At 52.7% G+C, this 71150-nt stretch overlaps 2 protein-coding genes across 2 annotated transcripts; one reads left to right on the top strand and one right to left on the bottom strand.

Moving 5' to 3' along the window:
• Nucleotides 1-881: 881 nt before the first annotated feature.
• Nucleotides 882-4065, bottom strand: LOC133357214 (acanthoscurrin-2-like; the record flags this gene model as incomplete). The annotated part of the gene is made up of 3 exons (XM_061575043.1): nucleotides 882-940; nucleotides 3590-3786; nucleotides 3845-4065. Coding segments are annotated over 3 exons (477 nt in total), but the record flags the coding sequence as incomplete, so codon positions are not given.
• Nucleotides 4066-15495: 11430 nt separating this feature from the next.
• On the top strand, nucleotides 15496-63174 carry LOC133357268 (glypican-5-like). Its single transcript, XM_061575132.1, has 9 exons — nucleotides 15496-15922; nucleotides 19117-19321; nucleotides 20177-20292; nucleotides 42439-42557; nucleotides 44766-44825; nucleotides 48822-48947; nucleotides 52571-52691; nucleotides 55002-55222; nucleotides 59173-63174. Exons 1-9 carry the CDS (start codon nucleotides 15563-15565, stop codon nucleotides 59237-59239), a joined length of 1395 nt encoding a protein of 464 aa, XP_061431116.1. The 5' UTR covers nucleotides 15496-15562; the 3' UTR covers nucleotides 59240-63174.
• Nucleotides 63175-71150: the final 7976 nt, after the last annotated feature.

Genomic DNA, 71150 nt, shown 5'->3' with positions numbered 1-71150 from the left:
GGCTGAGTCGACCTAGGGGAGTCCCAGGACCGGTTCAGGCAATCGTCACCAGTGTTGGCCGTGAGTGGGAATCGAACCCGGGTCGCGCAGCCGCTACACTACCGCTCCCCGCACACAGACAGACACACAGACACACACACAGACACACAGACACACACACAGACACACACACACAGACACACACAGACACAGACACACACAGACACAGACACACACACACAGACACACACATACACAGACACACAGACACACACACAGACACACACACAGACACACACACAGGCACACACAGACACACACACACAGACACACACACACAGACACACACAGACACACACAGACACACACAGACACACACACACAGCCACACACAGCCACACACACACAGCCACACACAGACACACACAGACACACACAGACAGACACACACACAGACACACACACACACAGACACACACAGACACAGACACACACACACAGACACACACATACACAGACACACAGACACACACACAGACACACACACAGACACACACAGACACACACACACACACAGACACACACACACAGACACACACAGACACACACAGACACACAGACACACACAGCCACACACAGACACACACAGACACACACAGACAGACACACACACACACAGACACACACACACACACACAGACACACACACACACACAGACACACACACACACTGACACACACAGACACACAGACACACACACAGACACACAGACACACACACAGACAGACACACACACACTGACACACACAGACACACAGACACACAGACACACACAGACACACACACACACAGGCGGTACGAATGCACATGGGGCCGTCCCGCAAGGCTCCGTGACGTCCCTTTAACATTCCTCCTCCTCGTCGTCTTCGCCGTTCACTCGGAATCGCAGCGGCCTCCACGCTGCAGATGTATGTAGACATCTAAATATGCTCATTTATACTGGCAGGAACCTCCTGGTTACACCAGCCCACAGGGGATTGTTGTGTCCGTCCGTCGTGCAGGGTACGGGCTGGGTGGGGAGGGAGGGGAGGGGCTGGGTGGGGAGGGTGGGGAGGGGCTGGGTGGGGATGGTGGGGAGGGGAAGGGTGGAGAGGGTGGGGAGGGGCTGGGTGGGGATGGTGGGGAGGGGAAGGGTGGAGAGGGTGGGGAGGGGCTGGGCGGGGAGGGTGGGGAGGGGCTGGGTGGGAGGGGTGGGGCTGGGTGGGGAGGGGCTGGGTGGGGAGGGGCTGGGTGGGCAGGGTGGGGCTGGGTGGGGGGTGGGAGGGGTGGGGCTGGGTGGGGAGGGGCTGGTCATCCCGTGGTGCCCTTATAAAACTCAACGTTTAACCTACTCACGCCGGCTTGTGCCCGCCCTCACAGTCGGCCATATTTGCGGAATACACCACGCCGCCGTTGACCCTGGCCATTGACCGAGCAACCCAACGTTCCTACCAGCTCCCTCCGCAGGAATGTGTTAGAACTTTATTATTTATTATATTATTTATTATATATATATTTGTATATGTTTTTTCACCGCCGCGCAGCCGCGGAGTGCGTGTTGAAGTCGCCTTTCTGGTTCCATTCTGGAGAGACTCGCTTTGTGCCTTCCACGAAAAATCGACACCGCCACCCACACACAGCTACACACAACCACACACAACCACACACAACAACCGTCATTCGCCACCTAGTGGCGGTGACGTCACCACGACGCTTGTGCCAGGATGTGTGCACCTTGAGGCTGCCACGTGAAGTGTCGAACGTCCGCTGGCAGGAGGTCACGGGGCAGAACCAGCAGGTGCCACGGGTCGACTGACTGAGATGAGCCAGAGCCGGTCCACCGGAACTCCTGAATTCCACAGAGATCCAGTCGGTACCGGTCCAGCTCCCGACAGAGGAGTGGCAGCCTCTTCTCCGCAGTGAGCGTTCGAACATTCCACGTGGCCACACGAAGTGGTTTTTCGTTGTTTCTGGAGGAGCCCCGAGGGTAAAGATTCAATCTCCTGGCTCCGCCAAATGGGGTTTGTCGAGGAGACGTCATAGACGCCTGTCCCCCCGAGGCCTCCGGCACAAGCTTGTTAATTAAATGATTCGGTCGTAGTTTAGTGGTAGTTAATTGAAGGTGGAGGGGTTACCAGCCCCTCGTACCCGTCGAGAGCCCCCATTTAGCCGCTGTGGTGGTCACAGACGCCATGAGGGGAAAGGCCAATTGGAATTGGCCCTCTCCCCCACAGCACTGTCCATGACATCGTTGCCCGTCCGGCACCACGAGGAGGTAGGGGGTTGTTTTACCGGACCCACCACCACCACCACTATGACCACCACCACCATGACCACCACCATGATCACCACCACCACCAAGACCACCACCATGATCACCACCACCACCATAACCACCACCATGACCACCACCACCAAGACCACCACCATGACCATCACCACCACCATGACCACCACCATGACCACCACTGCCACCACCGCCACGACCACCACGATCACGACCACCACGTGGTCACCGCTGTGACAAATTCCGCCTGTGTTTAGTTGCTGCCGCCACTGCTGCTACTGCTGCTACTGCTGCTACTGCTGCCGCCACTGCTGCTACTGCTGCTACTGCTGCTGCTACTGCTGCTACTGCTGCTACTGCTGCTGCTGCTACTGCTGCTGCTACTGCTGCTACTGCTGCTGCTGCTACTGCTGCTACTACTGCTGCTGCTACCTGCTTGCTGCTGCTACTGCTGCTGCTGCTACTGCTGCTACTGCTGCTTACTGCTGCTGCTGCTACTGCTGCTGCTGCTACTGCTGCTGCTGCTACTGCTGCTACTGCTGCTGCTGCTGCTACTTCTGCTGCTGATACTGCTGCTGCTGCTACTGCTGCTGCTACCACTACTGCTGCTGCTGCTGCTACAACTGCTGCTACCACTGCTGCTGCTACTACTGCTGCTGCTGCTACAACTGCTGCTACCACTGCTGCTGCTGCCTCCTGCTGCTGCTGCTGCCACTGCTGCTGCTGCTGCCAATGCTGCTGCTGCTACAACTGCTGCTACCACTGCTGCTGTGCTACTGCTACAACTGCTGCCACTGCTGCTGCTGCTGCCACTGCTGCTGCTGCTACAACTGCTGCTACCACTGCTGCTACTGACACTGCTGCTATTGCTGCTGGCACTGCTGCTGCTGCTACAACTGCTGCTGCTACTACTGCTGCTGCTACTGCTACAACTGCTGCTGCTGCTACTACTGCTGCTGCTACTGCTACAACTGCTGCTACCACTGCTGCTACTGACACTGCTGCTGCCACTGCTGCTGCTACTGCTGCTGCTGCTACCACTGCTGCTGCCACTGCTGCTACTGACACTGCTCCTACTGCTGCTGCTACTGCTGCTGCTGCTACCACTGCTGCTGCCACTGCTGCTACTGACACTGCTGCTACTGCTGCTACTACTGCTGCTGCTGCTACCACTGCTGCTGCTGCCACTGCTGCTGCTGCTACCACTGCTGCTGCTACTGCTACAACTGCTGCTGCCACTACTGCTGCCACTACTGCTGCCGCCGCGGTCTCATCTCGAGCACGCGCATTCAATGGCGGGGCTGTGCCTGGCCCACTACCGCCACTACCACCGCCACTACCACCACCACTACCACCACCGCCACCACCACCACCGCCACTATCACCGCCACCACCACCACCGCCACCGCCACCACCGCCACCGCCACCGCCACCACCGCCACCGCCACCACTACCACCACCGCCACCACCGCCACCACCGCTACCACCGCCACCACCGCCACTACCACCACCGCCACCGCCACCACCGCCACCACCGCCACCGCTTACCACCGCCACCACCACCACCGCCACTACCACCGCCAACACAGCCACCGCCACCACCACCACCACCGCCACCGCCACCGCCACCACCACCGCCACCGCCACCGCCACCACCACCGCCACCACCACCACCGCCACCGCCACCACCACCACCACCGCCACCACCGCCACCACCACCACCACCACCGCCACCACCACCACCGCCACCGCCACCACCACCACCACTGCCACCACCGCCACCACCACCACCATTATCTGATGTGCTGGATTCTTCTGCACGTGTGTCGCTTTATTTTGACAAGCGAAGGTTTGGTGGGTTTTTTTTTTATCTCCAAATACTTTGGTCCCTGGAAATTCTTTGTGTTATTTTTATTTGACACGCACGTATTTATTTTCCGTTGGTTAACGTATAAAGATGGCCCTTTTTTTGGCAGCGGTGACATTCCGAACGGACTTTGAAGGTTCAAGGTGGTGGGGTGGGGGGTGGGAGCCGTGGGTTTTAAGGATGGTTTTATTTATTTGACTTTTTTTAGATTTTCTTTTTATATTTGCTACAAAAAAATAAAAGAATTTGGGCAAACCAAGATTCACCGCCATCTGGCAAATGACGTTCACATTTTTTAGTGTTGTTGTTGTTCTGAGCTCAGGATGGTTCACGTAGCAAAAAAAAATGATTTTACGCAGAGACCCATAGTATCAGATAGAGACTCATAGATCGTATGTACAGAAACCCATAGACTTTACACAGAGACACATAGGATCACATAGAGGCTTATAGACTGACATAGACTCATATATTTGTCTATAGAGACTCATATACTTCACGCAGACACCCATAGCCTCATATAGAGGCCTATAGATGTTATACAGAGACCCATATACTCACTTAGACCCATAGACTTTAGATAGAGAGCCATCACATCACCTCTAGAGGCTTATGGACCCACATAGAGACGCATATACTTCTCGAAATAGTCCCATAGACGTTATGCAGAGACTCATAAGATCACATCGAGGCTTATAGACTCACATAGAGACTCATAGACCTCTCTATAGAGACCCATAGAGTTTACACAGAGACCCATAGGATTACATAGAGGCTTATAAACTCACATAGAGACTCATGGAGATGTCTATAGAGACTCATAGGATCACATAGAGGCTTATAGACTCACATAGAGACTCATAGACCTCTCTATAGAGACCCATAGAGTTTACACAGAGACCCATATGATTACATAGAGGCTTATAAACTCACATAGAGACTCATAGAGATGTCTATAGAGACCCATAGGATGACATAGAGGCTTTGAGATATTCTTGGGTCTTTTGGTAAAAGTCACGTAGATAAGTTTGTAATGTGAGGATATATCCGGGTCGCTGATGGATCACAACTCGTTACGATGATTGGCTCTGCCGGTCCTGGCCCATAGCCAATGGGGTAAGTCTAGGGGCGTGGCCATGACGTAATGGGAAGGTGACATCTGTAAGTAGGGGATTGGTTCTGCTGGCTTTGGCCACAGCCAATGGGGGGACGAGTCAGGGGCGTGGTCCCGGGAGCGTACGATGGAGTCTAGAAGATTCCATAGAGGTTAACCAGGATTGGTGGAAATGTACCACATGACCCGGGTATTAAATAGAGGTGGAGACGAACAACACGTGGTCAGATCTGGAACGAACAGAGGGTGAGGCCACGCGGGAGCGGGGTCCAGGCTGCCACGTGGTCCAGGCTGCCACGTGGTCCAGGCTGCCACGTGGTCCAGGCTGCCACGTGGTCCAGGCTGCCACGTGGTCTAGGCTGCCACGTGGCTGCGCGTGTTTCTCTCTCTTTTCTTCTCACGCTGTCTGTCAGCAGCGTGAAGGAGTAAGATAGGAGTGTTGTAAAAGAAAGACAAATAAAGACTGGATTCCAGAAGTCGCTTCCACGACCTTTGTTACAGGTTCAAAGAAAAAAAACAACAACAATAAACTACGACGCTTATAGATGTTACACAGAGACCCATAAACTCACGTAGAGAAACCTCTAGACTTACATAGATCCAAAAGCTCACACGGAGACTAAGTGACCGATAGATTGACTCACGTCGAGATCCGTATACTCACGGAGAAAAACCTTGAGGGTTGGTGGCCAACACCACGGCCATGCCGCCTTTGTCTGTGGCGATGTTTACACATCGCACCGGGTACTTATTTGAGGCTGAGTCGACCTAGGGGATGCCCAGGACCGGTGCACATCATCGTCACTGGTCTTGGTGCCGAGAGCGGGAATCGAACCCTGCTGACGGCCGGGTTCGTAGCGCAGCGTAGCTCTAACCGCTGCGCCACCGCTCCCCACAGCTGACGTGCACGCACGCAACAAAAAAGACAAAGATCCCCCGTGTAGCCTTAACAGACTGTTGGGGTAAGTGCTGTTAGCGAGCACCTGTGAAGGACGGAATGGTACAAGAGGGGGTGGGTGGCCAGCACCACGCCCGGCCGCATTTGTCTCCTCAGTGGCGATGTTTACACACCGCACCAGATACTAATTGAGGCCGAGTTGATCTAGAAGAGGCCCAGGACCGGTTCAGATAATTGTCACCGGTGTTGGCCTTGAGCGGGAATTTAACCCAGGGTCGCCCCACACACGCACACACGTACGCACATGCACACATGTACACTCACGTACACACACATACACACAACAACAACAACAAGAACCGCCATTCGCCATTAAGTGGCGGTGACGTCACCACGACGCTTGTGCCAGGCTAGGTGCACTTTGAGGCCACGTGAAATGTCGAACGCCCGCTGGCAGGAGGTCACGGGGCAGACCCAGATGCCACAGGTCGACTGACTGAGACGACGGGCTGATGCACCACCTGTGCCCCCTACTGTGCCAACTTGCTGTGCTTTAGCCAACCAGCACTCTGCTCGGTGTTGTGAGCGTCGCTCCTTTGCCCTCCGTTGTTGTTGGAGGGCGACTGCCTCCAACTGCCCAGTAGCGTCCTTCACGAGACTCCTCCACAGAGGCCGATTTTGACACCGCTGGTACCAGCTATCGGCAAGTCCACTCAGCTCCACATCCTCCTGTACCACATCACTCCATCTCTTCTCTAGCCCGTGTCGCGCCCGTTTAGCACCCCTCGATCCGGCCGAATAAAAGCTGTTTAGGCATGCAGTGGCTGGGCATGCGGGCTACATGACCCAGCCAACGCAGCATTGCCTGCTGGAGGAGCTCACCGATGGGACTTTGTCCAGATCTTTCAAGGATTTGTGAGCCCCTCACACAATCCAGCCTGGTTAAACCCAGGATGGATCGTAGGCAGGCCAGCCTAAAGGTTTCAAACCGGTGAAGATGTTTGATTAGGGGGTCCACGTTTTGCAAGCATAGAGAAGGGAGGGAATGACTGTGGCTGAGAAGACCTGAAGCTTCGTGCGAAGCGACAGACCAGGTAGCTTCCACACAGCGTTATGCAACCGATCAAAAGATAATGCCGCTCGACTGATTCGGAGTGAGACCTCTGCTGTTAAACTGGAGCCGGTTATGAGCACGCTGCCCGCGTATGGGAAACTCTCCACTCTCTCCACTACTGCCCCATCACCGATTGGGAGTTGTGGGGGTGGAGTGTCTGATGGTACAAAATACCCATGCAGGTGCTTAGTTTTTTTGGTGGGGCTGATGGTAAGGCCCCACCTCTTAGTGGCACGCTCCAGTCTCAGCAGCAGCGTCTCCAACTCCTCCTCTGAGTGAGAAGCAAATTACCAGATCATCGGCATACATAAGGTGGTTGACCATTAGGGAGCCATCCCTTGATCGCACCTGGGCATCGATCAGCCTCCCATTGTATTTGTACCAGATGGAAATTCCTCCGGTACAGCTATTGAAGGCTTCGCGAACTACTTGGTCGAAATCAATGTTAAATAATGTGTCGCACCCCAAGGTGAACAGGGAATGGCTCCAACTCCCGGCCACGTAGTTTTACCCGGGCCCGCTCACCATCATGAAGGTTCTTAATGGTCATGAGCAGAGGGTCAGGGACTCCGAAATCACGAATAACAACCCAGAGCCCAGGCCTACTGATGGTATCATAGGCCTTGACCAGGTCAATAAAGCAGAGATGTAGGTCTTGTTGAAATTCCATACACCTCTGCTGTAGCAGACGGACAGAAAATATGGCATCTGTGCAGGACCACCATTTCGTGAAACCGCATTGAGGCTCTGCAAGCCTTTCCTCAGCGTACCTAGCAAGGCGATGTTGAATAATCCTTGCCAGGACCTTTCCCAGCACACTGAGGAGTGAGATGCCCATGTAGTTGTTACAGTCTGTGCGGTCCACCTCCTGCGGAACCCGTCCAGTAGTCCAGACTGTTGTTATGATGTCATATAGGGCAGTTTGTGCACAAACGCCACCCTCCCTCAGCATTTTGCTTGGGAGAGAATCTCTGCCCGGTGCCTTTCCTGGTCTCAGACTCTGGATCGCCTTTAGTACTTCCTCAACAGATGGCACCTCAGCCAGCCACTCACAGGGGGTGACTTCTTCCAATATTTGAGGCACCGCAGCCTCAGCAGGGTTATCCCCACTTTGTGCCATGATGTTTTCCTGGCTGAGGGATTTCCCCTCCCCCAAGATCTCACAGAAATGTTCTGCAAATCTGCAAACCTGTTCCTGGGGGTCAGAGATTGGATCACCGTTTTTTCCCCTAATGATGGTAATAGGTGTGGCGCTGCAAGTTACTTTTTTGATGGAGTTAAATAGCGATTTGTGATCGCGGACCATTGAGGCAGACTCCATCTCCTCAGCAACCCACGACCACCACCCATCCTTGCAGCGCCTCACTGCTCTCTGAACCTCTGAGCGAAGGCTGTGGTAAGCCTTCTCATTCTCCGACGTGGGATGATGTAGCCGATGAGAGTGGGCCTGTCGCTTTTTCTCAGCCACCACCACTTTGTCAACCAGGGTCTCTGGGTAGCCATTGCAGCTGCATGAGCCACAATCCTAAACCTCGTCCATTTCCCCTCGACATCAGGAGTGGGGGACGATGCCAACCCCAGCCACAAGCGATGATGAAATTCTCACTTTCAACTTTCATCAGCAAGCTTAGACCATGCCACTAAGGGTTTGAATAGGGTTCTGGGTATACACCCAGCACCGGAGTGAAAGAATGGCAGGCGTATTTTACATGGTCAGTGGGTAGATCAGCTCCACAGTAGGTCCTGGTGTCTAGGACATGGGCTCGCATCCACTGGTCCGTCACTATATAGTCCAGCAGATGTTCTTGCTTGGACCCGGCATGCATCCATGATGTTGTGTGGATGTGCCGCTGCCGGAACAGCGTGTTGGTAATTACAAGCCCATGGGCTGCTCAAAATTCTAGCAGCCTCCTTCCGTTATTATTGAGCTGATTTGGCCCATGCCTCCCAATCACTCCAGACCAGGTGCCAGCATCGTGACCAACTCGGGAATTGAAGTCACCCAACAAGATGACTCTATCCCGAGTGGCCACTTTCGCTAGCACCTGTGACAGGAGTTCATAGAAGGCATCTGATTCATCGGCCTTGCCTGCATCCCTCCATGGATGTTCGTCTTCAGTGGGGGCATAAGTAACCACGACCACCGCTCCTCGCCTCTGGTTGATGGGAAGGCGAGACCAATTTAGCCTGGGGCTTACAGCTTTGCACACCTCACCGCCACACTCTCACGCCCCCCTCATTCTTTTGTTCAGAAGAAGAGCCACTACCTGTTGTTTGGCAGTCTTCTTCTCCAAGAAGAGGACTGTCCACCCCTCATGGTGGCAGGAGCCAGAGCCGGTCCACCTGACCTCCTGAATGCCACAGAGATCCAACCGGTACCGGTCCAGCTCCCGACAGAGGAGTGGCAGCCTCTCCTCCGCATTGAGCGTTTTAACATTCCACGTGGCCACACGTAGTGGTTATTTGTTGTTTCTGGAAGAGCCCCGAGGGTAAAGATTCAATCTCCTGGCTCCGCCAAATGAGGTTTGGCCAGGAGACGTCATAGACGCCTGTCCCCCTGGGGTCCCCGGCACAAGCCTGTTAATTACATTTGAAATTCGTGGTTTTAGTGGTAATTAATTGAAGGTGGAGGGGTTACCAGCCCCTCGCACCCATTCAGAGCCCCCATTTGGCCGCTGTGGTGGTTACAAACGCCATGAGGCGGAAGGCCAATTTAAATTGGCCCTCCCCCCATGGCACTGCCGACCATAGCGGTGCCGTCGGGCACCACGAGGAGGTAGGAGGTTGTTTTTGTGTGTGTCGGTTCTGACACACACACACGTATACACACACACACGCACACACACACGGACATAGCTCCAAAACCGGTGTCCAATTTTTCACAAATCAAAATATCCAACTCTTTCAGTGTGAATACCACCAAAGCCTGCCCATATTGTTTAACTTTGCTGGTTATTTTTAAGCACACGCACGCGCACTATATATATATATATTTTATTCCAATAGAGATAGATTTATTTCTTTTTTGTTTATGAGCCTCATTCAATCCGGCAAAGTATGCAAAGCTGTTGGAAGAGCCGTCGGATTTTCTCAGTTGATTTTTTATTGTTGTTGCTAGATGTAAAAAAAAACACATATATACTAAACTACAAATATTATTCATATTTTAATTGTTGCAATAACCCCCCCCCCCCCTACAAAAAACTCCTCTATTACACAAGTAAAGCTGTCCACGGTGTTGTTTATTTTTGGGGGGCCTGCTCGTTGTTGTTGTTAGTTTGTTGTTCCATGGGAACCTCATTTGCCAGTAAAAATATGATAATTGTTTTTTTACCTTTCTATCTGGCATCTGGTCCAACCCATGTGAGACTAGGCTGTTGGCTATCAACAACAAGGCAACTCCTATGACTAATTGGGAATGGGACGCAAGCGTAGGATTGATCACCCTGTCGCTGGCCGCCTTTGGGGAGGGTGTATAGTGTGAAAGGCCGAAACACCCTAGGAACCAAAGGTTCACTACTGACGATGCGCTCCCCAAATTTCACCAGGCTCACTGTTCATGAACTCTTGGAAGTGCTTGCACAAAGGATAGTAACATCTCATCCTGTGTTCTTTGGAATCTAAGGAAAGCTGTCTCGGGTGTGGACCAATCAACTTCAAGGACAGTGCATACATTATCAGAGTTATGTCTTTTGTTTGTATTATGACTGCAGGTATTGTGGTCTATGCAAACATGACTCCTTGTAAAAAGGTGTCAGTTTTGTTGCCAGATAGAAGGGTAAAAAACCAATTATCATAGTTTGTTGTTGTTAGTGTTGTTGGTGTTGTTGGTGTTTAAGTGGGTTCGGGGCTGGTGTTTGTAATTGGTGACGTTTGTCGGGGACTAACGCTGCGATAGTTGTGCGTCAATGACGCCCAGCGTGAAACACATTCAGAAGAGGATGAAACTAATCACAAATAACAACAACAGCAGCAGGATTAATCCTTTTTAAATCCTTTATATTAAGTTCGCTTGCTTGCTTGCTTGCATGCTTGCTTGCGCGCTTACGACCGTGCAAATCTTTCGGTCGTTTTTTAACCCACTTCCCGTGATCCAATCGAGCTGACATTTTGCACACAGACTCGTTGTGCGTGACAATTAATTTTCGTGAAATTTTTTTTCCAAAATTTTACACTGTTTAGGGAAAAACATTTAAATATTTAATTACCAATTGCTTAATGCTGGCAGACAATCATCTGACCCATAGGTGGCAGCCATCTCAAGCCGGAGGACGAGAGGACTCTAGCCGCCACGCATATAAAGGATATAGAGTGAAAAACTTTGTTTTTACGGGTAAATTTTTTTACCCCTACAAGAATGCAGGTAGGCGTTAAGACGTTACAATACGTTTAACCCTTTCTGGCAATAAAACCAGTTGTGTTCAGATGTTAAAACACCAAACTGAAACCTTTTGCAAGGAATCCTGTCTGTGTTAACCACTAGTAATTGTGGTGCACATGGTAGTCGATGATGATGATGATGCTTTGTCTTTGAAAGTGATTGCTCCACACCAGAGACAGCTTTCTTTAGAGCCCAGTCTCAAACGGTGTGAGACCAGAGGACGACGCCACAAGGCGAAGACAGCACAAGGGCAATGCCACTGTCAGGATACTCGTTGGTTCTTTCGGTAAAGTCACGTAGGTGAAAAAAAAATAACTAAAAAAAAAATATTTTCAAATTTTTATTTTTTATTTTTAATAACTATTTTTTTTTTCACCCACGTGACTTTACCGAAAGAACCAACGAGTATGGATCCTTGCAGTCACGAAAACTTCAAAACTAGAACCACTGTCAGGACATTGAGAGCTCGGGGCGAGCAGCTACATCGTGGGATCCCCCATGCCACTAATCAAAATACAAGAATTGGTGTTTACCCTTCCTGGCCATGATAAAACAGTTGTGTACAGATGTTAAAACACCAAACTGAAACCTTTTGCAAGGAATCCTGTCTGCATTAACCACATACACTTGTGGTGAACATTATTTCCAGAAAGGCTAAAACTTATTCTGATATTTTGCTCGTGGCAAGGGAGGCGTTAAGACGTTCGCACACTCATTAGACGTCAATTTGCAGGGCACATCGAGTCTGCGTTCACCACACACGAGCTACGTTCAAGTTCATGTTCAAGTTCATTTATTAGGTATAGCCCTGTGAGCCATTCGGCTCTTGAATCGGGTGCAACCGCAACAAACAAAAAAACAAAAACATGTACAAGAAAACATCTTAAAGTGACTATGTGACTGAGTGCAAACAGAAGATCCAAGAAAAGACAGCAAAATATTGCAGAAAAAACACCGTACACCAACGCTGTGTGCAAAAATCCCAGTGGGATGCAAGTCAAACAACAACAACCACAAGACAACTTAGATTAAGGCCATCAGTCTAACTCTGTACTACAACAAACAAACATGGCTAAACCAATACACTTTTCGAAATCACCAAACTAAAGCCATGAAAGCAATGAAACAGTGATCATAGGAACTGTGACGGTATTTTCACAATAAATGGCATAAACAACATGTACTACCAAAACCCTGCAGCCATATCTGGCTGCATGAGTCACTCCACAACAGCAGCAGCATCAATCGGAGTATTGTAATTTTTCAATGCACCTTTAAGATCAGCACACTAAATCAAAACACACGTCATACTTTGCAGAGACTCTGGAGTCTTGAACCGGTCCTGGGCCTCCCCAAGATCGAATCGGCCTTGATGAAATTATTCTGAATTTGGGGGGGGGGGGTCACGAGACATCTGGACCAACCTGTACGCTAGCGAATGACGGCAATAGTATCATCGTCATCATCATGCTGTCGATGTTTTTATTTTGCATTGCGAATGAGCGTGTGCGTTGAACTTCTTTCGCACCGTACGTAGCCACGCCGTGCTAATCGGAGGTCCATCTCTTGGACCCGCTGGCCTCCGCTGCCCGTGCGCGTCCAGTTCGACTCTGCGTGACCTCGCGGTGGCGTTTGTATTATTCGCGAGGCTTCAGGCAGAGGTCGCAACCGGGTACCCGATACCCGTACCCTACCCGATACCCGGCTACCCGTACCCGGCCGGGTACGGGTAGCCGTTTGCGACCCTGGTGCGGCCGGGTACGGGTACGGGTAGGCCGTGAGTCACTGGTGAGTCACCGTTTGTCACTCATTTCGGGTAGGGTACAGGTACGGGTAGGGTACGGGTACCCATTTGCGACCCTGGTGCGGCCGGGTACGGGTAAGGAATCAAAACCCGTTTGCGACCTCTGGCTTCAGGTCGTGCAAGGCACACTGGGATCCCTGGATGCAGTGCGCCTCCTAATCGTGAACCTTGCCCCGTCCGTGCTTCTTTGACCGTTCACTGTGAACGTGAAATGTTATTGAGGGGATTGTGTGTGGGTGTTGTTGTTTCTAGATTTGAAGCTTTCGTGACTGCAAGGATTCATATTCTTAGTTTTTTTTCGGTAAAGTCACGTCTTGGTGTGTAGTCTGGGACGGTTATAACTCGTACACCTCATCCATCTTCACCACTTCCTCCACCTCCTCCTCCTGCCACAACCATCTCCTTGACCTCCTCAATCTCCTCTAACACAACCTCTACCTTGTTCACCACCACCTCCTCCTCTACAAACTCCACCACCACCACCACCACCACCACAAAATCCACCTCCTCCACAAACTCCACCACCGCCACCTCCTCTACAAACTCCACCTTCACCACCACCTCCTCCACAAACTCCACCACCACCACCTCCTCCACAAACTCTACCACCACCTCCTCCACAAACTCCACCACCACCACCACCTCCTCCACAAACTCCACCTTCACCACCACCTCCTCCACAAACTCCACCACTACCACCACCACCTCCTCCACAAACTCTACCACGACCTCCTCCACAAACTCCACCACCACCACCACCACCACCTCCGCCATAAACTCCACCACCACCACCTCCTCCACAAACTCCACCTCCTTCACCTTCCCAACAACCTCCTCCTCCACCACCTCCGCTACCGACACCGTCACCACCGCTTGCACCTCATCCACCTCCTCCATCTCCTCCACCTTCTCCAGCCTGACCACCACTACTACCTCCTCCTCGTCACCCTCCTCCTCCTCCTGCACCTCATCCACCTACACCACCTACACCTCCTCGATCTCCTCCACCTCCTCCAGCTTGACCACCACCACTACCTCCTCCTCATCACCCTCCTCCTCCTCCTGCACCTCATCCACCTACACCACCTACACCTCCTCCATCTCCTCCACCAACTACTTTCACCCCTCCACCACCACCTCCTCTACCACCTCCTCGACTACCTCGACCTCCTCCACCGCCTCCTCGTGTCTCCATCCTTCACCCCCTCCACCTCCACCACCTCCATCACCATCACCAAGACAAAGATTCCCCGTGTAGCCTGAACAGACTGTAGGGGCAAGTGCTGTTAGCGAGCAGCACCTATGAAGGCCGGAACGGCACACGAGGGGGTGGGTGGCTTGCACTACGTCCGGCCGCCTTTGTCTCCCCAGTGGCGATGTTTACTACACATCACACCAGGTACTCATTTGAGGCTGAGTCGACGAAGCCCAGGACCGGTTCAGATAATCGTCACTGGTGTTAGCCGTGAGCGGGAATCGAACTCGGGTCACCGGGTTTGTAGCGCAGCATCGCGCTCACCGCTACAATACCGCCACCACCACCAACCAAACACCACCAACCAACCACCACCAACCACCACCAACCACCACCACCAACCACCATTACCACCAACCACCACCACCACCACCAACCACCACCAACCACCACCAACCAACCACCACCACCAACCAACCACCAACCACCAACCACCACCCCCAACCACCACCCCCAACCACCCCCACCACCCACCAACCAACCACCAACCACCACCAACCACCACCACCCCTCTGACCAACCGCAGAGACTCTGGAGTCGCTGCTGCGCCAGTCCCAGAACGCGACGGAGGAGCTGTTGGCGCGTGGCCACCCGGAGTTGGGCCGCACGGCCACGGCGCTGCCAGCGGTGCGCCGCCTCTACGCGGCCCTGGCCCGCCACCTGGCCCCGGGGCCCGGACCCGCGAGCCCGGCCCTACGGGAGGCCGTGGCGCGCTTCTACGACGACCTCTTCCCCTCCGTCGTCGCCTCCAATCTCCTCGGCGCCCAGCGGCAGCGGCAGGAGCAGCGGCAGCGGCAGTGGACGTCGGCGGAGGGGGAGGTGGATGGGGAGGAGGCGGAGGTCGCGCTCCGTGAAGGCCGCGGCACGGCGAACGCCAGCGGGGCTCCGAACGGCACCTCCCGTGCCTCCGTCTCCGGCTGCCACTGCGTGGGGTGGCGAGGGTGGCACCGCTGTGGGTGGCACTGCTGTGGTTGGTACCGCTGTGGGTGGCACCGCTGTGGGTGGCACCGCCGCGGCGGGTGGCAGTGCCGCCGCCACCGCCGCAGCGTACGTGGCGTGCGTGCGCCGTCTCCGGGGCGAGGTGAACCCCTTCGGGCCGGTGCCGCGCACGATGGAGGCGAGGGTGGAGAGCGCTGTCACCGCCGCCGGCACCTTCGTGCGGGCGCTCAACGCCGGCGTGGAGGTGCGGGGTGCGCGTGCGTGTATGTGTGTGTGTGTGTGTATGTGTGTATGTGTGTGTGTGTATGTGTGTGTATGTGTGTGTATGTGTGTATGTGTGTGTGTGTATGTGTGTGTGTGTGTATGTGTGTGTGCGCGTGTGTAGTCCAGCAAACACGACCCCCTTACCTCCTCGTGGTGCCGGTAGGCAACGCTGTGGTGGGCAGTGCCGGGGTGGGAGGGCGAATTTAGGTTGGCCTTTGCCTTCATAGCGTTTGTAACCCACACAGCGGCCAAATGGGGGCTCTGGAGTGGTGCGAGGGGCTGGTCACCCCTCCACTTTCAATTAACTACCACTAAACTACGATGCAAAAACTTATTAAGCTTGTGCCGGAGGCCCCGGGGGGACAGCTTCTGTGACGTCTCCTGGCCAAACCCCATTTGGCGGAGCCAGAAGACTGAATCCTTACCTTTGGGGCTCCTCCAGAAACAACAAAAAGTCACTTCGGATGGCCACGTGGAATGTTCGAACGCTCACTGCGGAGGAGAGGCTGCCACTCCTCTGTCGGGAGCTGGACCGGTACCGCCTGGATCTCTGTGGTATTCAAGAGGTCCGGTGGACCGGCTCTGGCTCCTGCCATCATGAGGGGTGGACAGTCCTCTATTCGGGGCAGGAGACTGCCAAACAACAGGGAGTGGCTCTTATTCTCTTCTTCTGAACAAAAGAATGAAGGGGGTGTGGGAGCGTGGCGGTGAGGTGTGGGAACCTGTAAGCCCCAGGCTACTTTGGGTTCGCCTTCCCATCAACCAGAGGCAAGGAGTGATGATCGTGGTTCCTTATGCCCCCACCAAAGACAAACATCCGTGGAGGGATGCAGGCAAGGCCGATGAATCAGATGCCTTCTATGACCTCCTGTTACAGTTGCTGGCTAAAGTGGCCCCTCGGGATAGAGTCATCTAGTTGGGTGACTTCAATGCCCGAGTTGGTCATGATGCTGGCACCTGGTCGTGAGTGATTGGAAGACATGGGCCAGATCAGCTCAATAACAATAGTCGGAGGCTGCTAGATGTTTGTGCAGCCCATGGGCTTGTAGTTACCAACACGCTGTTCCGGCATCGGCGCATCCACACAACATCATGGATGCATGCCGGGTCCAAGCAAGAAAATCTGCTGGACTACATAGTGATAGAACAGTGGATGCGGGCCCATATTGTTGACACCAGGACCTACCGTGGAGCCTACTGACCATCGACTTGTCATCTGTAAGGTGTGCCTGCCATTCTTCCACTCCGGTGGTGGGTGTATACCCAAGACCCCATTTAAACCCATAGTGGCATGGTCTCAGCTAGCTGATGAAAATTGCAAGCGAGAATTTCATCATCACTTGCAGCTGGGGTTGGCATCGTCCCCCACTCCAGCTGATGTCGAGGGGAAATGGGCGAGGTTTAGGACTTTGGCTCATGCAGCGGTAATGGCTGCTTTGGGTACACGGTCAAGACCACCTCAGAGACCCTGGATGACAGAGGAGGTGTTCAGGCTGGCTGACAAAAGCGACAGGCCCACTCTCATCGTCTACAGCATCCCACGTCAGAGAATGAGGAGGCTTACCGCAGCCTTCGCTCACAGGTTCAGAGAGCCGTGAGGTGCTGCAAGGATGGTTGGTGGTCGCGGGTTGCTGACGTTTTTGGGTTTAGATCGCGTTATTTATAAATGTGTCGTAAGCCTCCACCACCCGACACGGCCAATCAGTAAAAATGTGTCACGTTGACAAAGACAAATAGTTCACTGCTTTAGCCCACCGGTGTGTTGAAGCCACAACATTTACAATTTGAGTACGACGTTTCGCTGGTAATTGCATCCAGCATCATCCTGTGTGTGCTGGTTAGTTGCTTGGTAACAGCGCTTGCCCCAACAGTCTGTTAAGGCTATATGGGACATCTTTGTCCTTGTTAGTGGGTTTGGTGTGAGTGGATTCGTGGGTTTTTGTGTGGGATTGTGTGAGTGAATTGGAATGTGAGTGGGTCGTTATGTGTGTGAGTGGGTTACACAGTGGCTGTAATAAGTGTGCGTGAACCTGTTAATATGGGTGTGTGTGTTTCTGTCCGTGTGTTCATCCATCGCTCATCTAACCATCTGTTTAATCCGTTCATCTGACCACTTACCCATCCGTTCATGTGTCCATGTTACGCGTGCATATACTTATTTCCCTGCGTGTCCATCCATCACCCCCCATTCACTCACACACTTGCCCACCCGTTCATCCACTCGCCCACCCACCAATTCACCCGCTCACCCATTCATCCACTCGCCTACCCACTCACCCACCCACCCACTTACCCATCTACTCACCCACCCATCCACTCACCCATCCACCCACTCTCCCACCCACTCACCCACCCACCCATCCACTCACCCACCCACTCATCCCACCCGCTCATCCATTCGCCCACCCACCTACTCACCCACCCACTCACCCATCCGCTCATCCACCCACTCGTCCACTCACCCACCCACTCACCCGCCCGCTCACCCACCCACCCATCCACTCACACACCCACTCACCCACCGGCTCATCCATTCGCCTACTCACCCACTCACCCACTCACCCACCCACTCACCCATCCGCTCATCCACCCACTCGTCCACTCACCCACCCACCCGCTCACCCACCCGCTCATCCACTCGGCCACTCACCCACCCACCCACGCACCCACCCACCCACTCACTCACCCGCTCACCCACCCGCTCACCCACCCGCCCACCCACCCACTCAAGCGCACCCACCCACTCACTCACCCACTCACCCACCCGCTCACCCGCCCACCCGCCCACCCACCCACTCACCCACCCACTCACCCACTCACCCACCCACCCACTCACTCACCCACCCACCCACTCACCCACCCACTCGCCCACTCACCCACCCACTCACTCACCACCCACTCACCCACTCACCCACCCACTCGCCCACTCACCCACCCACCCACCCACTCACCCACCCACTCACCCACTCACCCACCCACCCACTCACTCACTCACCCACCCACCCACCCACTCACCCACCCACCCACTCACCCACCCACTCACCCACTCACCCACCCACCCACCCACTCACCCGCTCACCCACCCACTCACTCACCCACCCACCCACTCACCCACCCACTCACCCACTCACCCACCCACTCACCCACCCACCACTCACCACCACCACCACGCAGGTGATCAACATGACGGAGCACGTGGCCGTGTCACGCGACTGCGCCCTGGTGCTGCTGCGCGTGCAGTACTGCGCGCACTGCCGCGGCCTCACGCTCATCAAGCCGTGCGGGGGGCTCTGCCTGAACGCGCTGCGCGCCTGCCTCGCCGGCGTGCCCGCCCTGGACCCCCACTTCAGGGAGTTCGTCGCGGGAATCGGGCGTCTCGGTGGGGACCCCCCCCCCATCCCCTCCGCCACCCCCCTACACTCCCCCAGCCCCCCCCCCCATCCTCCCCATCCCCCACTACCGCCACCCACATCATCACTGGGGAGACAAAGGCGGCCGGGCGTGGTGCTGGCCACCGTAGCAGCACTTGCCCGTGCCTCCCCCGCATGTCCCCCGTGTCTCTCCACGTGTCTCTACACGTCCCCCCACGTGTCCCCCCTGTCCTCACGTCTCTCCACGTGTCTCTACACGTCCCCCTACGTGTCTCTCCACGTGTCCTCACGTCTCTCCCACGTGTCACCCCCTGTCCTCACGTCTCTCCCCGTGTCCTCACGTCTCTCCCACGTGTCCCCCCTGTCCTCACGTCTCTCCACGTGTACTCACGTCTCTCCACGTGTCCCCATGTCTCTCCCACGTGTCCCCCCGTGTCTTCACGTTTCTCCACGTGTCCCCACGTGTCTTCCACGTGTCCCCCCGTGTCTTCACGTTTCTCCACGTGTCTCCCACGTGTCCCCACGTTTCTCTCCCACGTCTCTCCACGTCTCCCCACGTGTCCCCCCGTCTCCTCACGTGGCCTCACGTCTCCCCCGCGTGTCCCCACGTGTCCCCACGTCCCCCCCAACGTGTCTCTCCACGTCTCTCCCACGTGTCCCCACGTGACCTCACGTCTCCTCACGTCTCCCCACGTGTCTCTCCACGTCTCTCCCACGTGTCCTCACGTCTCCTCACGTCTCCCCACGTGTCTCTCTACGTCTTTCCCACGTGTCCCCACGTGGCCTCACGTCTCCCCACGTGGCCTCACGTCTCCCCCACGTGTCTCCCCCACGTGCCCCCCCCCACCCCCGTGTGCCCCCAGGCTCCAGGCTGCTGGCTCCACCGTCGGACATCCAGCATACGCTGCTGGGGACGCGTGACCTCGTCGCTGGCGCGTTGCTGCACGCACGCGTGCACGCCCAGAGGATCCTCGCCATGGTGAGTCGTAGGTACATACTTCACCACTCTGGTTGGTGGTGAGCCAAATGATTGTGTCACGGTGGCTAAGAGATGTTGACTACCTCGCCTGGTGTACAGGAGGTCGTGGGTTCAATCCCGACCCTGACACATGCTGCTGTGTATTTGGAGTTTGCGTGTTTCTATCATCATCATCATCATCATCACGGTGGCTAGGAGATGTTAACTACCTCGCCTGGTGTACAGGAGGTCGTGGATTTTATCCAGATACTGACGCCTGCTGCTGTAGATTTGGAAGTTGTGTGTCTCTTTTTCATCATCATCACGGTGGCTAGGAGATGTTGACTAGCTCGCCTGGTATACAGGAGGTCGTGGGTTCGATCCCGACCCTGACGCCTGCTGCTGTGTATTTGGAGTTTGCGTGTCTCTCTTTCTCTCATCATCATCACGGTGGCTAGGAGATATTAACTACCTCGCCTGGTGTACAGGAGGTCGTAGGTTCGAATCTGACCCTGACGCCTGCTGCTGTGTATTTGGAGTTTGCGTGTCTCTCTCTCTCTGTCTCATCCTCACGGTGGCTAGGAGATGTTAACTACCTCGCCTGGTGTACAGGAGGTCGTGGATTTTATCCCGACCCTGACGCCTGCTGTAGATTTGGAGGTTGCGTGTCTCTCTCTCTCTCCCCAGTAGTCTCCGTGTCTTGCGAGTTTCCCCTGCACATTTAGACTCAACATCGTGCCTCTAGACTCTTTGGCAGCTGTACGTTTCCACGTAATGACAAGCCACTTTGTTGAGCTGTCATTTGTGGCCAAATCGCTTCTGAAAAAAATATTAGATAGCTCAGCGTGCCTTACCTGGTCAAATATATAAACACAAACATTCAATAGTCTAGCGTCAGGCGTGGCGGAGTGGCGAATCATTCATGCTGGGATGATATCCACTTTGTATCGATATCAGTGTGAGTCTATGGGTCTCCATGTGAGTCTATGGGTCTCTGTGTTGAGTCTATGGGTCTCTGTGTTGAGTCTATGGGTCTCTGTGTGAGTCTATGGGTCTCTGTGTTGAGTCTATGGGTGTCTGTGTTAGTCTATGGGTCTCCGTGTGAGTCTATGGGTCTCTGTGTTGAGTCTATGGGTCTCTGTGTTGAGTCTATGGGTCTCTGTGTTGAGTCTATGGGTCTCTGTGTGAATCTATGGGTGTCTGTGTTGAGTCTATGGGTGTCTGTGTTAGTCTATGGGTCTCCGTGTGAGTCTATGGGTCTCTGTGTTGAGTCTATGGGTCTCTGTGTTGAGTCTATGGGTCTGTGTTGAGTCTATGGGTCTGTGTGAGTCTATGGGTCTGTGTTGAGTCTATGGGTCTGTGTTGAGTCTATGGATCTGTGTTGAGTCTATGGGTCTGTGTTGAGTCTATGGGTCTGTGTTGAGTCTATGGGTCTCCGTGTGAGTCTATGGGTCTCTGTGTTGAGTCTATGGGTGTCCGTGTGAGTCTATGGGTCTCTGTGTGAGTCTATGGGTCTCTGTGTGAGTCTATGTCCCGTGTGAGTCTATGGGTCTCTGTGTTGAGTCTATGGGTCTCCATGTGAGTCTATGGGTCTCTGTGTTGAGTCTGTGGGTCTCTGTGCGAGTCTGTGGGTCTCTGTGCGAGTCTATGGGTCTCTGTGTGAGTCTATGGGTCTCTGTGTGACTCTATGGGTCTCCGTGTGAGTCTGTGGGTCTCTGTGTGAGTATATGGGTCTCCGTGTGAGTCTATGGGTCTCTGTGTGAGTCTATGGGTCTCTGTGTGAGTCTATGGGTCTCTGTGTGAGTCTATGGGTCTCTGTGTGAGTCTATGGGTCTCCGTGTGAGAGTATGGGTCTCTGCGTGAGTCTATGGGTCTCTATGTGAGACTGTGGGTCTCTGTGTGAGTCTATGGGTCTCTGTGTGAGTCTATGAGTCTCCGTGTGAGAGTATGGGTCTCTGCGTGAGTCTATGGGTCTCTATGTGAGACTGTGGGTCTCTGTGTGAGTCTATGGGTCTACGTGTGACTCTATGGGTCTCTGTGTTAGTCTATGGGTCTCCATATGAGTCTATGGGTCTCCATGTGAGTCTATGGGTCTCTGTGTGAGTCTATGCGTCTCTGTGTGAGTCTATGGGGCTCTGTATAAGTCTATGGGTCTCTGTGTGAGTCTATGCGTCTCTGTGTGAGTCTATGGGTCTCTATGTGAGTTTATGGGTCTTTGTGGGTCTTTGTTATGAGCCTGTGGGTGTCTTTGGAGTCTATGGGTCTCAGTGTGAGTATATAGGTATCGGTGTGAATATAAAGGTCTCAGTGTGAATATGTAGGTCGCTATATGAGTCGTATGGTGTGAACCTATAGATCTTGTTTTTCCGCGTGGCCTGTGCGGATGTAGAGCAACGGCTGTAGTGCAACATCTTCTTTGATCACGTAGTTCGAGAAGCTTTCCATGCAGCTGTACCGGAGGAATCTCCATCTGGTCGAGCAGATACAATGGCAGGCTTAACGATGCACGGGTGCGGTCAAGGGATGGCTCCCTATTGGTCAACCATGTCACGTGCGCAGATAATCTGATATAATTGCTGCTCGCTCTGAGAAGCAATAGTTTGATGCTCTGCTGCTGAATCTGGAGCGTGCCACTAAGAGGTGGGGCCTTACCATCAGCCCCCTACTAACACAAAGCACCTGTAAGAATATGTTCTACCCTTTCTGGCAAATAAAAACAGTTGTATTTTGACTTTAAACCCCCCGTAACACCTCCTACGCATTTCACAAGTAGTACTAGTCGCATATATGCATTTGCATAAATATGCAAAAAATTCCTCTTAATATGCAAATTATTTTGTCAAGGCGCTCTTCGCCCCTCCACCCCAGCTTAAATAGACGCTCCAAGCCTAGGACGTGTCATTCAGACTCTGTCTTATCGACAGACCTGTTCTTCACCTGAGGACGACTGCTTGCGTTGTGGCCGAAACGTCGTGAGAATTATTTTATTATGTTTTATTTTATTATTTTATTACTTCCATTCTACGTGACTTTACCGAAAGAACCAAGAAGAAAAAAACAGTTGCGTTTAGATGTTAAAACAGCAAACAGAAACCTTTTTTGCAAGGAATCGTGTCTGCGTTAACCACACATGCTTGTGATGAAAATGCACTGGTAGTCTATGATGATGCATCTGCTTTGAAACTTGATGGTTCCACACCAGAGACAGCTTTCTTTAGAGCCCAGTCTCAACCAGTGCCAGACGAGAGGACGTCAAAAGGCGGACGGCACACAGACAATGAACTAGCGATCAGGGCATTTGTACCTCGGGCGGAGCAGCTACATAATGGGACCTATTCTTATATTTTGAGACTGGCAAGGGAGGCCCCATGACAAAGCACCTGCCTGGGTATTTTTAAATCCTTTATATTAAGTTCGCTTGCTTGCTTGCGCGCTTACGACCGTGCAAATCTTTCGGTCGTTTTTTATTTAAATCCTTTATATTAAGTTTGATTGCTTGCTTGCTTGCGCGCTTACGACCGTGCAAATCTTTCAGTCGTTTTTAACCCACTTCCCGTGATCCAATCGAGCTGACATTTTTCCACACAGACTCGTTGTGCGAGACAATTAATTTTCGTGAAATAATTGTTCAAAATGTTTACACTTTTTAGGAACAAAGAATTCTATGTAATTACCAATTGCTTAATGGTGGCAGGCAATCATCTGACCCATAGGTGGCAGCCATCTCAAGCCAGAGGACGAGAGGACTCTAGCCGCCACGCATATAAAGGATTTATAGTGAAAAACTTTGTTTTTACGGGTTAATTTTTTATGTCATCAAATACTCCACCACGTCAATTCCCTTTGAATTATGAGACAGTCCCTGAGAGAGTGGAGAGATTTACCCGTGCCTGTGTATTGTGCCTACGACCAACTCCGGTTTGGCAGCAGAGGCGTTAGTGGTGGTGATAGTGGTGGCGTTAGTGGTGGTGACAGTGGTGGTGTTAGTGGTGGTGATAGTGGTGGTGATAGTGGTGGTGATAGTGGTGGTGTTAGTGGTGGTGATAGTGGTGGTGTTAGTGGTGGTGTTAGTGGTGGTGATAGTGGTGGTGCTAGTGGTGGTGATCGCGGTGGTGTTAGTGGTGGTGATAGTGGTGATGATAGTGGTGGTGTTAGTGGTGGTGATAGTGGTGGTGATAGTGGTGGTGATAGTGGTGGTGTTAGTGGTGGTGATAGTGGTGGTGATAGTGGTGGTGATAGTGGTGGTGTTAGTGATGGTGATAGTGGTGGTGCTAGTGGTGGTAATATTGGTGGTGTTATTGGTGGTGTTAGTGGTGGTGATAGTGGTGGTGCTAGTGGTGTTGATCGCGGTGGTGTTAGTGGTGGTGATAGTGGTGATGATAGTGGTGGTGATAGTGGTGATAGTGGTGGTGTTAGTGGTGGTGATAGTGGTGGTGATAGTGGTGGTGTTAGTGGTGGTGTTAGTGGTGGTGTTAGTGGTTAGTGGTGGTGATAGTGGTGGTGATAGTGGTGGTGATAGTGGTGGTGATAGTGGTGGTGCTAGTGGTGGTGATAGTGGTGATAGTGGTGATGTTAGTGGTGGTGATAGTGGTGGTGATAGTGGTGGTGCTAGTGGTGGTGATAGTGGTGATAGTGGTGGTGATAGTGGTGGTGATAGTGGTGGTGATAGTGGTGGTGCTAGTGGTGGTGATAGTGGTGATAGTGGTGGTGATAGTGGTGGTGCTAGTGGTGGTGATAGTGGTGATAGTGGTGGTGTTAGTGGTGGTGATAGTGGTGGTGCTAGTGGTGGTGATAGTGGTGATAGTGGTGGTGATAGTGGTGGTGATAGTGGTGGTGATAGTGGTGGTGCTAGTGGTGGTGATAGTGGTGATAGTGGTGGTGCTAGTGGTGGTGATAGTGGTGATAGTGGTGGTGTTAGTGGTGGTGATAGTGGTGGTGATAGTGGTGGTGTTAGTGGTGGTGTTAGTGGTGGTGTTAGTGGTTAGTGGTGGTGATAGTGGTGGTGATAGTGGTGGTCCTAGTGGTGGTGATAGTGGTGGTGATAGTGGTGGTGCTAGTGGTAGTAATATTGGTGGTGTTATTGGTGGTGTTAGTAGTGGTGTTAGTAGTGGTGTTAGTAGTGGTGTTAGTAGTGGTGCTAGTGGTGGTGATCGTGGTGGTGATAGTGGTGGTGTTAGTAGTGGTGTTAGTAGTGGTGCTAGTGGTGGTGATCGTGGTGGTGAGCACCTACAAAGGCCGGCACGGCACACGAGGGGGTGGGTGGCAAGCACCACGCCCGGCCGCCTTTGTCTCCCCAGTGGCTATGTTTACACACCGCACCAGGGACTCATTTGAGGCTGAGTCGACCTTGTGGAGGCCCAGGACCGGTTCAGATAATCGTCACTGGTGTTGGCCGTGAGCGGGAATCGAACTCGGGTCGCCGGGTTCGTAGCGCAGCGTAGCGCTACCCGCTACACTACCGCTCGCTAACAGCACTTGCCCCTACAGTCTGTTAAGGCTATACGGGGGATCTTTGTCTTTGTATCTTTGTTAGTGGTGGTCGTAGTGGTGGTGGTCATGGTAGTGGTGGTGGTCGTAGTGGTGGTGCTATTGGTGGGGAGCGGTAGTGTAGCGGTTAGCGCTAACAACCCGGCGACCCAAGTTCAATTCTCGCTCACGGCCAACACCGGTGACGATTGTCTGAACCGGTCCTGGGTCCTCCCCTAGGTCGACTCAGCCTCAAATGAGTACCTGGTGCGGTGTGTAGTAAACATCGCCACTGGGGAGACAAATGCGGTCGGGCGTGGTGCTGGCCACCCACCCTCTCGTGTGACGTTCCCGCCTTCATAGGTGCTCGCTAACAGCACTTGCCCCAGCCATCTCTCAAGGCTATACGGGGGATCTTTGTCTTTGCTGTTGGTGGTGGGGGTCGTGGTGGCGGTGGTGGTGGCGTTTGCGGGGTCAGCGCGCTGCCCTACAAACCCGGCGACGATTATCCCAACCGGTCCTGGTGCCTCCCCTAGGTCGACTCAGCCTCAAATGAGTCCCCGGTGCGGTATGAAAAAAATTTCGCCACTGGTGCTGGCCACCCGCCTTCATTTCGCGACTAACAGCCACTTGCCCCGACAGTCTGCCAGGGCTACGCGGGGGATCTTTGTCTTTGTGCGCGTGCGTGCGCGCGTGTGACACATTGTTTGCGCGTGATACGGAGCCTCTAAATTGAGATTGTGTGACGCTGTGGTGGTGGTGGTGGGGTGAGGCTGTGGGGTGAGGCTGTGGGTGAGGGAGGGGACACGACGGGTAACACGAGAGGAGGCCGGACATCGCCCGCGCCTCTCTGTGCGTGTGTGTGTCGGTCTCTCTGTCTGGGTGCGTCCGTGAGAATGTGTGTGTGTGTGTCCGTGCGTGTGGGTGTGTCTGGGTGTGTCAGTGTGTGTGTCTGTGTCTGGGTGTGTCCGTGTGTGTGTGTGTGTCCGTGAGAATGTGTGTCCGTCTACGAGTGTCTGCGCGTGTCTGCGATAATGTGTGTCCGTGTGTGTGGGTGGGTCAGTGTGTGTGTGTCCGTGTGTGTGTCTGTGTCTGGGTGTGTCCGTGTGTGTGTGTGTGTCCGTGAGAATGTGTGTCCGTCTACGAGTGTCTGCGCGTGTCTGCGATAATGTGTGTCCGTGTGTGTGGGTGTCTGGGTGTGTCTGGGTGTGTCCGCTAGAATGTGTGTCCGTGTGTGTGGGTGTCTGTGTGTGTCCGTGAGAATGTATGTCCGTGTGTCTGTGTCTGTGTGTGTCCGTGTGTGTGGGTGTGTCTGTGTGTGTCCGTGTGTGTGAGTGTGTCTGTGTGTGTTCGTGAGAATGTGTGTCCGTGTGGGTGTCTGTGTGAATGTGTGTCCGTGTGCGTGTGTGTCAGGGTGTGTATGTGTGTGTGTCTGGGTGTGTCTGTGTGTGTCTGTGTGTGTGTGGTGTGTCTGTGTGTGTCTGGGTGTGTATGTGTGTATATCTAGGTGTGTCTGTGTGTGTCTGTGTGTGTCTGGGTGTGTCTGCGTGTGTGTCTGGTTGTGTCTGTGTGTGTGTCTGTGTGGTGTCTTGTGGTGTCTGTGTGTGTGTGTCTGTGTGTGTCTGTGTGTGTCCTGGGTGTGTCATGTGTGTGTCTGGGTGGTGTCTGTGTGTGTGTCTGGTGTGTCTGTGTGTGTGTCTGGGTGTGTCTGTGTGTGTGTCTGTGTGTGTCTGTGTGTGTCTGGGTGTGTCTGGTGTGTGGTGTGTCTGGGTGTGTCTGTGTGTGTCTGGGGTGTGCTGCGTGTGTGTCTGGGTGTGTCTGTGTGTGTGTCTGTGGGTGTCTGTGTGTGTCTGGTGTGTGTGTGTCTGGGTGTGTCTGTGTGTGGTCTGGTGTGTCTGTGTGTGTGCTGGGTGTGTCTGTGTGTGTGTCTGGGTGTGTCTGTGTGTGTGTCTGGGTGTGTCTGTGTGTGTGTCTGGTGTTGTCCTGTGTGTGTGGCTGGGTGTGTCTGTGTGTGTCGTCGGTGTGTGTCTGGGTGTGTCTGTGTGTGTCTGGGTGTGTCTGTGTGTGTCTGGGTGTGTCTGTGTGTGTGTCTGGGTGTGTCTGTGTGTGTGTGTCGGGTCGTGACTGTGTGAATGTGTGTCCGTATGTCTCTGGGTGTGTCTGTGTGTGTGTCTGGGTGTGTCCATGTGTGTCTGGGTGTGTCTCTGTGTGTGTCTGTGTGTGTGTCTGGGTGTGTCCATGTGTGTCTGGGTGTGTCTCTGTGTGTGTCTGGGTGTGTCTGTGTGTGTGCCTGGGTGTGTCCCTGTGTGTCTGGGTGTGTCCCTGTGTGTGTGTCTGGGTGTGTCTGTGTGTGTGTCTGGGTGTGTCCATGTGTGTCTGGGTGTGTCTCTGTGTTTGTCTGGGTGTGTCTGTGTGTGTGCCTGGGTGTGTCCCTGTGTGTCTGGGTGTGTCCCTGTGTGTGTGTCTGGGTGTGTCTGTGTGTGTGTCTGGGTGTGTCCATGTGTGTCTGGGTGTGTCTGTGTGTGTGCCTGGGTGTGTCTGTGTGTGTGCCTGGGTGTGTCTGTGTGAATGTGTGTCCGTGTGTCTCTGGGTGTGTATGTGTGTGTGTCTGGGTGTGTGTCTAGGTGTGTATGTGTGTATATCTCGGTGTGTCTGTGTGTGTGTCTGGGTGTGTCCATGTGTGTCTGGGTGTGTCTGTGTGTGTGTCTGGGTGTGTGTCTGGGTGTGTACGTGTGTATATCTCGGTGTGTCTGTGTGTGTGTCTGTGTTAGGGCTGAACGATTTTGGTAAAACATCTAATTGCGATTTTTCTGACAGATATTGCGATTGCGATTTGAGATTGAAAAAAATAAGTTAAGCTTCAGTTCAATATTCACTGTGTGATAGATTTAAAACATGTGATGGAGCATCACCACATGATAACATCAAAATATTAACTGCTCTATATATTCTAATGCAAGGATGATAACTTTAAAGATATGGATTGCTTCCAACATGTATTTATAAAAAAATATTGTAATTGAAATAGAACAATCAAAATAGAATAATTGTTAAGTTAAATAAATAAAGTTATAATAATACAAAATGTAACAATTCCAATACGAAAGTAATAGGACTTTTCAAATCGCAAAAAATCGCAGCCTTTTCGATTTGCTCATCGCATTGTTTCAAATTGCGATTTCGATTTTAAATCGATTAATCGTTCAGCCCTTGTCTGGATGTGTGTCTGGGTGTGTCTATGTGTGTCTGGGTGTGTCTGCTTGTGTGTCTGTGTGTGTTTGGGGGTGTCTGTGTGTCTGTGTGTGTCTGGGTGTGTCTGTGTGAATGTGTGTCCGTGTGCATGTGTCTCTGGGTGTGTCTGTGTGTGTGTCTGTGTGTGTGTCTGTGTGTGTGTCTGTGTGTGTCTGGGTGTGTCTGTGTGTGTGTCTGTGTGTGTGTCTGGGTGTGTCTGTGTGTGTGTCTGTGTGTGTGTCTGGGTGTGTCTGTGTGTGTCTGTGTGTGTCTGTGTGTGTCTGTGTGTGTCTGTGTGTGTGTCTGGGTGTGTCTGTGTGTGTCTGGGTGTGTCTGGGTGTGTCTGCTTGTGTGTCTGTGTGTGTCTGTGTGTGTCTGGGGGTGTCTGTGTGTCTGTGTGTGTCTGGATGTGTCTGTGTGAATGTGTGTCCGTGTGCGTGTGTCTCTGGGTTTGTCTGTGTGTGTCTGTGAGAATGTGTGTCCGTGTGCGCGTGTGTATCTGTATCTGTATGTGTCTGAATATTATCTGAACCGGTCCTGGGCCTCAAATGAGTACCTTGTGCGGTGTATAACCATCGCCACTGGGGAGACAAAGGCGGCCGGGCGTGGTGCTGGCCACCCACCCCCTCGTGTGCGTGCCAGACTTCACAGGTGCTACTCGCTAACAGCACTTGCCCCAACAGTCTGTTAATCCTACACGGACCGTCTTTGTCTTAGTGTGTATGTAAGTGAGAATGCGTGTGCGTGTGTGTGTGTGCCTATATGTGGGGAGCGGTAGTGTAGCGGTTAGCGCGCTGCACTACGAACTTGGCGACCCGGGGTTCGATTCCCGCTCACGGCTAACACCAGTGACGATTATCTGAACCGGTCCTGGGCCTCCCCTAGGTCGACTCAGCCTCAAATGAGTACCTGGTGCGGTGTGTAAACATCGCCGCTAGGGAGACAAAGGCGGTCGGGCGTGGTGCTGGCCACCCACCCCCTCGTGTACCGTTCCGGCCTTCATAGGTGCTCGCTAACAGCACTTGCCCCTACAGTCTGTTAAGGCTATACGGGGGATCTTTGTCTTTGTCTTTGTGCCTATATGTGATTGTCTTTATATCTGGGTGTGTGTCTATGAGTCTGGATACGCCTGTGGGAATGTGTGTGTCCGTGGGTATGTGTGTGTCCGTGTCCGTGTACGTGTGTGCATGCGTCTATATATATGAGTGAGTGTGTCGGGGAGTGGTGGTGCAGAGGTTAGCGCTACGCTGCGCTAACAACCCGGCTATGATCGCAGTTCGGTTCCCGCTCACGGCCAACACCGGTGACGATTATCTGAACCGGTCCTGGGCCTCCCCTAGGTCGACTCAGCCTCAAATGAGTACCTTGGTGCGCTGTTGTAAACATCGCCACTGGGGAGACAAAGGCGGTCGGGCGTGGTGCTGGCCACCCACCCACCCCCTCGTGTGCCCTTCCGGTCTTCATAGGTGCTACTCGCCAACAGCACTTGCCCCTACAGTCTGTGAAGGCTACCCGGGGGATCTTTGCCTTTGACTGTGTGTGTGTTTGTAAGCGCCTGGGTTTCTCACCAAAGCTCGTGGGATCAGCGGTGGGATTTCAGTGTCCGTGGTTGTGCGTGTGTGCGTGCCTGTGTGTGTGTGCATGCCTGCGTGTGTGCGTGCCTGTGTGTGTGCGTGCCTGTGTGTGTGTGTGCCTGTGTGTATGTGTGCGTGCCTGTGTGTGTGCCTGTGTGTATGTGTGCGTGCCTGTGTGTGTGTGCGTGCCTGTGTGTGCGTGCCTGTGTGTGTGTGTGCGTGCCTGTGTGTGTGTGCGTGCCTGTGTGTGTGTGTGCCTGTGTGTGTGTGTGCGTGCCTGTGTGTGTGCCTGTGTGTATGTGTGCGTGCCTATGTGTGTGTGGGTGCCTGTGTGTGTGTGCGTGCCTGTGTGTGGGTGCCTGTGTGTGTGTGTGCCTGTGTGTATATGTGCGTGCCTGTGTGTGTGTGTGTGTGCGTGTGTGTGTACGTGCCTGTGTGTCTGTGTGTGCCTGTGTGTATGTGTGCGTGCCTGTGTGTGTGTGTGCGTGTGTGTGCGTTCCCGTGAGGAGTAGCAGTGTAGTGGTTAGCGCTACGCTGCGCTACGAACCTGACGACCGGGGTTCGATTCCCGCTCACGGCCAGCACCCACTGATGATTATCTGAACCGGACCTGGGCCTCCTCTAGGTCGACTCAGCCTCAAATTAGTACCTGGTGCGGTGTGTAAACATCGCCACTGGGGAGACAAAGGCGGCCGGGCGTGGTGTTGGCCACCCACCCCCTCGTGTACCGTTCCGGCCTTCATAGGTGCTCGCTAACCGCACTTGCCCCTACAGTCTGTTAAGGCTATACGGGGGATCTTTATCTTGGTTTTTTTTGTTCCCGCGACATTGGCTTATAGCAGGAGGTTGCTTTGGGTGTGGCTTGAAAATCTCGCCTAGCCGCCTTTGTCTCCCCCAGTGTCGTCTCCCCCCCCCCCCCCCCCCCCCCCGTTGCAATGTTCAGACATCGCAGGAGGCCGCGTCTGCCCAGGGGGACACCCGTGAACGAGAGTCGAACTCGGGCCGCCGGGTTCGCAGTGCAGCGGCGGCGGCTAACTGCTACGCTAGACTCCAGAGCCAGGGCTCGAACCCAGGGGTTCATCGGTATAAGTTCAGTGTCTCTGACACGGCCATCGTGAGCCCCTTGAGCTGAGAGACACAGAGAGACACCCAGAGCCAGGACTCTAACCCAGGCCATCAGTTCAGTGTCTCTGACACGGCCACTATGAACCCCTTGAGATAAACAGAGACACCCAGAGCCAGGGCTCGAACCCAGGCCCTCAGTTCAGTGTCTCTGACACGGCCAATATGAATCCCTTGAGATAGACAGAGATACCCAGAGCCAGGGCTCGAACCCAGGCCCTCAGTTCAGTGTCTCTGACATGGCCACTATGAACCTCTTGAGATAGACACAGAGAGACATCCAGACCCAGGCCATCAGTTCAGTGTCTCTGACACGGCCACTATGAACCCCTTGAGATAGACAGAAACAGCCAGGGCTCGAACCCAGACCCTCAGTACAGTGTCTCTGACACGGCCATGATGGAGCCCTTGAGATGAGAGACACAGAGAGACACCCAGACCCAGGACTCTAACCCAGGATTTCGGTTCAGTGTCTCTGACACAGCCATTGTGAACCCCTTGAGATGAGAGACACAGAGAGACATCCAGACCCAGGCCATCAGTTCAGTGTCTCTGACACGGCCACTATGAACCCCTTGAGATAGACAGAGACACCCAGAGCCAGGACTCGAACCCAGGCCCTCAGTTCAGTGTCTCTGACACGGCCACTATGAACCCCTTGAGATAGACAGTGACACCCAGAGCCAGGACTCCAACCCAGGCCCTCAGTTCAGTGTCTCTGACAAGGCCACTATGAACCCATTGAGATAGACACAGAGAGACACCCAGAGCCAGGGCTCGAACCCAGGCTCTCAGTTCAGTGTCTCTGACACGGCCATTGTGAGCCCCTTGAAATAGACACAGAGAGACACCCAGAGCCAGGACTCTAACCCAGGCCATCAGTTCAGTGTCTCTGACACGGCCACTATGAACCCCTTGAGATAGACAGAGACACCCAGAGCCAGGGCTCGAACCCAGGCTCTCAGTTCAGTGCCTCTGACACGGCCACTATGAATCCCTTGAGATAGACAGAGATACCCAGAGCCAGGGCTCGAACCCAGGCCCTCAGTTCAGTGTCTCTGACACGGCCACTATGAACCCCTTGAGATAGACAGACACACCCAGAGCCAGGACTCTAACCCAGGCCATCAGTTCAGTGTCTCTGACACGGCCAATATGAACCCCTTGAGATAGACAGAGACACCCAGAGCCAGGGCTCGAACCCAGGCCCTCAGTTCAGTGTCTCTGACACGGCCACTATGAACCTCTTGAGATAGACACAGAGAGACATCCAGACCCAGGCCATCAGTTCAGTGTTTCTGACACGGCCACTATGAACCCCTTGAGATAGACAGAAACACCCAGAGCCAGGGCTCGAACCCAGGCTCACATGCTCCGGGATTCGTCTGAAGGTGGAGGGTCTCTGCAGTGTTGTGTCAACAGGCGCTTTAACGACCACCCCGTGGTGGTGACGAACATGGTGTTCGTGTCGGACACACTAAAGCCAGCACAGCCGAGAATTCTGGGTTTGAGCCCAGGGTCTCTGTGTCTCCCTCTCCCTCTGTCTCTGTTTTTTCTCTTTCTCAGAAAGTTCATAATGGCCATGCTGGAGTGGCATTAAGCCAGTACTGCTGGGAACGCTGGGTTTGAGCCCAGGGTCTGGGTGTCTCTCTCTCTCTCTGTCTAAGTCATGAGGTTCATAATGACCCTGCAGGGAACACAATGAGACAGGACTGCTGAGAACGCTGGGTTTGAGCCCAGGGTCTGGGTGTCTCTCTCTCTCTCTGTCTATCTCGTGAGGTTCATAATGACCCTACAGGAAACACAATGAGCCAGGACTGCTGGGGTTTGAGCCCAGGGTCTGGGTGTTTTTCTCTCTCTCTCTGTCTATCTCATGAGGTTCATAATGACCCTGCAGGAAACACAATGAGACAGGACTGCTGATGATGCTAGGTTTGAGCCCAGGGTCTGGGTGTCTCTCTCTCTCTCTGTGTCTAAGTCATGAGGTTCATAATGACCCTGCCGGGAACACAATGAGACAGGACTGCTGAGAACGCTGGGTTTGAGCCCAGGGTCTGGGTGTTTCTCTCTCTCTCTCTGTCTATCTCATGAGGTGCATAATGACCCTGCAGGAAACACAATGAGCCAGCACTGCTGGGGATGCTGGGTTTGAGCCCAGGGTCTGGGTCTCTCTTTCTCTCGCTCTCTGTCTATGTCATGAGGTTCATAATGACCCTGCAGGAAACACAAAGAGACAGAACTGCTGAGGACTGAGCCCAGGGTCTGGGTGACTCTCTCTCTCTTTCTCTCGCTCTCTCGTTCCGTCTCAGAGGGTTAATAATGGCCGCGTCCGAGTCTATTAGTCGGTACGTGCCAATAGGCCACGTTCAAGCAATGCGGAGGATGTGTGTGTGTATCTGCGTGTGTCTCTCTGTGTGTGTGTGTTTCTGTGAGTGTGTCTGCGTCTCTGTGTGTGTCTCTGTGTGTGTGTCTGCGTGTGTCCCTGTGTGTGTGTATCTGTGTGTGTCTGTGTTGGAGACGCTGCTGCTGAGACTGGAGCGTGCCACTAAGAGGTGGGGCCTTACCATCAGCCCCACCAAAACTAAGCACCTGCCTGGGTATTTTGTACCATCGGACACTCCACCCCCACAACTCTCAATTGGTGATGGGGCAGTTGTGGAGAGAGTGGAGAGTTTCCCATACCTGGGCAGTGTGCTTATGACCGGCTCCAGTTTATCAGCAGAGGTCTCACTCCGAATCAGTCGAGCGGCAATATCTTTTCATCGGTTGCGTAACGCTGTGTGGAAGCAACCTGGTCTGTCGCTCCGCACGAAGCTTCAGGTCTTCTCGGCCACGGTCATTCCCTCCCTTCTCTACGCTTGCGAAACGTGGACCCCCCTGGTGGAGCATCTTCGCCGGTTGGAAACATTTAGGTTGGCCTGCCTACGATCCATCTTGGGTTTAACCAGGCTGGATTGTGTGAGGAGCTCACAAATCCTTGAAAGATCTGGGCAAAGTCCCATCAGTGAGCTCCTCCGGCAGGAAAGGCTGCGTTGGCTGGGTCATGTAGCCCGCATGCCCAGCCACCGCATGCCTAAACAGCTTTTGTTCGGCCGGATCGAGGGGGCTAGACGGGCGCGGCACGGGCTGGAGAAGAGATGGAGTGATGTGGTACAGGAGGACGTGGAGCTGAGTGGACTTGCCGATGACTGGTACCAGCGGTGTCAAGATCGGCCTCAGTGGAGGCGGCTCGTGAAGGACGCTACTGGGCAGTTGGAGGCAGTCGCCCTCCAACAACAACGGAGGGCGGAGGAGCGACGCTCACAACAACGAGCGGAGCGCCGGGTGGCTAAAGCACAGCAAGTTGGTACAGTAGGGGGCACAGGTGGTGCATCAGCCAGTCATCTCGGTCATCTCGGTCAGTCGACCCGTGGCACCTGGGTCTGCCCCGTGACCTCCTGCCAGCGGGCGTTCGACACTTCACGTGGCCTCAAGGTGCACTTGGCCTGGCACAAGCATCGTGGTGACGTCACCGCCACTTAGTGGCGAATGGCGGTTGTTGTTGTTGTTGTCTGTGTGTGTGTGTGTCTGAGTGTGTCTCTGTGTGTGTGTGTATGTGTGTCTGTGTGTGTGTGTCTGTGAGGGTGTCTGGGAGTGTCTCTGTGTGTGTGTCTCTGTGAGTGTGTCTGCGTCTCTGTGTATGTCTCTGTGTGTGTGTCTCTTTGTGTGTTGCTCTGTGTGTGTGTGTATGTATGTGTGTGTATGTGTGTCTGTGTGTGTGTCTGTGAGTGTGTCTGTGTGTGTCTCTGTGTGTGTCTCTGAGTGTATGTCTCTGTGTGTGTCTCTGTGTGTGTCTCTGTGTGTGTCTCTGTGTGTGTGTGTCTGTGTGTGTGTCTCTGTGTGTGTCTCTGTGTGTGTGTCTCTGTGAGTGTGTCTCTGTGTGTGTCTCTGTGAGTGTGTCTCTCTGAGTCTCTGTGAGTGTGTCTCTGTGTGTGTGTCTCTGTGAGTGTGTCTGCGTCTCTGTGTGTGTCTCTGTGTGTGTGTCTCTGTGTGTGTGTCTCTGTGTGTGTCTCTGTGTGTGTGTCTGTGTGTGTGTATCTGTGTGTGTCTCTGTGTGTGTATCTGTGAGTGTCTGTGTGTGTCTCTGTGTGTGTCTCTGTGAGTGTGTCTGCGTCTCTGTGTGTCTGTGTGTGTATGTGTGTATCTGTGTGTGTCTCTGTGTGTGTGTGTCTCTGTGTGTGTGTCTCTGTGAGTGTGTTTGCGTCTCTGTGTGTGTCTATGTGAGTGTGTCTGCGTCTCTGTGTGTGTCTCTGTGTGTGTGTCTCTGTGTGTGTTGCTCTGTTTGTGTGTATGTGTGTGTATGTGTGTCTGTGTGTGTGTCTGTGAGTGTGTCTGTGTGTGTCTCTGTGTATGTCTATGTGTGTGTCTCTGTGTGTGTCTCTGTGTGTGTCTCTGTGTGTGTGTCTCTGTGAGTGTGTCTCTGTGTGTGTCTCTGTGAGTGTGTCTGTGTGTGTCTCTGTGTGTGTCTCTGTGTGTGTGTCTCTGTATGTGTTGCTCTGTGTGTGTGTCTGTGTGTGTCTGTGGGTATGTGTGTATCTGTGTGTGTGTGTCTGTGAGTGTGTCTCTGTGTGTGTGTCTGTGAGTGTGTCTCTGTGTGTGTCTCTGTGTGTATGCCTCTGTGTGTGTGTCTGTGTGTGTGTCATCTCGGTCATCTCGGTCAGTCGACCCGTGGCACCTGGGTCTGCCCCGTGACCTCCTGCCAGCGGGCTTTCGACACTTCACGTGGCCTCAAGGTGCACTTGGCCTGGCACAAGCATCGTGGTGACGTCACCGCCACTTAGTGGCGAATGGCGGTTGTTGTTGTTGTGTCTGTGAGTGTGTCTCTGTGTGTGTCTCTGTGAGTGTGTGTCTGTGTGTGTGTGTCTGTGTGTCTCTGTGTGTGTCTCTGTGGGTGTGTCTCTGTGTGTGTCTCTGTGAGTGTATCTCTGTGAGTGTCTCTGTGTGTGTCTCTGTGTGTGTGTCTCTGTGTCTATGTGTCTGTGTGTGTGTCTCTGTTGAATAATCCTCTGGCAAGGATTATTCAACATCGCCTTGCCAGTCACGCTGAGGAGAGAAAGGGCGGTCCTGCACAGATGCCATATTTTCTGTCCGTCTGCTACAAAAGAGTTGTAGGGAATTCCAACACGACCTACATCTCTGCTTTATTGACCGGGTCAAGGCCTATGATACCATCAGTAGGCCTGGGCTCTGGGTTGTTCTTCGTGCTTTCCCAGTCTCTGACCCGCTGCTGACGATCATTAAGGACCTTCATGATGGTGAGCGGGCCCGGGTAAAACTACGTGGCCGCGAGTCGGAGCCTTTCCCTGTTCACCTTGGCGTGCGACAGGGATGTCCTCTGGCTCCCACATTATTTAACATCTATTTTGACCACGTAGTTCGTGAAGCCTTCAATAGCTGTACCGGGAGAATTTCCATTTGGTACAGAGGATGATCGATGCCCGGTGGTGATCAAGGGATGGCTCCCTATTGGTCAACCACGTTATGTATGCCGATTATTTGGTAATAGCTGCTCATTCAGAGGAGGAGTTGGAGACGCTGCTGAGACTGGAGCGTGCCACTAAGAGGTGGGGCATTACCATCAGCCCCACCAAAACTAAGCACCTGCCTGGGTATTTTATACCATCGGACACTCCACCCCCACAACTCCCAATCGGTGATGGGGCAGTAGTGGAGAGAGTGGAGAGTTTCCCATACCTGGGCAGTGTGCTTATGACCGGCTTCAGTTTAACAGCAGAGGTCTCACTCCGAATCAGTTGAGCGGCAATATCTTTTCATCGGTTGCGTAACGCTGTGTGGAAGCTACCTGGTCTGTCGCTCCGCACAAAGCTTCAGGTCTTCTCGGCCACAGTCATTCCCTCCCTTCTCTACCCTTGCGAAACGTGGACCCCCCTAATGGAGCATCTTCGCCGGTTGGAAACATTTAGGCTGGCCTGCCTACGATCCATCCTGGGTTTAACCAGGCTGGATTGTGTGAGGAGCTCACAAATCCTTGAAAGATCTGGGCAAAGTCCCATCGGTGAGCTCCTCCGGCAGACAAGGCTGTGTTGGCTGAGTCATGTAGCCCGCATGCCCAGCCACCGCATGCCTAAACAGCTTTTGTTCGGCCGGATCGAGGGGGCTAAACGGGCGCGGCACGGGCTAGAGAAGAGATGGAGTGATGTGGTACAGGAGGACGTGGAGCTGAGTGGACTTGCCGATGACTGGTACCAGCGGTGTCAAGATCGGCCTCTGCGGAGGAGGCTCGTGCAGGACGCTATTGGGCAGTTGGAGGCAGTCGCCCTTCAGCAACAACGGAGGGCGGAGGAGCGGTGGGAGGGAGGTGGGGAGGGTGGGAGGGAGGTGGGGAGGGACATTGTACCACCGCTCGCTGGAAAGTTGCGATAACGTCACCCGGCAGGCAAGGGTCACGCACGTGCTCACTGGGAGAGTCTCGGCGCAGGCCACGTGTGGCGACTCCCGGCCTGTGTGTGTGGTGTGTGTGGTGTGGTGTGTGGGGGTCTGTGTGTGGATGTGTGGTGTGGTGTGTGTGGGTGTGTGTGGTGTGTGTGCGTGGTGTGGGTGGTGTGTGTGATGTGTGTGGTGTGTGTGTGTGGGTGGTGTGTGGGGGTCTGTGTGTGGATGTGTGGTGTGGTGTGTGTGGTGTGTGGTGTGGTGTGTGTGTGTGGTGTGTGTGGTGTGTGTGATGTGTGTGTGCGTGGTGTGTGTGTGGGTGTGTGGTGTGGTGTGTGTGGGTGTGTGTGTGTGGGTCTGTGTGTGTGGGTGGTGTGTGTGGTGTGGTGTGTGTGTGTGTGTGTGGGTCTGTGTGTGTGGGTGGTGTGTGTGTGGGTGGTGTGTGTGTGGTGTGTGTGTGGTGTGTGTGTGTGGGTGGTGTGTGTGTGGGTGTGTGGGTCTGTGTGTGTGGGTGGTGTGTGTGTGGGTGGTATGTGTGTGGGTGTGTGGGTCTGTGTGTGTGGGTGGTGTGTGTGTGGGTGGTGTGTGTGTGTGTGGTGTGTGGGTGTGTGGGTCTGTGTGTGTGGGTGGTATGTGTGTGGGTGTGTGGGTCTGTGTGTGTGGGTGGTGTGTGTGTGGGTGTGTGGGTCTGTGTGTGTGGGTGTGTGTGTGTGGTATGTGTGTGTGGGTTTAACCAGGCTGGATTGTGTGAGGAGCTCACAAATCCTCGAAAGATCTGGACAAAGTCCCATCGGTGAGCTTCTCCTGTAGGCAAGGCTACTGGGCAGTTGGAGACAGTCGCTCTCCAACAACAACGGAGGGGGGAGGAGCGACGCTCACAACAACGAGCGGAGCGCCGGGTGGCTAAAGCACAGCAAGTTGGCACATTAGGGGGCACAGGTGGTGCATCAGCCAGTCATCTCGGTCATCTCAGTCAGTCGACCTGTGGCATCTGGGTCTGCCCCGTGACCTCTTGCCAGCGGGCGTTCGACACTTCACGTGGCCTCAAGGTGCACATAGCCTGGCACAAGCGTCGTGGTGACGTCACCGCCACTTAGTGGCGAATGGCGGTTGTTGTTGTGACTGGTGTGTGTGTGGTGTGTGTGTGGTGGGTGTGTGGTATGTGTGTGGGTCTGTGTGTGTGGTGTGTGTGTGGGTCTGTGTGTGTGTGTGAGTTTGTGTGTGTGGTGTGTGTGGTCTGTGTGTGTGTGAGTCTACGTCAGCGTGCCGTGCCGGCCTTCATAGGTGCTCGCTAACAGCACTTACCCCAACAGTCTGTGAAGGCTACACGGGGGATCTTTTCTTGCGAGTTTGTGTGTCTGTGTGTGATCAGCGGCGGCGTAGCGGCGAGCGTTACTCTGCGCTACGAACCCAACGTCGCGAGTTCGATTCCCGCTCACGGCCAACGCCGTTGACGATTATCTGAATCGGTCCTGAGCATCCCCACGATCGACTCATTATCATCATCATTGTGTTTGATAATTGTTTTTTTTTTCCAACCCATGTGAGACTAGGCTCTAAGGAAAGCTGTCTCGGGTGTGGACCAATCAACTTCACGGACAGTGCATATATTCGGTAAAGTCACGTAGAATGGAAATAATAAAATAATAAAATAAAACATTATTAAATAATTCTCACGACGTTTCGGCCACAACGCAAGCAGCCGTCCTCAGGTGAAGACCAGGTCTGTCGGGGAGACAGCGTCTGTCAGACCTGGTCTTCACCTGAGAACGGCTGCTTGTTTTATTTTATTATTTTATTATTTACATTCTACGTGACTTTACCGAAAGAACCAAGAAGATGAATCCCTGCAGTCACGAAAGCTTTAAATCGAAATTTAGTGCATATATTATCAGAGTTATGTTTTTTGTTTGCATTACGACTGCAGGTATTGTGGTCAATGCAAACATGACTCCTTGTAAAAAAAAGTGTCAGTTTTGTTGCCAGATAGAAGGGTAAAAAAACCAATCATCATATTTTTTTACTGGCAAATGAGGTTCCAATGGTGTAAATCATTGTGTTTGTGGGATCTCTAGAGTCTACGTCGCGGTGAATCTGTACAACCCACGGTGTATGTAGTGGAACTGCATCAGCCTACGTGCATGAACCCACTGTGTCAACAAGGGTTCGTGCACTCTGCGTACGCACGCGTGGACTACTGGCAGCTGTGCGAGGCGCGTGTTTGCGTGAGGCTGTCAGGAGTTGGGGAAGTGCGCTCGTTTTCCCCAAACCAATCTGTTTATTCAAATACCCAGCGCGGCCACCACCCCCCTCCAGACAACACCCCCCCCCCCCTTCGCACTCCCCTCCCCTCTCACGCCCACCCCCCCCACACTCCCCGTTACTGCACACACGGCCGCAGTATTAACCAGGGCGGGCGTTGGATTTCGAACCAGCGAAGCTCTGTAACGCTATAGTAGTAGGTTTTTACCCTTTTAAACTGGTACAAAACTGACGCCTTTATTCAAGGCATCATGTTTGCAATAACCACAACACAAGTAGTCAAAAAAGCTAACAAAAAGAAGCAACTCTGATAATGATAATAATATGCACTGTCCTTGAAGTTGATTGGTCCACACCCGAGACGGCTTTCTTTAGAGCCTAGTCCCCATTGTTGTTGGACCAGATGACACCAGAAGGCGTACAACTCAAACACAGTGCAATATCAGTGTATTGAGAGCTCGGGGTAAGCATTTACACTATGAGATATCTTTTACCAGTGGCAAAATATAGTAGTGGGTTTTTACCCTTTTAAACTGCAACGCTCTCACCTGCTCGGCCAGCTTCATGAGTATCAGCACACGACTGGGTACTGATGACCCTGGTGATGATCATCGCGATCGTGGTCGATGAATCGTGATAATTTATGATGGTCATGATCATGATGATGATCGATGATTCGTGATAATTTATGATGATCGATGATTCGTGATAACTGATGATGATCGATGGTTCGTGATAATTTATGATGATCGATGATTCGTGATAACTGATGATGATCGATGGTTCGTGATAATTGATGATGATCCTGATCGATGATTCGTGATAATTGACGATGATGATGATTAATGGTTCGTGATAATTGACGATGATGATCATGTTCGATGATTGGTGATAATTGCTGATGACGATCATGATCGATCATTCGTGATAATTGATGGTGATGCTTCCTCTTCCGCATGGATGCTGATGTTGATGCAGAGCAGCAGCTACAATGTCACAATTCTAGCTATGTCAAGCTCAGATAGTAACCGCGTCGTCAGGAGCCAGCGGAGTAGTCTGTGTATCATCATCATCAGCAGCAGCAGAGTAGTGAGTGTATCATCATTTTCAGTAGCAGAGTAGTGAGTGTATCATCATCATCAGTAGCAGAGTAGTGAGTGTATCATCATCAAAACTCAGAGGGATGTTCTGCGTTGGGTTTTCACAACGAATGCTGATGATGCTGCTACTGCTGCTGATGCTGCTGATGTTGCTGTTGATGATGATGATGATCATGCTGATGATGCTGCTGATCATAATAATGCTGCTGATTATGATGATGTAGTTGATGATGATGATGTTGCTGCTGATGCTGCTGCTGATGCTGCTGCTGCTGATGATGCTGCTGCTGATGCTAATGATGCTGATGATGCTGCTGCTGATGTTGCTGCTGCTGATGATCATGCTGATGATCATGCTGATGCTGCTGCTGCTGATCATGATTATGCTGCTGATTATGATGATGTTGTTGATGACGATGATGCTGCTGCTGATGCTGCTGATGATGCTGCTACTGCTGCTGATGCTGCTGCTGCTGCTGATGATGATGTTGATGATCATGCTGAAGATCATGCTGATGCTGCTACTGCTGATCATGATTATGCCGCTCATTATGATGATGTTGTTGATGGCGATGATGCTGCTGCTGATGCTGCTGCTGATGATGCTGATGCTAATGATGTTGTTGATGATGCTGCTGATGATGTTGATGCTGCTGATGCTGCTGATGATGATGCTGCTGCTACTGCTGATCATGATTATGCCGCTCATTATGATGATGTTGTTGATGACGATGATGATGCTGCTGCTGCTGATGCTGGTGCTGATGATGCTGATGCTAATGATGTTGTTGATGATGCTGCTGATGATGCTGCTGATGCTGCTGATGATGCTGCTGCTGCTACTGCTGATCATGATTATGCCGCTCATTATGATGATGTTGTTGACGGCGATGATGATGTTGCTGCTGCTGATGCTGCTGATGATGCTGCTGATGCTGCTGATGCTGATGATGTTGTTGATGATGTGTCCTCTGTGTTTGCAGGTGGCTCAGTCGTGTGGGCCACCTCCGCCCGCCGGAGCGGGGGGCGTTGATCAGGACAAGGACTTCACGTCTCTCGCCGCTGAGCAGACGCGGCCTCCCATCACGAACGCCAGATTCAGGTGAAGCCAAGGCCGTAATCATCATATTTTTATTGGGGGGAAGGACACACACATCTCCCCCCGCCCCCCAATATTCAAATATGCTCATAATGTCCCCCCCCCTCCCCCAATATATTGCTATAAAATAGATTTGTGTTCATATGATTGTGGTTTTGGTTGTACTTTACGTATCCCTAATCTCCGCCATGACATACAGTGAAACGAGAAAAGGTAAAAAAATAAAAAAACAGAGCAATGTAATACAATAAACTATTAGACATTATTGTAAAAATTAACTAAAAATTCCATCCTATGTGTTAGTGAACTTTTTACATATTTTAGCCAGGAAATTAGTTTTAAAATTTAGATTTTTTTTTCTGGGCCCCGGGTCTGGGTGTCTCTATCACTGCTGCTGCTGCTGCTTCTATTGCTTATAACACTGTTGCTGTTGCTACTGCTGCTGATATGATCCTGGGTTCGAGCCCTGGGTCTGGGTGTCTCTATCATTGCTGCTGCTGCTTCTACTGCTGATAACGCTGTTGCTGCTGCTACTGTTGCTGTTATGATCCTGGGTTCGAGCCCTGGGTCAGGGTGTCTCTATCACTGCTGCTGCTGCTGCTTCTACTGCTGATAACACTGTTGCTGTTGCTACTGCTGCTGATATGATCCTGGGTTCGAGCCCTGGGTCTGGGTGTCTCTATCACTGCTGCTGCTGCTTCTACTGCTGATAACGCTGTTGCTGCTGCTACTGTTGCTGTTATGATCCTGGGTTCGAGCCCTGGGTCAGGGTGTCTCTATCACTGCTGCTGCTGCTGCTTCTACTGCTGATAACACTGTTGCTGTTGCTACTGTTGCTGTTATGATCCTGGGTTCGAGCCCTGGGTCAGGGTGTCTCTATCATTGCTGCTGCTGCTGCTTCTACTGCTGATAACACTGTTGCTACTGCTGCTGATATGATCCTGGGTTCGAGCCCTGGATCAGGGTGTCTCTATCACTGCTGCTGCTGCTTCTACTGCTGATAACGCTGTTGCTGCTGCTACTGTTGCTGTTATGATCCTGGGTTCGATCCCTGGGTCAGGGTGTCTCTATCACTGCTGCTGCTGCTGCTTCTACTGCTGATAACGCTGTTGCTGTTGCTACTGCTGCTGATATGATCCTGGGTTCGAGCCCTGGGTCAGGGTGTCTCTATCACTGCTGCTGCTGCTGCTTCTACTGCTGATAACACTGTTGCTGTTGCAACTGTTGCTGTTATGATCCTGGGTTCGAGCCCTGGGTCAGGGTGTCTCTATCATTGCTGCTGCTGCTGCTTCTACTGCTGATAACGCTGTTGCTGTTGCTACTGTTGCTGTTATGATCCTGGGTTCGATCCCTGGGTCTGGGTGTCTCTATCACTGCTGCTGCTGCTTCTACTGCTGATAACACTGTTGCTACTGCTGCTGTGATCCTGGGTTCGAGCCCTGGGTCCGGGTGTCTCTATCACTGCTGCTGCTGCTGCTTCTACTGCTGATAACGCTGTTGCTGTTGCTACTGTTGCTGTTATGATCCTGGGTTCGAGCCCTGGGTCTGGGTGTCTCTATCACTGCTGCTGCTGCTGCTTCTACTGCTGATAACGATGTTGCTGTTGCTACTGTTGCTGTTATGATCCTGGGTTCGAGCCCTGGGTCAGGGTGTCTCTATCACTGCTGCTGCTGCTTCTACTGCTGATAACGCTGTTGCTGTTTCTGCTGCTCTTGTTGACTCTTATGCAGCTGCTGTGTTTTTGTGCTACAGCTGTTGCCATATCAAGCAGTGTCATCTTTTTCACCCAACTTCCTTACATTGTGTCTCTCTGTGCGTACGAATGTGCGTGTGTGTGCGTGCGTGTGTGTGTGCGCGTGTCTGTGTGTGTGTGTCTGTGTGTTTGTGTCTGTGTGTGTGTCTGTGTGTGTGTCTGTGTGTGTCTGTGTGTTTGTCTGTGTGTTTGTCTGTGTGTGTGTGTCTGTGTGTGTGTCTGTGTGTGTGTGTCTGTGTGTGTCTGTGTGTGTGTGTCTGTGTGTGTGTCTGTGTGTGTGTGTCTGTGTGTGTCTGTGTGTGTGTGTGTCTGTGTGTGTGTGTCTGTGTGTGTGTGTCTGTGTGTGTGTGTCTGTGTGTGTGTGTCTGTGTGTGTCTGTGTGTCTGTGTCTGTGTGTGTCTGTGTGTGTGTGTCTGTGTGTGTGTGTCTGTGTGTGTCTGTGTGTGTGTGTCTCACAGCGATCTGCCGCTGTGGCTGGACCGCCCCAAGAAGCCACGCTCCCTGCGGAACCTCTTGCTGTGAGTAACAAAGACAAAGATCCCCCGTATAGCCTTTAACAGACTGTTGGGGACAAGTGCTGTTCGTAGCGGATAGCAGCAGCGGCTCACGAAGGCCGCTAGCGACCACGTTCCGGCCGCCTTTGTCTCCCCAGTGGCGATGTTTACCACAACACCGCCCCAGGTACTCATTCGAGGCTGAGTCGACCTAGGGAAAGGGCCCCAGGTCCGCTTCAGATAATCGTCACCTGGTGTTGGTGGCCGTGAGCGGGAATCGAACTCGCGACTTTCTGCACCTAGCCTGGCATAGCAGTCAACCCATGGCACCACCTGTGTCTGTCCCGTGACCTCCTCCTGCACCTAGCCTGGCACAGCAGTCAACCCATGGCACCACCTGAGTCTGTCCCGTGACCTCCTCCTGCACCTAGCCTGGCACAGCAGTCAACCCATGGCACCACTTGGGTCTGTCCCGTGACCTCCTGCACCTAGCCTGGCACAGCAGTCGACCTATGGCACCACCTGGGTCTGTCCCGTGACCTCCTCCTGCACCTAGCCTGGCACAGCAGTCAACCCATGGCACCACTTGGGTCTGTCCCGTGACCTCCTGCACCTAGCCTGGCACAGCAGTCGACCCATGGCACCACCTGGGTCTGTCCCGTGACCTCCTCCTGCACCGAGGCCTGGCACAGCAGTCGACCCATGGCACCACCTGGGTCTGTCCCGTGACCTCCTGCACCTAGCCTGGCACAGCAGTCAACCCATGGCACCACCTGGGTCTGCCCCGTGACCTCCTGCACCTAGCTTGGCATAGCAGTCAACCCATGGCACCTCCTGGGTCTGTCCTGTGACCTCCTGCACCTAGCCTGGCACAGCAGTCAACCCATGGCACCACCTGGGTCTGTCCCGTGACCTCTCAGCGAGCCTTCGACACTTCTTCACGTGGCCTCCCTCGGCGGAGTGCACCTAGCCTGGCACAAGCTGCCGTGGTGACGTCACCGCCACTTCGTAGCGAATTGCAGGCCACGTGTGTATGTTGGCAGGTAGCCAACCCTGCTAATGGGAGCTGCGTGGGAATGAGAGCAAACTTAACACGCAGCGCTTCAAGAAATGAGTTTTCAATCGACTCACCGCGCCAGGTACAGGTACTCATTTAAGGCTGAGCCGACCTGGCGGAGGGCCCAGCAGCGGCGTTGGTTTCGTATGCCCCCGAAGTGTTTCGGAACCGACGAAATTTCGCCCCCCACTCACCCCCCCCCCCATCTCTGTCCTCATCTAAACCCGACTTGTTTAGAAATAAAATCGCTCAAGTTTAAGAAGTGCAAATTGTAATGTTCCACCACATTCGCTGTTATCGTTAAGTTTGTTTGTTTAAGAAAAACACATATATATGGTCTGTACATTTGCGGAATGCTTTGATGTTGTCTGCCGGCCGAGTCAGCCCTAGGATAAGAAAGAGCTTCTTAGATTCACGGCTTTACTCGGCGGGAAATACACCCCTGGTTCTTCTGATTCTGAAGTGCGTGGTTGAGTGGATGAGTGGATGAGTGGGTGAGTGGATGAGTGGGTGAGTGGATGAGTGGGTGAGTGGCTGGGTGAGTGGTTGAGTGAGTGTGAGTGGGTGAGTGAATGAGTGGGTGTGTGGGTGGGTGAGGGGTTGAGTGGATGGATGAGTGGTTGAGTGGGTGGATGAGCGAGTGGGCGAGTGGGAGAGTGGGTGGATGGGTGAGTCGTTGAGTGAATGGGCGAGTGTGTGGGTGGGTGGGTGAGTGGGCGAGTGGGTAGGTGGGTGAATGAGTGGGTGGATTAAGTAAGTGACTGGTTGAGTGAGTGGGTGAGCGGGTGGATGAGTGAGTGGGCGAGCGTGTGGGTAAGTGTGTGGGTGAGTGAGTGTGCGGGTAGATGTGCCTGTGCGTGTGTGGGTGAGTGGATGGGTGAGTGTGTAGGCGGGTGAGTGTGTGGGTGGGTGTGTGGATGAGTGAGTGGGTGAGCATGTGGGGTGGGGGGGTGTATGTGAGTGAATGGGTGAGTGAGTGAGTGAGTCATCCAGCAGTGGAGCGAGAGCGGGTGGACCGTGACACGGCATCTCCTGTTTGTGTCACGGGGCAGCGTCCTTGATGGATGTTGTTGAGCTTCGCCTCTCTTGCTGCTGCTGCTGCCGCCGCCTTGACGTGGTTCTGTGTTTACTTGAAGCCACGGGGGGGGGGGGGGGGGGGGGGTTGGTGCGTGTGGTGTGTGGTTGGTGTGTGTGTGCGGTGTGTGTGGTGTGTGTGTGGTGTGTGTGTGGTGGATGTGGTGTGTGTGGAGTGTGTGGTGTGTGTGTGGTGTGTGTGTGTTGTGTACCTGGTGTGTGTGTGGTGTGTGTGTGTGGTGTGGTGTGGTCTGTGTGGTGTGTGTGGGATGTATGTGTGGTGTGTGTGTGTGGTGTGTGTGTGTGGTGTGTGTGTGTGGTGTGTGTGTGGTGTGTGTGGGTGTGTGAAGCATTGGCGTGTGGTGTATGTGGTGTGTGTGTGTGGTGTGTGTGGTGTGTGTGTGTGGTGGGTGTGTGGTGTGTGTGGTGTGTGTGTGTGGTGTGTGGTGTGTGTGGTGTGGTGTGTGTGTGTTGTGTGTGGTGTGTGTGTGGTGTGTGGTGTGTGTGGTGTGTGTGTGGTGTGTGTGTGTGGTGTGTGTGGTGTGTGTGGTGTGTATGGTGTAGTGTGTGATGTGTGCTTTGTGTGTGTGGTGTGTGTGGTGTGTGTGTGTAGTGTGTGTGGTGTGTGTGTGTGTGTGGTGTGTGTTGTATGATGTTTGGGCTGGGGGTGCGAGGGTACTGACTATGAGACTGACCGCAACGTTTCGCTGAGTATCCGTCACTGGGCAGAGAGACCCCCCCAGAGTTCGACTCCCGTTCACGGCCAACACCGCTGACGACGACCTGAACCGGTCCTGCCCCCCCCTCCCCCTAAGGTCGACTCGGCCTCAAATGAGTCCCTCGTGCTGTGTGTCGTAAGCATCGCCACTGGGGAGACAAAGGCGGCCGGGCGTGGTGCTGGCCACCCACCCCCTCGTGTGCCGTGCCGGCCTTCATAGGTTAGCAGCACTTGCCCCGACAGTCTGTGAAAGGCTACACGGGGGATCTTTGTCTTTGTGTTCGTACGAAGACAATGACCCCCCGTGTAGGCTGTGACAGACTGTTGGGGCAAGTGCTGTTAGCGAGCACCTGTGAAGGCCGGCACGGCACACGAGGGGGTGGGTGGCCAGCACCACGCCCGGCCGCCTTTGTCTCCCCAGTGGCGAGGTTTACTACACACCACACTAGGTACTCATTTGAGGCTGAGTCAACCTAGGGCAGGCCTGGGATCGGTTCAGATCATCGTCACCGGTGTTAGCCGTGAGCGGGAATCGAACTTGGGCGGCCGGGTTCGTAGCGCAGCTTAGCGCTAACCACTATGCCACTGCTCCCCACACGCACACACACACAACAACAACAACAACCGCCATTCGCCACTAAGTGGCGGTGACGTCACCACGACGCTTGTGCCAGGCCATGTGCACCTTGAGGCCACGTGAAGTGTCGAACGCCCGCTGGCAGGAGGTCACGGGGCTAACCCAGCAGGTGCCACGGGTCGACTGACTGAGACGACTGGCTGATGCACCACCTGTGCTTCCTACTGTGCCGTTCCGGCCCTTCAAAGGTTGCATTCAACGCGCTCACGGCACTTGCCCCACCAATAGATCGAGGCTACACGGGGGACCTTTGTCTTTGCAGGGAGTTCAAAAAAAGCCTCCCGGCGTAAGAGGGTTTCTAAGCCACGCTGCCGGCCCTCCGTAGGTTGCTGCAACTCGCTCACGGCACTTGCCCCGGCAATCATTTGAGGCTACGCGGGGGACCTTTGTCTTTGCAGGGAGTTCAAAAAGAGCCTCCCGGCGTAAGAGGGATTCTAAGCCACGCTGCCGGCCCTCCGTAGGTTGCTGCAACTCGCTCACGGCACTTGCCCCGGCAATCAGTTGAGGCTACACGGGGGACCTTTGTCTTTGCAGGGAGTTCAGGAAGAGCCTGCCCGTGTACGAGGGCTTCTATGCCACGCTGCCGGAGCGACTCTGCGAGACGCAGTTCGCCGCGCCCGACGGCTCCCTCTGCTGGGACGGGAACGAGGTGGTGGAGAGGTGAGGGGGTGGGTGGGTGGGTGGACCAGTGGGTGTGTGGGTGGAGCAGTGGGTAGAGCAATGGATGAGTGGATGAGTGGGTGGGGCAGTGGGTGAGTGGGTGGAGCACTGGGTGAGTGGGTGGAGCGGTAGGAGAGTGGGTGGAGCAGTGGGTGTGTGGGTGGAGCAGTGGGTAGAGCAATGGATGAGTGGGTGGGGCAATGGGTGAGTGGGTGGAGCAGTGAGTGAGTGGGTGGACCAGTGAGTGGGTGGAGCAGTGGGTGAGTGGGTGGAGCAGTGGGTCAGTGGGTGGAGCAGTGGGTGAGTGGGTGGAGCGGTGGGTGAGTGGGTGGAGCGGTGGGTGAGTGCGTGGACCAGTGGGTGAGTGGGTGGAGCAGTGGGTGAGTGGGTGGAGCAATGGATGAGTGGGTGGAGCAGTGGATGAGTGGGTGGAGCAGTGGGTGAGTGGGTAGAGCAGTGGGTGGGTGGGTGGGTGGACCAGTGGGTGAGTGGGTGGACCAGTGAGTGAGTGGGTGGAGCAGTGGGTGAGTAGGTGGACCAGTGGGTGAGTGGGTGTACCAGTGGGTGAGTGGGTGGGGGAGTGGGTGGACCAGTGATTGAGTGGATGGACCAGTGGGTGAGTGGGTGGACCAGTGGGTGAGTGGGTGGAGCAGTGGGTGGACCAGTGGGTGAGTGGGTGGAGCAGTGGGTGAGTGAGTTAATCATTGGGTGTGTTAAACACTCGGCGACTGTCATCCATACTTATAAGACACACGGTTCTTGTTTTGTATGTTTGTGTACGTGAGTCTCATTGTTCTCTGTGTGAGTCTCATTGTTCTCTGTGTGAGTCTCATTGTTCTCTGTGTGAGTCTCATTGTTCTCTGTGTGAGTCTCATTGTTCTCTGTGTGAGTCTCATTGTTCTCTGTGTGAGTCTCATTGTTCTCTGTGTGAGTCTCATTGTTCTCTGTGTGAGTCTCATTGTTCTCTGTGTGAGTCTCATTGTTCTCTGTGTGAGTCTCATTGTTCTCTGTGTGAGTCTCATTGTTCTCTGTGTGAGTCTCATTGTTCTCTGTGTGAGTCTCATTGTTCTCTGTGTGAGTCTCATTGTTCTCTGTGTGGGTCTCATTGTTCTCTGTGTGAGTCTCATTGTTCTCTGTGTGAGTCTCATTGTTCTCTGTGTGAGTCTCATTGTTCTCTGTCTGAGTCGTGAGTCTCATTGTTCTCTGTGCGAGTCTCATTGTTCTCTGTGTGATTCTCATTGTTCTCTGCGTGAGTCTCATTGTTCTCTGTGTGAGTCTCATTGTTCTTTGTGTGAGCCTCATTGTTCTCTGTGTGAGCCTCATTGTTCTCTGTGTGAGCCTCATTTTTCTCTGTGTGAGTCTCATTGTTCTCTGTAAGTCTCATTGTTCTCTGTGTAAGTCTCATTGTTCTCTGTGTGAGACTCATTGTTCTCTGTGTGAGTCTCATTGTTCTATGTGTGAGCTCATTGGTCTCTGTGTGAGTCTCATTGTTCTCTGTGTGTGTTTCATTGTTCTCTGTGTGAGTCTCATTGTTCTCTGTGTGAGTCTCATTGTTCTCTGTGTGAGTCTCATTGTTCTCTGTGTGAGTCTCATTGTTCTTTGTGTGAGTCTCATTGTTCTGTGTGAGTCTCATTGTTCTCTGTGTGAGTCTCATTGTTCTCTGTGTGAGTCTCATTGTTCTCTGTGTGAATCTCATTGTTCTCTGTGTGAGTCTCATTGTTCTCTGTAAGTCTCATTGTTCTCTGTGTGAGCCTCATTGTTCTCTATGTGAGTCTCATTGTTCTCTGTGTGAGTCTCATTGTTCTCTGTGTGAGTCTCATTGTTCTCTGTGTGAGTCCCATTGTTCTCTGTGTGAGTCTCATTGTTCTATGTATTCTCTGTGTGAGTTTCATTGTTCTCTGTGTGAGTCTCATTGTTATCTGTGTGAGTTTCATTGTTCCCTGTGTGAGTCTCATTGTTATCTGTGTGAGTCTCTGTGTGAGTCCCATTGTTCTCTTTGAGTCTCATTGTTCTCTGTGTGAGTCTCATTGTTCTCTGTGTGAGTCTCATTGTTCTCTGTGTGAGTCTCACTGTTCTCTGTGTGAGTCTCATTGTTCTATGTGTTCTCTGTGTGAGTTTCATTGTTCTCTGTGTGAGTCTCATTGTTATCTGTGTGAGTTTCATTGTTCCCTGTGTGAGTCTCATTGTTCTCCGTGTTCTCTGTGTGAGTCTCATTGTTCTCTGTGTGAGTCTCATTGTTCTCTGTGTGAGTCTCATTGTTCTCTGTGTGAGTCTCATTGTTATATGTGTGAGTCTCATTGTTCTCTGTGTGAGTCTCATTGTTCTCTGTGTGAGTCTCATTGTTCTCTGTGTGAGTCTCATTGTTCTCTGTGTGAGTCTCATTGTTCTCTGTGTGAGTCTCATTGTTCTCTGTGTGAGTCTGATTGTTCTCTGTGTGAGTCTCATTGTTCTCTGTGTGAGTCTCATTGTTCTCTGTGTGAGTCTCATTGTTCTCTGTGTGAGTCTCATTGTTATTTGTGTGAGTCTCATTGTTATTTGTGTGAGTCTCATTGTTCTCTGTGAGTCTCATTGTTCTCTGTGTGAGTCTCATTGTTCTCTGTGTGAATCTCATTGTTCTCTGTGTGAATCTCATTGTTCTCTGTGTGAGTCTCATTGTTCTCTGTGTGAGTCTCATTGTTATCTGTGTGAGTCTCATTGTTCTCTCTGAGTCTCATTGTTCTCTGTGCGAGTCTCATTGTTCTCTGTGTGAGTCTCATTGTTCTCTGTGCGAGTCTCATTGTTCTCTGTGCGAGTCTCATTGTTCTCTGTGTGAGTCTCATTGTTCTCTGTGTGAGTCTCATTGTTCTCTGTGCGAGTCTCATTGTTCTCTGTGTGAGTCTCATTGTTCTCTGTGTGAGTCTCATTGTTCTCTGTGTGAGTCTCATTGTTCTCTGTGCGAGTCTCATTGTTCTCTGTGCGAGTCTCATTGTTCTCTGTGTGAGTCTCATTGTTCTCTGTGTGAGTCTCATTGTTCTCTGTGTGAGTCTCATTGTTCTCTGTGCGAGTCTCATTGTTCTCTGTGTGAGTCTCATTGTTCTCTGTGTGAGTCTCATTGTTCTCTGTGTGAGTCGTGAGTCTCAGTGTTCTGTGTGTGAGTCTCATTGTTCTGTGCGAGTCTCATTGTTATCTGTGTGAGTCTCATTGTGCTCTGTGTGAGTCTCATTGTTCTCTGTGTGAGTCCCATTGTTCTCTGTGTGAGTCTCATTGTTCTCTGTGTGAATCTCATTGTTCTCTGTGTGAGTCTCATTGTTCTCTGTGTGAGCCTAATTGTTCTCTGTGAGTCCCATTGTTCTTTGTGTGAGTCTCATTGTTATGTGCGAGTCTCATTGTTCTGTGTGAGTCTCATTGTTCTCTGTGCGATTCTCATTGATCTTCGTATGAGCCTCCCCTAGGTCGACTCAGCCTCAACCGGTATAAACATCGCTACTACAGAGACACAATTCGGCCAGGCGTGCGCTCGCCACCCACCCCATCGTGTGCCGTGCCAGCCTTCAAAGGCGGTGCTACTCGCTAACAGCACTTGCCCCAACAGTCGATCGAGGCTATACGGGTGGTGGGGATAGACCTTTGCCTTTGCCTTGCAGCTACCAGCGCCTCGTGGTTGGCACGAGCCTGGAGGAGCAGCAGCGCAACCCGGAGCTGCGTGTGCGCTCCGTGGAGCCCGGCGTCACCCTCATAGCCCACAAGCTACAGCAACTCAATCAGGTGCGGCTCGAGCACACAAAGACAAAGATCCCCCGTGTAGCCTTCACAGACTGTTGGGGCAAGTGCTGTTAGCGAGCACCTATGAATGCCGGCACGGCACGCCACACAAACAGACCCGCACACCCACAGAGACACACCCACACCCACACACCACACACCCATCACACACCCACACACACCACACACCCATCACACACACACACCACTCACAACAACAACAACCGCCATTCGCCACTAAGTGGCGGTGACGTCACCACAACGCTTGTGCCAGGCCATGTGCACCTTGAGGCTACCACGTGAAGTGTCGAACGCCCGCTGGCAGGAGGTCACGGGGCAGACCCAGCAGGTGCCACGGGTCGACTGACCGAGACGACCGAGATGACTGGCCGATGCACCACCTGTGCCCCCTACTGTGCCAACTTGCTGTGCTTTAGCCACCCGGCGCTCCGCTCGTTGTTGTGAGCGTCGCTCCTCCGCACAAAGATAAAGACAAAGATCCCCCGTATAGCCTTAACAGACTGTAGGGGCAAGTGCTATTAGCGAGCACCTATGAAGGCCGCAACGGCACACGAGGGGGTGGGTGGCCAGCACCACGCCCGGCCGCCTTTGTCTCCCCAGTGGCAATGCTTACACACCGCACCAGGTACTCATTTGAGGCTGAGTCGACCTAGGGGAGGCCCGAGACCGGTTCAGATAATCGTCACTGGTGTTGGCCGTGAGCGGGAATCGAACCCGTGTCGCCGGGTTCATAGCGCAGCGCGCTAACCGCTACACCACCGCTCCCCACACACACACATACACACCAACACACACAAAGACAAAGATCCCCCGTGTAGCCTTATCAGGCTGTTGGGGCAAATGCTGTCAGCAATCACCACACACCCACACAGACATAGACACCCCTCCTCCCCTCTCCCTCCTCCTCGCCCCCCCTTCCCCCTCTTACCCCGCCCCTTCTCACCCCCCCCCTCCTTCCTCCCCCCCCACTCCCTCCCCTCTCATCCTTTCCACCAACCCTCCATCCATCCTCCTACCCCCCCTTCTCCACCCCCTTCCACTCCCTACTCTCCCAGCCCTTCTTCTCCCTCCCCCTACTCTACCCCCCCCCCCCTCTTCCTCCTTTCTCACCTGCTCCCTCCTCCTTCGCCCTCCCTCCTACTCTACCCCCCCCCCATCTTTCCTCTCCCCCCTCTCCCTCTTCCTCATCGACCTCCCCCTATCCCCCCCTCTCTTCTCCCCCTCCCTCCTCCTCCCCCCCCCCACCCCCGCCACTCTCTCCCTCCCTCCACCTTCCCCCTCCTCCTCTTCCCCCCTCACTCCTCTTCCCTACTTCCCCCTCCCTCCCACAACACCCCCTTCTCCCCCCTCCCTTCTCCCCCCTCCCCCTCCTCCTCCCCCTCCCTTCTTCCTCCTCCCCCTCCCTCCCTTCTCACCCCTCCCTCCCTTCTCCCCCCTCCCCTTCATCCCCCTCCCTCCCTTCTCACCCCTCCCTCGCTTCTCACCCCTCCCCCTCATCCCCCTCCCTCCCTTCTCCCCCCTCCCCCTCCTCCTCCCCCTCCCTTCTTCCTCCTCCCCCTCCCTCCCTTCTCACCCCTCCCTCCCTTCTCCCCCCTCCCCTTCATCCCCCTCCCTCCCTTCTCACCCCTCCCTCCCTTCTCCCCCCTCCCCTTCATCCCCCTCCCTCCCTTCTCACCCCTCCCTCGCTTCTCACCCCTCCCCCTCATCCCCCTCCCTCCCTTCTCACCCCTCCCCCTCCTCCTCCCCCTCCCTTCTTCCTCCTCCCCCTCCCTCCCTTCTCACCCCTCCCTCCCTTCTCCCCCCTCCCCTTCATCCCCCTCCCTCCCTTCTCACCCCTCCCTCGCTTCTCACCCCTCCCCCTCATCCCCCTCCCTCCCTTCTCACCCCTCCCCCTCCTCCTCCCCCTCCCTTCTTCCTCCTCCCCCTCCCTCCCTTCTCACCCCTCCCTCCCTTCTCCCCCCTCCCCTTCATCCCCCTCCCTCCCTTCTCACCCCTCCCTCGCTTCTCACCCCTCCCCCTCATCCCCCTCCCTCCCTTCTCACCCCTCCCCCTCCTCCTCCCCCTCCCTTCTTCCTCCTCCCCCTCCCTCCCTTCTCACCCCTCCCTCGCTTCTCACCCCTCCCCCTCATCCCCCTCCCTCCCTTCTCACCCCTCCCCCTCCTCCTCCCCCTCCCTTCTTCCTCCTCCCCCTCCCTCCCTTCTCACCCCTCCCTCGCTTCTCACCCCTCCCCCTCATCCCCCTCCCTCCCACCACCACCTCTCTACCCCCCCCCCCCGTTCCCCCCGTTTCAGATGCTGCGGGCGGGAGGATCGGGGGGCACGGGGGGGGTCACGGGGGCGGGGCGGCCGCCGATCCGGTCCAGCGAAGGCGGCTTGGCTGTGCCGGGGGGGAGGGGCGAGGGGGGGAGCGAGGGGGGGAGCGAGGGAGGGGGCCAGCGGGGACTGCGACGACGAGGATGGCTGCGCGGGGTCCGGCAACGGAGTGGAGGGCTCGCAGCGCGGGGGGCGACACGGTGCGTACCACGTGTGTGTGCCACGTGTGTGTACGTGTGTGTGTGTGTACGTGTGTGTGTACGTGTGTGTACGTGTGTGTGTGTGTACGTGTGTGTGTACGTGTGTGTACGTGTGTTTGTGTGTACGTGTGTGTGTGTGTACGTGTGTGTGTACGTGTGTGTGTGTGTGCGTGTGTGCGTGTACGTGTGTGCGTGTACGTGTGTGCGTGTACGTGTGTACGTGTGCGCGTGTACGTGTGTGCATGTACGTGTGTACGTGTGTGCGTCTATGACGTCTCCTGGCCAAACCCCATTTGGCGGAGCCAGGAGACTGAATCCGCACCCTCGGAATTCCTCCAGAAAAGGCAAAAAAACCACTGCGAAGGGCTGCGTGGAATGTTCGGGACGCTCGCCGCAGAGGAGAGGCTACCACTCCTCTGTCGGGAGCTGGACTGGTACTGCTGGGATTTCTGCGGTATTCAGGAGGTCCGGTCGACTGGTTCTGGCTCCAGTCACAATGCAGGGTGGACAGTCCTCTACTCGGGGTAGGAGACTGCCAGACAACATGAAGTGGCTCTTATTCTGAACAAAAGAATGAAGGGGACGAGGGAGCGTGGCGGTGAGGTGTGGGAAGCTGCAAGCCCCAGGCTACGGTGGGCTCACCTCCCCATCAACGGGAGGAGAGGAATGGTGGTGGTTGCTTATGCCCCCACCGAAGATGAACATCAGTGGAGGGATGCAGGCAAGGCAAATGAGTCGGACGCCTTCCATAACCTCCTGTCCCAGTTGCTAGCTAAAGTAGCCCCTCGGGATAGAGTCATCCTGTTGAGTGACTTTAATGCCTGAGTGGGTCATGGCGCAGACACCTGGGTTGTAGTGATCGGAAGGCATGGGCCAGATCAGCTCAATAATAATGGTAGGAGGCTGCTAGACTTCTGTGCAGCCCGTGGGCTTGTAATTATGCACACGCTGTTGTGGCAGCGGCACATCCACACCACGTGATGGATGCACGCCAGGTCTAAGTGAGAACATCTGCTGGACTACATAGTGACGGAACAGCGGATGCGGGCCCATGTCCTTGACACCAGGACCTACCGTGGAGCTGATCTGCGCACTGACCATCGACGTATCATTTGTAAGATGCGCCTGCCATTCCTCCACTCCGGTGGTGGGTGTCCATCCAAGACCCCATTCAAACCCTCAATAGCCTGGTCTCAGCCTAGCTGAGTATAGTTGCAAGCAGGAATTTCAATATCGCTTGCAGCTAGGGTTGGCAACGTCCCCCCGCCCCCTCCTTCTGATGCTGAGGGGAAATGGATGAGGTTCAGGACTGTGGCCCATGCAGCTGCAATAGCTACATTGGGTACGCGGTCCAGACTTCCCAAGAAACCCTGGTTGAAGGAGCAGGTGTTTCGGCTGGTTGAGAGAAAACGACAGGCCCACTCACGTCATCTGCAACATCAGGGAATGATGAGGATCACCGCAGCCTTTGCACGCGCTGCAAGGATGAGTGGTGGGTGCGGGTTTGCTGAGGTGATGGACTCAGCCTCAGTAGCCCACAATCACAAATCACTCTTTGATTCCATCAAAAAAGTAATTTGCAGCGCCACCGTTAAGGAAAAGAACAGTCATCCGATCTCCGACCCCCAGGAACAGGTATGTAGGTTTGCTGAACATTTTCTGTGAGGTCTTGGGGGAAGGGAATTCGCTCAGCTCAGACAACGTCATGGGGCGAGGTGATGATGCCCCTTCTAGAGGTGCGGTACAACAAACATTGGCAGAAGTAGCCACTCCTTCTCCACAGAGGTGCCATCTGTGGAGAAAGTAGGAGGGGCGATCCGGGGTCCTGAGACCAGGAAAAGCACCAGGCAGAGATGATCCTCCAAGTGAAATGCTGAGAGAGGGTGGAAACTGTGTGCAGACTTCCCTACATGACATCACATCTGTTAACGAACACAGGATAGGTTCTGCAGGATTTGAAGGATGCCCTGGTGGTCTTTAAGAAGGGAAACTGCACAGATTGTAACAGCTATAGGGGCATCTATCTTCTCAGTGTGCCGGGAAAGGTCCTGGCAAGGATTATTGAACATTGCCTTGCCAAGGCACGCTGGGGAGAGGCTTGCGAAGCCCCAATGTGGTTTCAGACCAGGGCAGTCTTGCGCGGACGCCATTTTCTCTCTATGTCTGCTACAGCAGAGGTGTAGGGAATTCCAGCAGGACTTACATCTCTGCTTTTCTTAACCTGGTCAAGGCCTATTATACCATATACAGGCCAGGGCTGTGGACAGTTCTCTGTATTTGCGGAGTCCCTTACTCTGCTCACGATCATTAAGGGCCTTGGTGATGGTGGGCAGGCACGGGTAAAGCTACGTGGCCAGGAGTCAGAGCCATTCCCTGTTCACCTTGGGGTGCGACAGGGATGTCCTCTGGCTCCCACATTATTTAACATGATCTTTGACCACGTAGTTTGAGAAGCTTTCCATGGCTGTACAGGAGGAAATTCCATCTGGTACATAAACAATGGGAGGCTGGTCGATGCTCGGGTGCAGTTGAAGGAGGTCTCCCTCTTGGTCTGGTGATTGCTGCTCACTCAATCTTTCAACTCCCCATTGGTGATGGAGCAGTTGTGTAGAGAGTGGAGAGTTTCACAGATCTGGGCAGTGCGCTTATGACCAGCTCCGGTTTGACAGCAGAGGTCTCCAAATCAGTCAGGTGGCATTGGCTTTTCATCGGTTAATTCTAGATTTGAAGCTTTCGTGACTGCAAGGATTCATACTCTTCGGTTTTTTCGGTAAAGTCACGTAGGTAAAAAATGTAAATTAATAAAAGTTTAATTAATTTTAATTTCATCGGTTAGTTTAACACATAGGCTTTCGCGACCAATATTATTCATAATCAACGTTTTTGGGTTTAGATCGCGTTATTTATAAATGTGTCGTAACCCTCCACCACCCGACACGGCCAATCAGCAAAAAAAGTGTCACGTTGACGTCGGTTGTTTAACGCTGTGTGGAATCTACCTGGTCTGTTGCTCCGCACGAAGCTTCGGGTCTTCTCGGCCACAGTCATGCCATCCCTTCTCTCTGCTTATGAAACGTGGATCCCTCTAATGCAACAGCTGCGCCCGTTATAAACATTCAGGCTGGCATGCCGACGATCCGTCCTGGGTTTAACCAGGCTGGATTGTGCGAGGCGCTCACAAATCCTTGATAGATCTGGACACATTCCCATCAGTGAGCTCCTCCGGCAGGCGAGGCTGCGTTGGCTGGGTCACTTAGCCCGCATGCCCAGCCACCGCATGCCAAAGCAGCTTCTGTTTGGCTGCATAGAGGGGGCACTAAACGGGCACGACACGGGCTGGATCATTCTCTCCGAATAATGTTCTCGCTCTCTGAACTATTCGCCGTGAAACTTATCACTCGCAGCTCCCACATCGTCTCAACTCCCCCCCTCTCTGCCCCCACCCCTCCTCCCACCCCCCCCCCCCCCCCGTGTCACCAATCCACCCCCCCTGCTCCTTCACCCCACCCCCCCGTGTCACGATTTCACACCCCCCTTGCCCCCTCACCCCCCCACCCCTCTCCCCCACCCCCCCCGTGTCACGATTCCACCCCCCCCTGCTCCCTCATCCCTCCCCCTCACCCCTCCCCCCCCACCCCCCCCCCCCCACCCCCCGCGTCATGATTCCACCCCCCCCTGCTCCCTCATCCCTCCCCCTCACCCCTCCCCCCCCACCCCCCCCCACCCCCCGCGTCATGATTCCACCCCCCCTGCCCCCTTATCCCTCCCCCCCAAGCCTCCCCCCACCCCCCTACCCCCCGTGTCACCATTCCACCCCCCCCCGCCCCCTCACCCCTCCCCCCACCCCTCCCCCCCCGTGTCACCATTCCCCCCCCCTGCTCCCTCCCCCCCACCCCTCCCCCCCACCCCCCCGTGTCACGACCCCCCCCCCACCTCAACCCAACATCCAGGATCCAACGGTGGTCTGGCACCTCCTCCCGTCACCTCGGCGCCTGCAGTCAAACAGCGGGCCGGTGACACGGGAGTACAGCCCAACACCGTCAACAAACGGAAGGGCAATTCCGCACCCCACGACCACCACATCCGCCCGTTGCTCGCAACCTCCGTCGCTATGATCACCGTAGTTGCGTTCAACTGGTTGCTATGAAGCAGTAGCAAGTGGCTGTGAGTTGTGGTTGTTTGTTGTTGTTTGTTTATTGTTGTTGTTGTTGTTGTTCAAGCTGTTTAAAGAAAATAAATGCTGTCGCCGCTTGCCATCGTTACGAATGATACGGCAGGCGGCATTTATATATAGATATACATTGGAGGCGTATCGCGTTCGAGTACTAGAAGAATATTAAACAAAGTTAACTTTTCAAAAAGAGCAAAAGCGGTGAATGAACGAAAGTATGCGGCTATATTTGTCGGAATCATTAAGTTTTAAGTTGTGGGGGGTTTCTTTTGATGGAGGTGGTGACGGTGACGGTGGTGGTGGTGGTAACAACAACGAGCGGAGCGCCGGGCGGGTAAAATGCACCTAGCCTGGCACAGTAGGGGGGTACAGCTGGTGGTGCATCTACCGGTCAACTCAGCCAACCCGTTGCACCACCTGGGGTCTGCCCCGAGACCTGCACCTAGCCTGGCACAGTAGGGGGGTTACAGCTGGTGGTGCATCTACCGGTCATCTCAGTCAGCCAACCCATGGCACCTGCAGGGTCTGTCCCGAGACCTCCTCCTGTCAGCAGCGAGCCTTCGACGCTTCACGCGATAGCCTCAAAGTGCACCTGGCCTGGCACAGGCGCCCTGGTGACGTCACCGTCACTTCGTGGCGAATGGGTGAGTGGGGAGCGGTGGTGCAGCGGTTAGCGCTACGGCGCTACGAAACCCAGCGAACCCGAGTTCGATTCCCGCGAACACCAGGTGACGATTATCTGAACCGGTCCTGGACCTCCGCTAGGTCGACTCAGCCTCAAATGAGTACCTGGTGCGGTGTGTAGTAAAACATCGCCACGGGGGAGACAAAGGCGGCCGGGCGTGGTGCTGTGGCCACCCACTTCCTCGTGTGCCGAGCCAGCCTTTGTAGATGCTCGCTAACAGCACTTGCCCCGAGAGCCTGTTAATGCTACACGGGGGATCTTTATCTTTGTGGAATCCACAGTGGAGTGAATATGTAGAATCTGCAGTGAATCTGTAGAATCAGCAGTTGAGTGAATCTGTAGAATCAATAGTTGAGTGAATCTGTAGAATCAATAGTTGAGTGAATCTGTAGAATCAATAGTTGAGTGAATCTGTAGAATCAATAGTTGAGTGAATCTGTAGAATCAGCAGTGAATCTGTAGAATCAACAGTGGAGTGAATCTGTAGAATCAACAGTTGAGCGAATCTGTAGAATCAACAGTGGAGTGAATCTGTAGAATCAATAGTTGAGTGAATCTGTAGAATCAACAGTTGAGCGATTCTGTAGAATCAACAGTGGAGTGAATCTGTAGAATCAATAGTTGAGTGAATCTGTAGAATCAGCAGTGAATCTGTAGAATCAACAGTGAATCTGTAGAATCACCAGTGGAGTGAATCTGTAGAATCAACAGTGAATCTGTAGAATCACCAGTTGAGTGAATCTGTAGAATCAGCAGTGAATCTGTAGAATCAGCAGTGAATCTGTAGAATCACCAGTTGAGTGAATCTGTAGAATCACCAGTTGAGTGAATCTGTAGAATCAGCAGTGAATCTGTAGAATCAACAGTGGAGTGAATCTGTAGAATCAACAGTGAATCTGTAGAATCAACAGTGGAGTGAATCTGTAGAATCAATAGTTGAGTGAATCTGTAGAATCAGCAGTGAATCTGTAGAATCAACAGTGAATCTGTAGAATCACCAGTGGAGTGAATCTGTAGAATCAACAGTGAATCTGTAGAATCACCAGTTGAGTGAATCTGTAGAATCAGCAGTGAATCTGTAGAATCAGCAGTTAATCTGTAGAATCACCAGTTGAGTGAATCTGTAGAATCACCAGTTGAATGAATCTGTAGAATCAGCAGTGAATCTGTAGAATCACCAGTTGAGTGAATCTGTAGAATCTACAGCGAATCTGTAGAATCACCAGTGGAGTGAATCTGTAGAATCAGCAGTGAATCTGTAGAATCAGCAGTGAATCTGTAGAATCAGCAGTTGAGTGAATCTGTAGAATCAGCAGTGAATCTGTAGAATCTACAGTGAATCTGTAGAATCAACAGTGAATCTGTAGAATCACCAGTTGAGTGAATCTGTAGAATCAGGAGCGAATCTGTAGAATCAGCAGTTAATCTGTAGAATCACCAGTTGAGTGAATCTGTAGAATCACCAGTTGAATGAATCTGTAGAATCAGCAGTGAATCTGTAGAATCACCAGTTGAGTGAATCTGTAGAATCTACAGCGAATCTGTAGAATCACCAGTGGAGTGAATCTGTAGAATCAGCAGTGAATCTGTAGAATCAGCAGTGAATCTGTAGAATCAGCAGTTGAGTGAATCTGTAGAATCAGCAGTGAATCTGTAGAATCTACAGTGAATCTGTAGAATCAACAGTGAATCTGTAGAATCACCAGTTGAGTGAATCTGTAGAATCAGGAGCGAATCTGTAGAATCAGCAGTTAATCTGTAGAATCACCAGTGGAGTGAATTTGTAGAATCAGCAGTGAATCTGTAGAATCTGCAGTTGAGTGAATCTGCGATAATTATCCTCAATATTTGTCGAGACGAAATGCGTTCTCGTGATCGCGAGGCAATCACTCCGTGGGTAATTTTCCCATCGTTACTTGTTTCTTATCGATACTTTAAACGTTATCAGCAACACACTCAACACTATTTTATAATCGTTTATCAGCGATGTTGTCATCTTGTGTGTGTGTGTGTGAGAGACGAGGTCGAGGGGGGAGCGGTGGCGCAGCGGTTAGCGCCACAAACCCGGCGACCCGAGTTCGATTCCCGCTCACGGCCAACACCGGTGACGATTCTCCGAACTGGTCCTGGGCCTCCCCTAGGTCGACTCGGTGCGGTGTGTAGTAAACATCATAACTTGGGGAGACAAAGGCGGCCGGGCGTGGTGCCGTGGTCACCCACCCCCTCGTGTGTATGTTGAACTTCTTTTGCGCCGTACGTAGCCGACCGTGCCCGGCCTTCGCGAACGGAACTTGCCCGTACAGCCTGCCGAAGGCTACATGGGGGAACTTTGTCTTTAGAGAGGTTTGTCAATGCGAGTGTGCACTTGCAGTATTGCAATCCTGAACGCGCTAATGAATTTACGCACACACGTATATATATATAAAACTTACCAAAACGCTTTATACCTGTGTGTACATTATACAGTCCCTGAGTTCATGATGTTGAAGCACTTTCGTCGGCCGGAGTGGTGGCGCCGCGGTTAGCGCACCGCTCGCACCGCATACAACCATCGCCACACTTGCACCTCGACTCGCGTGGTGAAGTATGGTCAAACACCCCCCCCCCTTTCACCCCCCCTCGACCCCCTTTCATCCCCCACCCACTTTTAGCCCCCCCTTTAACCCCCCCCACCCCCACCCCTTTGACCCCCCCCATTCACCCCCCCCCACCCCTTTCACCCCACCCCTTTCCACCCCCCACCCCTTTCACTCCCCACCCACTTTCAGCCCCCCCCATGACCCCCCACCCATTTGACCCCCCCATTCACCCCCCCTCCACCCCTTGCACCCCCCACCCCTTTCACCCCCCCACCCCTTTGACCCCCCCCCCTTTCACCCCCCACTCACTTTCACCCCCACCCCTTTCACCCCACCCACCCCTTTGACCCCCCCATTCACCCCCACCCGTTTCACCCCCCACCCCTTTCACCCCCCCATTCACCCCCACCCGTTTCACCCCCCACCCCTTTCACCCCCCACCCCTTTCACCCCCCCACCCCTTGCACCCCCCACCCCTTTCACCCCCACCCATTTCACCCCCTCCCCTTTAACCCCCACCCCTTTCACCCCCCCCCCTTGCACCCCCACCCCTTTCACCCCCACCCCCACGCCCCCCACAACCGTGGCCTTCATCCAGCAGTGGATTGGCAGTTGCAAGAATAATAAATAAATAAACAAACAAGGAGTCGTGCTCGTTGACTTGTCCTTGACGTGAACATGATCGCGACAGGAGACGATCGTTGTCGACTGCGCGTGAAGTCTCACTACTTAGTAGTCGTCGTGGTGGTGGTGGTGGTGGTCGTGGTGGTGGTGGTGGTGGTCGTGGTGGTGGTGGTGGTGGTCGTGGTGGTGGTGGTGGGCTACTGGCCTTCAGCCCGTGGCGTTGCGGTGAACCTGAAACTGGCAAGCGAAGCTCAGACCACGCATGTGATCGAGATCCATTGCGTCCATCCCGAGTGCAATTGGCAAGGGAGGCGGTGACCACGTTCTGTCGGTAAGGTCACGTGGGTAGAAATAAAATGAAATGAATGACGACGTTTCGATCGCAACGCAAGCGGTCGTCCTCAGTGGAACTGCTGGATTCGATTTGTTTTATCCGATTGATGACCGACCGCTCGTGTTGCGCCCGAAACGTCATTTATTGTATTTTTCTTCTTGGTTCTTTCGGTAAAGGTCACGTAGAATGGAAATAATGAAATAATAAAAATAAAACATAATAAAATAATTCTCACGACGTTTTGGCCACAACGCAAGCAGCCGTCTTCAGGTGAAGAACAGGTCTGTCGAGATAAAAATTAAACATTTCGATTTAAAGCTTTCGTGACTGCAGGGATTCATCTTCTTGGTTCTTTCGGTAAAGTCACGTAGAAGGTAAGTAATAAAATAATAAAAATTAAACATAATAAAATACAATTCTCACGACGTTTCGGCCAGTGTCTTCTCGACAGACCTGCTCTTCACCTGAAGACGGCTGCTTGCGTTGTGGCCGAAACGTCGTGAGAATGATTTTATTATGTTTTATTTTTATTATTTCATTATTTCCATTCTACGTGACTTTACCGAAAGAACCAAGAAGATGAATCCCTGCAGTCACGAAAGCTTTAAATCGAAATTAAATTAATTTTATTATCTACCCACGTGACTTTAACGAAATAACCAACGAGTGTGAATTCCTGCAGTCACGAAAGCTTCGAATCACGGTTGAACCGCCTCTTCGTGGGAGGGTTTCCACGCGTCTGTTCGAGCTTTTAACCAGAGGTCGCAAACGGGTTTTGATTCCTTACCCGTACCCGTACCCGGCCGCACCAGGGTCGCAAACGGCTACCCGTACCCGGCCGTACCCGTACCCTACCCGTACCTGGCCGGGTACGGGTATCGGGTACCCGATTGCGACCTCTGGGATGAAGCCATGTTGCAGGCGCGGGTGGGTTTATTCTAGGAACTTGAATTGTGAGAAGAGACAAGACGTTGGGAAATGAGTGACAAACAGTTACTCACCAGTGACTCACGGCCTACCCGTACCCGTACCCGGCCGCACCAGGGTCGCAAACGGCTACCCGTATCCGGCTGGGTAAAGTCACGTAGAAGGGAAATAATAAAAATAATACAAATAAACATAATAAAATACAATTGTATTGTACAATTGTATTGTATGTTATTATGTTTTATTTTTATTATTTTATTAATTATAAAAAAAACCATAATAAAATACAATTGTATTGTACAATTGTATTGTATTTTATTGTTTTATTTTTATTATTTTATTATTATACAATTGTATTGTACAATTGTATTGTATTTTATTGTGTTTTTTTATTTTTTATTTTATTATTTCCCTTCTACGTGACTTTACCGAAAGAACCAAAGAGTATGGATCCATACAGTCACGAAAACTTCAAATCTAGTTCCATTATTGCCACAACCACCACCACCACCACACGGTCTAATATCAGTGAGCGCCACCTCGTGGTAGTTATCGGTACAACTCATCGTCCAAACATAAAAATATATTACATACTAGTCCATAAAGCCTGGCAAAAGTTTGCAATGGATATAATAATTAACCTGATATGATTTATCTTCTTGGTTCTTTCGGTAAAGTCACGTAGAATGTAAATAATAAAATAACAAAAATAAAACATAATAAAATAATTCTCACGACGTTTCGGCCACAACGCAAGCAGCCGTCCTCAGGTGGAGAACAGGTCTGTCGAGAAGACAGCGTCTGAATGACACACCCCAGGCTTGGAGTGTCTATTTAAGCTGGGACGGAGGGGGGGAGAGCGCCTTGACAAAATAATTTGCATATCAAGAGGAATTTAGCATATTTATGGGAAATGCAGATATGCGATTAGTACTACTTGTGATTTGTTTTGCAATAGTTATGTATCTACGATCAGACTACTAACAACTGCTCCAAATTGTTTTACTTTTCCGCCAAAAAAACACGAAATTGGTTGATGACTTGATTCAACTTCTTGTATTTCGAGACGTAGCCATCGGAAACCGCTCAATTTAAAGGCTTGGATATTTTTCTGTAATTATAAAGAAGAAAATGTTTTAACTTAGTCTACGAGGGGAAGCTCTCCTATCTGTTACCGTTTCCGAATTATTCAGATGTGAACATCATGAAATGCGTGTTTCGATCATAAAAACCGCTTGTACACGAAATATCTAAAAAACAATCAATTTTGAACGATTTCTGAACGTGGCCACGCATAAACACTTCAAATCGAGATTTGGGGGTCTTAAAATGATAAATCTGGGATTTTTTGAAAATTATATCTGTTGTTTTGTGTCCTAAAAGCTACCTTACGTACCAAATGTCAGCGTTCTAACTTATCGGGAAGTGCCCTGGATGTTGATGTCACACCAGATATGTATACAAAGCAGCGATCATCCTATTAGGATCAACTCCACTTAGGCTTTGGATAGGCGGGATGAGTAGGCGAGGAAGGAGCGGTGGTGCAGCGGTTAGCACACCGAGATTTTCAACCTGCCTTACCCCAGTTCGATTACCGGTCACGGCTCACATCAAGTGGTGAGCATTTGATGTTCATAAAAAAACGGAGGACCCGGAAAAAAAATCCACACCACCACAGGGAGAGAGACACGCCAACTCAAAATATACAGCAGGCATCAGGGTCGGGATCGAACCCACGACCTCCTGCATACCAGGCGAGGTAGTTAACATCTCATAGCCACCGTGATGATGATGAGAGAGACACGCAAACTCAAAATATACAGCAGCAGGCGTCAGGGTCGGGATCGAACCCACGAACTCCTGCATACCAGGCGAGGTAGTTAACATCTCCTAGCCACCGTGATGATGATGAGAGAGACACGCAAACTCAAAATATACAGCAGCAGACGTCAGGGTCGGGATCGAACCCACGACCTCCTGTACACCAGGCGAGGTAGTTAACATCTCCTAGCCACCGTGATGACGATGAGAGAGAGAGACACGCAAACTCCAAATATACAGCAGCAGGCGTCAGGGTCGGGATCGACCCCACGACCTCCTGCACACCAGGCGAGGTAGTTAACATCTCCTAGTCACCGTGATGATGATGGGAGAGACACGCAAACTCAAAATATACAGCAGCATTCGTCAGTCGGGATCGAAACCACGACCTCCTGCATACCAGGCGAGATAGTTAACATCTCCTAGCCACCGTGATGATGATGAGAGAGACACGCAAACTCCAAATATACAGCAGCAGGCGTCAGGGTCGGGATCGAACCCACGACCTCCTGTACACCAGGCGAGGGAGTTAACATCTCCTAGCCACCGTGATGACGATGAGAGAGAGACACGCAAACTACAAATATACAGCAGCCGGCGTCAGGGTCGGGATCGACCCCACGACCTCCTGCACACCGGGCGGGGTAGTCAACATCTCCTAGCCACTGTGATGTTGATGAGAGAGACACGCAAACTCCAAATATACAGCAGGCATCAGGGTCGGGATCGAACCCACGACCTCCTGTACACCAGGCGAAGTAGTTAGCATCTCCTAGCCACCGTGGCCCCCACTTTAAGCGCCTAGAGCAGTGGTTCTTCTTACTCACCTGGCCATCTCGCATCCCCTGGGGGTGCAAGATGCCCTTCCCGGGGGGGGGGGGGGTGCGAGACACGGCCAGATGTTTTTAGAAGGTAAATAATCGATAACACAAATTAAGCATATTCTTTGGTTCTTTCGCTAGTCACGTAGATAGAAATATATATATTTTTATTCACTTTATTTTAATTAATATTTTCTATCTACGTGACTTTACCGAAAGAACCAAAGAATATTAATTCCTGCAGTCAGAAAAGTTTTAAGTCAAAACAAATTAAGCACCAGCACGTACGTAACAACTTACCTTGTTTCATCAAACCCGACGTATTTATTACCATTACACATTTTTTTTTTTTGCGATTCAGAACCACGAGACGTTGCAAGGCTGCAGTAAAAATTGACACATTCCTGCGGAGGGAGCTGGTAGGAACGTTGGGTTGCTCGGTCAATGGCCAGGGTCAACGGCGGCGTGGTGTATTCCGCAAATATACCCGACTGTGAGAGCGGGCACAAGCCGGCGTGAGTAGGTTAAACGTTGAGTTTTATAAGGGAATTCTAGATTTGAAGCTTTCGTGACTGCAAGGATTCATACTCTTAGGTTTTTTCGGGAAAGTCACGTAGGTAAAAAATAAAATTAATAAAAGTAATAATATGAAAAAAATGAATTTTCTATTATTACTTTTATTAATTTAAATGTTATTTTTTACCTACTTGACTTTATCGAAAAAAACCTAAGAGTATTTTATAAGGGCACCACGGGGTGACCAGCCCCTCCCCACCCAGCCCCACCCACCCCGCCCCCCACCCAGCCCCTCCCCACCCTCCCCACCCAGCCCCTCCCAAGCCCCTCCCCACCCTCCCCACCCAGCCCCTCCCCACCCTCCCCACCCAGCCCCTCCCCACCCAGCCCCTCCCCACCCCACCCAGCTCCTCCCTCCCCACCCAGCCCCTCCCCACCCTCCCCACCCAGCCCCTCCCTGCATCCCTGCACGACGCACAATAATCCCCTGTGGGCTGGTGTAACCAGGAGGTTCCTACCAGCAACGACCACTGGCTTAGAGCTCAGCAGCTCGAACGTCACCGATGTGGCCACTAGGGGGGCCGGTTGGTGTTGGTTTAAATCGTGGTCACGAAACTCGCGCATTTCACGTGCCGCACGCACAGCCCCGTCTGTGTAGGACGAGAATAAACTCCACACGACCCTCGACACAAACCCACCCCCCCCACAACCTCCGTTTAGCAAGGCCGGCTACGTGTGGTGCGAAAGAAGTCCACGCTCACACACAGAGACGTACAACGCACCCGTCGCGAGAAAGAATAACTCCGCAAGGCGCCGAATAATAATTCCAAATTTATAAATACGAAGGGACGTTCTACAGTATAGTGACTTTTCAATTGCTATAGAATATAACAATATGTTTAAATGTAACGCACATATATACTTTATATATATACATACACGCTTCGGTATAAAAGTGTTACACTTCACGTCGGAGGCAAATGCATCTTAAGCGGCGAGCTTCCACACATTTGAGGTTACGCGTTCACACGGCGCTACGCAAAAAACTCCAAATTCGCCGACAAACGTAACCCGCGTCAGGGCAAAACCAACCCCTTCCCTTCCGACACCCTCCTGCCCGAAACGACCCGACCACTCGCATTTCGTCGATGATACCGTGGCGTCAAAAGCGAAGCGTATATTAAAAAAGGGGGCGAACGGTTTGGGCAATGACCCTTCCCCGTGGCACGCTGTCCTGCGGGCCGTCTGGAACGCTCTTCCCTCCGCTCTTCGGAAGCCACTTGCGAGCTATGCACTTTGCAACGATCTCGATCGAAAATTAATTTCTCTAGAACCTCTTTGTGTGTGTGTGTTTAGTTTGGTGTCCTTCGCCCCCCCCCCCAGCGCGTACCATCCAATTAGCGCGGTTGGCTACGGACGGTGCGAAAGTTCCAACATAGTACGAATTCCCTCGACGTCTGCCAAAGCGCGTCGCTCCCTTGACAAATAGCTGCCTAGCTCAATGGGCTTTTTTTACTTTTTACTCGCGATATAAACTTCTGATTCTGATAACATTCGACGTTTCGGACAACGTCCGTTCTTCACAGCACACGCAGTAGTGAGAGAGAGCGAGAGAGAGACCAGAGAGAGAAATGGCGTGAACAAAAGTTGCAGTCCAGTTATTATTCGTTCTTCCCCCCCCCCCCACACAACCAAGACTGCTATGGCGACGGGGAAAGAAATAAGTATAACCCGTAAAAACAAAGTTTTTCACTCTAAATCCTTTATATGCGTGGCGGCTAGAGTCCTCTCGTCCTCTGGCTTGAGATGGCTGCCACCTATGGGTCAGATGATTGTGTGCCAGTATTAAGCAATTGGGAATTAAATATTTAATTTGTTTTCCCTAAACAGTGTAAAATCTTGGAAAAAAATTTTCACGAACAGTTGTCTCGCACGAGTCTGTGTGGAAAATGTCAGCTCGATTGGATCACGGGAAGTGGGTTAAAAAACGACCAAAAGATTTGCACGGTCGTAAGCAAGCAAGCAAGCACGCAAGCAAGCGAACTTAATATAAAGGATTTTAAAAAAGACCAAGACATGGATCACAGGTGACGTTCCGTGCAATGGCTCACGCAGAGCGCAGAGAGACAGAGTGAATAATGGATGACGTCTGCGACGATTTACCACTGCAATCTCTATTTCTGGCATCAGTCTACTTAATGCGCTACTAAGAATGACGTTTGGCCAAAGGTCGCCTGTTATATTGTTTTCCTCTTCTTGGTTCTTTCGGTAAAGTCACGTAGAAGGGAAGTAATAAAATAATAAAAATAAAACATAATAAAATAAAATATTTTATTTTTATTTTAATAAAATTAAAACATAATAAAATAAAATATTTTATTTTATTATGTTTTATTTTTATTATTTTATTACTTCCCTTCTACGTGACTTTACCGAAAGAACCAAGAAGATGAATCCCTGCAGTCACGAAAGCTTTAAATCGAAATTTATTGTTTTCCTGTTAAGGTCGAAGTGTTATCGACTTGTTTCTGTTACGCGTGCACCACTGCCAACGCAGCAGCAGCAGCATTTCCGAATCATGTTGTATTACCTCACAATAGTTAGATGCATGAATCAATTGCTCGAGTGATGAGCAATTAAAATAAACTTTTGCTTGCCAAAAAAAAACAGGAGGGGACTCCAAGGCAATGCCCCTTAGAACCGCACGGGGGCGCTGCAGTAGCCGTAAACAAGATGGCCGACGTGGTCGTGTAGCTCAAGCAGAAAGGTGTGATCACATTTATCGTGGAAACCGGCGTTTAGGCCGCAAGCATCGACGGCAGATGGCGTGCAGCGTACAATGCCAACTGCACGAGTTAAAAGCAGTAGATTTTATTCTACGTAAAATAAAAACAAACGCGTGGTGCATTTAAATAACGTTTCAAACGCGTTTTGAGATCGTGTGACGTGTTGAGCAGATGGGCCACATGGGGACCCAACTCCTTCAGAAGCGGCCCACAAACGACGACATTTGTCCGTCGCAGCAAACGCCTTGGCCGCTACTCAAAATCAGGTACTGGATGGGGGAAGATACCCGACCTGCCAATGCCGTTTTTTTAAAACAAAACTTGGCACGTCCGGTCGCTCCTGGTCGCACGCAATGATGCTTCTCGCGGCGAGCGGAAACGACTGGAGCTGTGGCGTGTTAATGCGTCGACCTCCGCGGAGGGAATTGAAGGCCCGGGGTAAGGAAAGGGTTGCCACCCCTGGGTATAGTGCGATGGGTGGCAACTAAATCAGTTTACACGGGGCTCATGTCCGAGACGTGGGTTAGGCGGATTCGATAGGAGAAAACGAGCGATGCAGGTGGGGTCAACGAGTGGAAAAACCCAAGGACGGGCCGTGCAACGGACGGCGCTTTGTGACGTGCCAAACCATGGGTGCTACCGCTATGGTAGCTCAGAATAAAAA

The sequence above is a fragment of the Lethenteron reissneri genome, chromosome 57, assembly GCF_015708825.2.
Source record: "Lethenteron reissneri isolate LAM-NWPU_2019-01 chromosome 57, ASM1570882v1, whole genome shotgun sequence".
In the NCBI taxonomy this organism is placed as follows: Eukaryota; Metazoa; Chordata; class Hyperoartia; order Petromyzontiformes; family Petromyzontidae; genus Lethenteron; species Lethenteron reissneri.
The sequence above is the reverse complement of the archived record's forward strand: the minus strand, read 5'-3'. Positions and strand labels throughout refer to the sequence as shown.

Excerpts from the sequence above, each read along its gene's own strand:
- LOC133357268 (XM_061575132.1), top strand. The coding sequence starts at position 15,563 with ATGGGGAGGAGGCGGAGGTCGCGCTCCGTGAAGGCCGCGGCACGGCGA. Across the intron at positions 52,692-55,001 it reads AGCTACAGCAACTCAATCAG|ATGCTGCGGGCGGGAGGATC; the intron begins GTGCGGCTCGAG and ends CCCCCGTTTCAG. Across the intron at positions 55,223-59,172 it reads GCAGCGCGGGGGGCGACACG|GATCCAACGGTGGTCTGGCA; the intron begins GTGCGTACCACG and ends CCCAACATCCAG.